Below are 72,089 nucleotides of genomic sequence, written 5' to 3' on the forward strand. Positions count from 1 at the left end.
CTACAATGGAATATTACTCAGCCATGAAAAAGAATGAAATCTTCCCATCTGTAACAACATGGTGGGACCTAGAGGATATCGTGCTGAGTAGAGTAAGTCAGTCAGAGAAAGACAAATGCCATATAATTTCTCTACATGTGGAATAAAGAACAAAACAAACAAAACAGACTGATAGATACAGAGAACATTTTGATGGTTGCCAGGTGAGAGGAGGGTTGGAAAGGAGGTGAAATTTGAGAATGGATTAAGATTTACAAATTGGCATTTACAAACGGTTATGGGGATGTAAAGTAGAGCATAATAAAGTAATATTGTAATAACCATGTATAGTGTCAGATGGGTACAATATTTTTCAGGGTGATCACTTTGTTAGTTATATAAATGTATAATCACCCTCTTGAACACCTGAAACTAATACATCATGTGCCAACTGTAATTAAAAATATTAGACCTAAAACAATAAATTGCATAGAAGGAATCGTAGGTACTAAACTCATGGACCTTGGACTTAGAGAGGATTTTATGAATTTGACCTCAAAGACAAAGAAACTAAAAGGAAAAATAAATGAATGGGACTACGTCAAACTAAAAAGCTTCTGCACAGCAAAAGAAACCATCAACAAAACAAAGAGGCAACCAATTGAATGTGAGAAGATATTGGTAAACGCTTCCGATAAGGGCCTAATATCCAAAATATATAAAGAACTCAACAATAAAACAAACAATTTAATTAATATGGGCAGAGGACCTGAACAGACACTTCTCTGAAGAAGACGCACAAATGGCCAACAGACATGAAAAGATGCTCCACTTCACTACCTATTAGGGAAATAAATACAAGTCAAAAACCACAATGAGCGACTATCTCACACCTCTAGAATGGCTGTCATCAAGAGGATGATCGTTACACCTTGTCCTCTAACAAATGTTTTGGAAGTTGTAGAGAAAAAGAGACCCTCATACACTGCTGGTGAGAAAGTAAATCAGTATTTAAAGCCACTATAGAAAACAATATGGAGGTTCCCCAAAAAATTAATAATAGAATTACCATATGATCCAACAATCCCTCTTTTGGGTATTACTCCCCCCACCCCAAATTTGAAACACTTATTTTTAAAAATATATACACCCTAATGTTCATTGCAGCATTATTCACAGTGACCAAGATATGGAAACAATTGAAGTGTTTTTCGATAGATGACTGGTTAAAGAAGATGGACATATATACGATGGAATATTATTCAGGCATAAGAAGAGACAAAATACTGCCATTTGCGACAACATGGATGGATCTTGAGGTTATTGAGCTAAGTGAAATAAGTCAGAAAAAATTGAGAACCATATGATTTCACTCACGTGTGAAATATAAAACTGAAAGCAGCAAACATAGACACAGACAACAGTTTTGTGTTTTCAGAGGAAAGGGGTGGTGGATGGGAGGTGGAAAAGTGGGTCAAGTATATATGATGGAAAGAAATTTAACTTTGAGTTTGAACTTGAAAAAATAAAGTAACATTTAAACTACTAAAGTTTAAATTGTTAGCAAATATAAATAGATTTAAGGCAAACATTAGACCTGAACCATAAAACTCTTAGAAGATAACATAGGAAAATATATTGTCATTGGACTTTGCAATTACTTCTTGATTTAACACCAAAAGCAAAGTTAATGAAAGCAAAATCAGACAAGTGGGATTACATCAAACTAAAAAGTTTCAGCACAGCCAGGGAACACATCAAAATGAACATGCAACCTACAGACTGAGAGGAAATATTTACAAACCATATGCCTGATAACAGGTCAGTATCTCCTATTAATTTAGACCTAAAGATCTTCAAAAGAATAGTAGTAAACTGAGTCTATTAGTTCATTAAAAGATTTATACTAATTACCAAGTTGGTATATACAGTTCCATGAGTAGCTCAACACATGATCAATTAATTTAATCTACCACATTAATATTAAATTACTAAAAATATATATCTCAGTTGAAGATGAAAAAGCTTTTGACAAAATACCTTTTAGTGATAAAATGCACTCATACAAGGAAATATATGAACTTTTTCAACAAGATAAAGATCTTTTATGAAACACTCACTACTACCATTGCATTCAGTATTCAAATTGTAATCTTTTCTTGTAATATTAAGAATAAAACTAATAGGTCCACTTTTGACATTTCTATTAAACACTCTACTTGAAATTTAAATTTTACTAGAGAAATTAATCAGGAAGAAGAAATAATCTAATTTGGAAGTTAAAAAGTAAGTTATTTCTTTGCAGATGATGTGTTATGCACAGAAAATGCTAAATAATCCACAAAAGAATATTAAGAGCTAATGAACAAATTCAGCAAAGTTTCAGGATATAAGATTAAGATACAAAAAAAATCACTTGTAAAATGCCATATGAGCACAAAAATATGGGAACAAATTTAACCAAGGAAGGACAAGACTTATTCGCTGAAGACTAAAAAATATTGCTGAAACTAAAGAAGACCTAAATAAGAGGAAAGACCTCCTTTGCTCATGGAATAGAAGGCTTTCCATGGCTAAAATAGCAATATTTCCCACAGTGATCTTCAGACTCAATAACATTCCTATCAAATCCCAATAGACACAAGGAGTGGACCCAAATATAAACTAAAGACTTTGGGTCATAATGATGTGTCAATGTTAGTTCATCGATTGTAATTCTTGTGGGTGTTGTTAATGGTCAGGTAGGCTGTGCATGTATGAGGGAGATGAAGAAAACTGTACTTTCAACACAATTGTCCTGTGAACCTAAAACTGCTATAAAAAAGTCTGTATTTTTAAAATTCCAACGAATACTTACTTTTGCAGAGTTGGAAAAAGTGATCATAAAATTATATAGAATGTAATGAATCATAGCCAAACAATCTGGAGAAAAGAGAACAAAGATAAATGCTGAAACACATTAACTAATAAAAAAAATCTAGTCATTCAGAATCGAGTGTTTTATTTGTTTTTGCAGAGGCTGAGGAAATTAAGTCTTGAGGGGGGGGGGGGACAACAGGGGCCTGCCGAGGCGGCTGAGGGGGAAACGAGCCTGGTTAAAAATTCAAGAAATTTCGCTGATGAATTTCTCTCTACATTGAAAATATATACAATGAATGATAAAGAGGCGGACATCAGAGCATTGAAACTGGAGAGTGTAAGATGTTAAACCCATAGTATGAGATGGTTTTTTCGTGTTTTGATTGGATTAAAAGTTCGTTTGATTAAAATTGGATTAAAATTGTCATTGTGGATTTGGAAACTATTTTATACATTCAGAACACCTTCTATTGAATGTAATGTTACATGAAACCCTCGTTTATCACATACCAGTGAGCAAATAGGAAATACAGTGGAATAATACGGCATTACTTATGTTCTGATTCTAGCCCTTTCAAAAGAGCTAGTATATAACAGTTTAGCTATTAAAGAAGTTGCTTAAGAAAAGCCATGTCTATCTTAATACACAGGTAGCATGGTATTGCCTACGAGTCAACAAAGTCCATATTTTCTTAATATGCAAGAATGACTTTTACAATTCTCACACAGCATTTTTGATTAGGTTTGAAGAAAGTTTTTAAATGTTTTATGAATTTTTTTAAAATAGTGACTGGATATGTATTCTATATCTTGAGCAAAAATTAGTGCATTTTTTACTATTTTATTTCCAATTCCTTGCCTCGTTTTCTCAGTAAGGAAAATGATAGGCACGCAAGGGAGTATGCATTGAGAATTTTAGTTATCTTTCTAAAGTACATGATGATGTAAGAGTCTGGTAATCCTAAAATGGGACTGGGGAATTAAGGTGTCCATATTTCAATACTGATATATAAACCTAGAACTGCTTCGTATTATTTGTCTTTTATTTAAGTTCCTGTAACATAAAATTAACATTCTTAAATATACATCTAAGTGGAATTTAATACATTCGTGGTGTTGTATAAATACTACCTATGTCTAGTGCCAAACAATTAATCCTCACAAAAGTAAACTCTGCGCCTGTGAATCAGTCACTTCCCATTCCATCTCCTCATTGCCTTTGGCAAACACCAATTTTCTCTGTCACTGTGAATATATCTAATCATGTTTTAAACTACAGGTTTTATTTAGGTAAAGTGAAGTCAACAGATCAGGAAACAATTGCTGATGAAAACAAGTTACACCCACAGTTCCCAAAAGAAGAGGGCACACTACAGGGGTGCCACACGGGAAGCACCAATATCAGGCAGGAAGGGGAGTGTGAGCAGGAGCCTTTACTGTTTGCTTGTAAAGGTGCAGGTTAAACAGTGTAAGCAGGAGCAGGTTTGCCTAATTTGAATAACTTCAGTGGAGTCTGGGGCACAGGAACTGGTACCTAGCTGCCAAATACCAAGCTCTGAGGTATAAGGTAGGCGGTCAGTGGCCCAAATTGTGGGAACCAGCTGGAAAACTGAGCTCTGGATTGGTTGGTTTTCACGAGCTGTGCTCAGGGGTAGTTGTTTCAATATGTCTTAAGAATTAACTGGCCCTGGGAGGGGCAGTCCCTCCAGAGTCACCAACCTCAGATGTCAAAGCATCAAAACTCCAGTAAATTTTATACAACTTTATGTAACTAGAATCATATCTAATCTCTTGTATCCAGCTTTAACTTAGCACTGAGATTCATCAGTATTATAGCAGGCATCAGCACTTTCTTCTTTTGATTGCATAATATACCATCGTGTATCAGAGTTTTTTAATGTTTATTGCAGTTGTCTCTTTTGAGTTACTGTGAATAGTGCTATGAACAAACATATGCATTTGTTTACCCTTTTCAATTCTCTTGAATATAGAGTTGAATTGCTCTACCATATTATTAACTTTCTAAGTAACCAAACTCTTTTCCACAATTGCACGATTTTATATTTCCCCAAGCAGTTTACAAGAGTTCTAGTTTCTCCAAATTTTCCTTAATTTTACCTAGAGGCCTAGTGACTATGAAGCTGCTATCTCAGGACTTTGATTTGCATTTCCCTACTGATTACTAATGTTAAGCCTCATTTCATGTGCTTAACTTATACATCTCCTTTGAAGAAATGTCTATTCAAGTTCCTTTCACAGATTTTTGTCACCTTTTTGAGTTGTATGTTCTGGATAGTATATCCTTATCAGATATATGATGTAGATGTACCTTTTCCCATTTTACAGATTACCTTTTCACCTTCTAGATGTTTTTGACAGTTTTCAATATTGCTTGTTTCAATAAAGAACTAATTCTTGCACTTTCCATTATAATTTTCCATGATGTTACTCTTCACCTCATCTTTTAATTTGTACCTTAACTGGGCACTCAGATACTTGCTTTCTCCTAGGCTAAACTAAAAACTTGCTTACTTACTTATACAGGATTAGGTGGAAGTAAGTTTTGCTTATCAACAACTAATTCAATGAAAAGTCACTGAAATTCTCAATGTTAAGTATCTAGGTCTGCTAGAACCAGAAAAATTTATAGTCCTTGCAATTTTTTAAAGCCTTGTCAAAAGTTATACTATAGAAATTGTCTGAATTGACTAGTAAAGGAAGTGGGGTAGCGGGGAGGAGCTAACAGAGCTCTCACTCAATAAAATGAATTTTGCCAATCAATCAGAGTAGTCTCTTCTAAACCCTGCTCATTTAAATTCTGCAATAATTATGTTTTAAGATCTGAGAAATCAGCTATTCACAACAATCTCTGAACTTGATTATTGTGGTGTTAACTCAGAACACAACCCCTCCACAAACTCTGGAAAGTGCTCGCTGCTCCCATGGTCTTTATCTGCTCCTGTAACCCAGCAGCACATGTTGCTCCCATTCAGCTATGAAGACGGTGGCTCCCCATGAGTTAACCCTTCCCTTAACTCTTAGGCAAAAAATACTCTTGCTTGCTCTTAGTCAGCAGCTTTATTCCTACAGCTATGACTGGCCACTGCTTAAGCTTCCCTGCCTTATGTGTAACAAACAGCATTTCTCCACCCTCTGGTCTTCCGGGTTGTTCTCCCAGAATATCCAAAGCCAGGTGCAACTCCAGGCCTGGGGATCCTACATTACAATTGTTATCATACAATTGAAGTTACAGTAAATATAAAGAATACACAGAGGCTTTTAAAATAATCATTATGTATTTACTAAATCTTAACAGTAGATAAAATAATATTCATTAGTCAAAAATCTCTACAAAATGTCTTTGAAAAGTGACATAAGATTGCCTCGTCAATTTTGTATATCCATGAAAGATGTGAACTGTAAAAATAAAGCCGTGTATTTAGTACTGTATCCTTTTTTCAGTGATATTCATTTACAATTTGAAAGAGGTAGATATTTCTGCAACACCTGAGAAATAAACAGTGATACCTCGGTGTAAGAAGGCAGTTTCAAACAAAACTAAAAAATCTGTGTTTCTTAAGCACAAAATGTATTCCTGTACTTGAAGATGAAATGGTCTGCTATCCTAGACCCATGTTTTTTCTATACCTTGGAATCCACTGCCATTATAGATTTTACAGCTCCAGAAAGTTTCACAAAATTGGTGCAACACACACAATTTAATGATCACAGCATTTCAACTTTTCCTGAGCCAGCTACAGTGTTTTCTAACAAGAGCTGACAAAGGGTCAGATAGCAAATATTTAAGACTTGCTCAAATCAATAGCTGTAGCATGAAAGCAGCAGCCCTTAGCAGTTACAGAGATGGTTTGCCAACTCCTGTTCTAGAACATAATTACTAGTGGGGGCATGTTACAGAGCCATTTAGAAGGGAAACCTTCTTACTGAAATCCCTTTTTCCCCCCACAACTTGGTAACCAGAGGAAAACTTCTGAAACCAAAAGCTTCCCAAACAATTCAGATTAATGTATTAGTATACCCAAGACAGCAGACCAAGTGCTGTCAATCACACTGCTGTTAATCCAAAAATTTACCTCCACAAAAAACCAGTGCCACAAAGAGGTTTAGAAGGCCACAAAACTACCTTAATAAAATGTTAAGAGTCAAGCAACAGGTTCCTGGTGAAATATAATCAGTATTAAGTATAACTATATTTCTGACACACATCTTCATCTCAAAGAAATGGGTTCGATATTTCATTTAGTAGCTGAATGAGATGCTTATAAAATGTTTTTTTGGGGGGAGGGGGGTTGTTTGATTTTGCTAATTTTGGCACAGTAATTAAATTTGTCATTCTTTTCCTTTGCTGTCTGGCCTCTTGATTATCATGGTCAGTGGCAGAAGTTTATAAATCTCTCACAGTCTGGGCTCTTTATACTGTTAATTTTCTATTTTCCACCCATTTTAGTTCATAAATGTGACCATTAACACTGAAGCAGCAAAGAAAAATTAGGAACAAAATTACAAAGTGCAGAAATTGCTCCATTCTAAATGCAGAGACCTTGATACTTTTTTTTCTTCGGCCATTTGTTCTAATCTGAAACTAAAGCAATACAATTATTTTTAGTCACATAAACATAAAGCCTGTTTGTCCTGTGACTTGCCTGCATATCCCACTTTCTTTATAAACGACATCTCCATGTATGTATTCTGCCACAACTTTGATGGAGTCAAGACTTGCAATCATCTCAATTTGTCAAATGACAAAAATAGTATCATAAAGCTAATCTTAATCAAATATCCTATGCTTGTTTCATATCCCATACTCATGTTTAGTGGGCATTTCAATGAGCTACAAGACAAGTAATCACTTTTTATATTTTCTCTTTTTACAATAGTAGAGTTTAGTTTTAGTTTTCACATTGGAAGCCACTATCAGAACAAATCTAAATTTAATAATGATAATTATGTGGGAAAGATATGTGTGTGTGTGTGTGTGTGTGTGTGTGTGTGTGTGTGTGTGTGTGTGTGTGTATGTATAGCAATTATCGACAAGGCAATAAACACAAAGATATACTGAAAGAACAAGGCAATGAAAGGAAAATGAGGCAGATATGCAATAGAACTGTAGAAAACATATACATTAAAACAATGGAAAACTGCTAAACAGCCTCCTGTGTCACATAATTCAGTAATTCTAAGAAAATAAAGATGTAGTAGAAAAAGTAAGAAAACTTATCAGAAAACCAATACTAACTACTACAGAAAAGTTATACTCAAAATATATCTCTCAATACAGTGATCACACTTCATCTTATCAACTAAATCAAATCCCAGAAGAGATCATATGGAAAGGGTCTTTTAAGCTGCGTTTTGTTTCATTCATTCCCTTGGGCTCAGCCTTCAAGTAGACTTCTGGGGCTATTTTAGAGGAAGAGATCAACTCTTTCTGAGAATCAAGAGCAGTGCAGGGCTGTGTCACAGGTGTTGCTAAATTTTTATCTGCTGCTTTTACAGACACTTGCTCTTTCAGGACTTCCACCTTCTCACTGAGTTCATTTCTTTCCATTTGAAGTGCTCTAAACAGCTTCTCTAATCGTTCCAGTTTCATCTGAGAGGACCTGTACTCTTTATCACGAATAGTTTTCTAAAAGAGAAATAAAAAGAATTAATGTAACTTTGTATATGTAAACACAAATTAGGTTACTATACATGAAAAGTACTCTGAGACATATTGGAAACTACTTTTTATTATTACTTCTTGAACCTCACTGTATACTGGCATTTAAATTATTTACAATTATTTTGGAGCAAAACAAAAAAATTAAAATCTCTTTGTTCTAATTCTTTAACGTAACCCAAACTTCTTGACTTTTAAGTCAAGTATTAAGTTGACCTGATGAAGTATTAAGGAAAATCAGGATCTTAATTTACAGTACCAGAAATAATACATTTAAGTTTTCATTTCTACATTGATTATTCTTCTTACACCATTTTTAGGACCCTAATGCTTTCTCTTGTGATATGTTACAAACTGGTCTTATAGAGTTTATAAAAGAAACATAGTAAATCCCCATGGAATATATTTCAGCTTTATTTACAACAAATCTGAGAAAAAGTAGTTTATTGCCTTTTAAAAGAATAAGTTATAGTAGAAAAGCAACTGAGTTAACAAGTCTATGCTTTCTCCACAGTTTCATAGGAAATCTGAATCAAGAGGCAACTATTTTAGGAAAGTGAACAAATTTGCAATTATTTCAGCGAACTAAATGGTCATGTAAAAACTGCTCACCTCTTCAGCCATTTGTAGAAGTGCTTTATTATTACTTTCCCATTTGGTACGCCATATTAGCATTTCTTTTTCCAGTTTTTTAATTTTCTTTGTCATCTGTGAATGAACACAATCGCAAATTTAATTTCTAAGTTGTGTTCTCTGACCCTCCCCAGAAACATTTTATAATGTCCCTCCCCTCCCTCATCACTGTATTTGCCTCAACTAATAGTACATTATATGTTTATAAAAGTACCTGTGCCTGTCAGCAGAGCTAACAGAAACATTTATCATGGTGGCAGCAGGAACCAAAGTGGAGAGTTTCATATCATAAGAAAAACAAATCTGATCTCAATTTCAGAGGAAGTAGCAAATGGAAGCTTCAGATAACTACACTCTGAACTCTTAGTTAAGGATGCAAAGCAATTCATTCTAACTAAAAGAAACAAAAGACAAGATTTCTTTCTCCAAGTTGTATGGGAAAAATATATATGTCCATGTGCTCAAATTTTCTGGAGAGTACATTAAACTAATTCTTCAGATTCTTGGAAGGATGGAAATTCTCAGCCCCAAAGAGATTAAGAATTTAAAACAACATGAGTATCAGAAATATTTAGGGTAATTTAGGTAAATGACCAGGAAAATGATACTAAAATTATTAAATTCTTAGCTTTAGTCGTCCTCACAACTTATAAGACTATGGTATTTCATATTTTGTTCAAGTGTGTACAAAAATAAGGGCAATGTGTTCTTAAACCAATAGTACAAGATCACAATTTTCAGAAGTTCAGAATAAGATTAAGCTATGCCTTTCAATCAGTCATATTTGCAATGTTCGTATATTGTTAATCTCCCTATCAGCTTCTGTCTCAAGCAGGATACTGAGTCAGGCACTGTTAAAGGAAACATGGATAAGACAAAACCAATACCTGATGCCAAACGTAATTATCCACATAACTATACCACAATGCAGATGGGGAAAAAGGCCTTGAGAAGAGTGCATGAAAGATCTGAGTTCAGGGTTGACCTACATGGACTCCTATTAACTACTAGCAAAGAGAAATGTGTTTCAGTCCAGATAATTCTCCAGAAGGAGTACAAAATAGGGAGCACCTCTCTTAAAATGGAGGCCCTGTCTCAATAGCATGTGTGAGCTACAGTCCTCTCAACACATCTGCTATACATAACAGTTCCCCTTCAACTGGACTCTCAACTGAAAGGAGTGGCCAGCAGAACTAATCTGCTCAGGTGCACTGAGTTATCTCTACATGACTGGGTATAAAAGTGTCTGAGCACTTAGACTACTTAACATGGCCAAGCACTGTTAAAATATAGCAGACGCTTTTTTTATTCCCATTTAACAATGAAGGAACAAAACTAAAAAGTTAAATAACTTCTCAATGGTCTATAATAAATGATGCAAGAAGTTATAAATCCTGACTACTGAGCATGTACTCTCAACCACTATATACGATCTGATAATAGTGACAACAAATATCTATTAACTTCTTATAAAACATCAGATCCTACTGTTACTTATCCTCAATAACAATTTTTTAATATTCCAGCTTTAAAGGAGATATGCCAAAGTAAATACCTACCCAACAGAAGTTACAAAATGCAATAAAGTATCTAAGTACCAGAGCCTGCAGTCCAAAGCAAAATTCTCTCTTGTTTATTTCAGGACAGAGGTAGATAACTATATGCTAAAATTTTCTTTCAGCCCATATTCTAAACTGAAATGATGCAAATATTTTTCTGGATGTCAGTAATAGTTTTTTAGTTTTATAAGGATGTCCTTCTGTGTTATTACAAATATCAAATATAAAGAATACAAATACTTTAGGCCATTAGCTAGATGATCAGAAATCATCTATTTCAACCAAAATATATTATTGCTTTCCTTGGTCTGAAACTTTAGAAAATAATTTACACGTACTTTCTGAAAAAATGGAGAAAGCTCATTAACAGTGATTTTTTTAAAAATCTATTTTTAAGAGCAAATTATCTTTTCTTTTACTGGGGTGACATTAAGTAATAAAATTACAGAGCTTTCAAGTGTACGATTCAGTAATATGTCATATGTGTACTGCATGTGTGTTCACTAGTCCAAGTCAAATCTTCCTTCCTTCATGTATTTGACCACTTTTACCATTATCTACTTCTCCAACCCCTTTGCCTCTGGTGACCACTAAACTGTTTGTTGTCAGTGTCTATGAGTCTGTTTGTCTTGTCTCCTTGTTGCTTTCTGTTTTATATCCCACAAGAGGATAATGATATAGTTCTCAACTTTCTTTCACTTATTTTGCTTAGCATGATAATCTCAAGACCCATCTGTGTTGTCACATATGGCAATATTTCATTTTCTCTTAGCGCTAATATTCTGTTCTTTGTATCTTCTTTATCCAATTGTCTGTTAAGGGCCCTTCAGGCACATCCATGTTTTGGCCATCATGAATAATGCTGCTATGAACATTGGGATGCACATAGCTTTATGAATAAGTTAAAAAAAAAAAAAAAGTGCTGTTGGATCATGCACTAATTCTTGGTCTGAGGAACCTCTATACAGTCTGTGGCTGTACCAATTTGCATTAGCACCAGTAGTGTATGAGAGAGTTCCTTTTTCCCCACAACCTCCACACTTATTCCTTGAGGATACTTATTCTAACAGGTGTGGGGTAGAATTGCACTGTGGTTTTGATTTACATTTCACTAATAACTAATGAAGTTGAGTACCTTTTCCTGTTTTTAGGCCACTTGGGAGAAATGTCTGTTCAAGTCTTCTGCCCATTTTTTGAGTTGTTTTACTGTTGATTTCTTTATATATTTTGGATATTGGGCCTTTATTGGAGACGTCTGCCAATATCTTCTTCCATTCAGCTAATTGCCTGTTTTGTTGATGGTTTATTTTGCTGTGCAGAGCTTTGTGTTTGATGTAGCCCCATTCATTTATTTTAGCTTTTACTTCCCTTGCCTTAGAAGTCGAATTCATAAAACCCTCTCTAACACAAAGGCACATGAGTTTAGTTCCTATGTTTTCTTTTTGCAACTTATTGTTTCACATCTTGCACTCAGATCTTTGATCCATTTTGGGTTAATTTGATGTATACTGACAGACACCAATCTAGTTTCATTCTTTTGCAGGTGGCTTTCCAGTTTTACCAGCACCATTTATTAAAGAGGCTTTCTTTTCTCCATTGTGTATTTGTGGTTCTTTTGTCTTATTTACTTGTTTTATTTGCTCATATATACAAGGGTGTATTTCTGGGCTCTCAATTCTGTTCCACTGGTCTGTGGGTCTGTTTTTCTGCCAATACCATACCGTTTTGATTACTGTCGCTTTGTAGTATAATTTGAAGTCAGGTCATGTGTTAACTTCAGCCTTGTTCTTTTTTCTTAGATTGCTTAAGCTATTTGGTATCTTTTGTGCTTCCTTACAAATCTGATGACTTTTTGTTCTATTTAAAAAATGCTACTGGGATTTTGATGGGGATTGCATGAAATTTGTATATGGCTTTGGGTAATATGGACATTTAACTATGTTGATTCCTCCAATCCATGAACACGGAATATCTTTCCATTCCTTTGAGTCTTCTTTGAATAATGTCTTGGTTTTTAGTGTGTACATCTTTCACATGGCTTTGTTAAGTTTATTCCCAGGTATTTTACTCTTTTTGTTGCAATTGCAAAAGAAATTATTTTATTCATTTTCTGAAATTTCATTTAATATAAAGGAAAGCAATGGATTTTTGTACTTAGAACTTATGTCATGAAATTTTGTTTCTAAAGGTTAAGAGGAGTCTTCAGGGGTTCCTATAGAGAATCATGTCTGCGAAAAATGACTATTTGACTTTTTTGTTCCCTATTTGGATGTCTTGTCTTTCTTTCTCATGCCTGATTGCTCTAGCTATGGCTTTTAATACAATATTGAATGAGAGAGGTGAGTACAGATAACCCTGTTATGTTCCTGATCTTTAAAGGAAAGCGTTTTTAGTTTTTCACCATTAAGTATTATGTCAACAGAATATGTTGTATATAGTCATTATTATGTTGAATTACTTCCTTTTATACCCATCTTATTGTTTTAGTCATAAATGGATGCTGTATCTTATGTAATTCTTCTGTACCTACGATTCTTATTCTTTGTATATATAGTATATCATGTTGATCGATTTGTGTATGTTAAACCATCCCAGTACCCCTTATATGAAGCCCACTTGAACATGTATAATCTTTTCATTGTATTGTTGTATTTGATTTGCTAGAATTTTTAGGATTTTTGCACATGTATTCGTCAGAGATATTGGTCTAGTTTTCTTTTTTCATGTTATCTTTACATTTGGGTTAATGAAATGAGTTGCAAACAATTGCCTCTTTTTTAATTTTTTGGAAAATTTTAAAAGGAACAGGTATTAAATCATCTTTGAATATCTTGTAAAATTCACTAGTGAAGCCACTGGGTCTTGGACTTTCATTTATTTGGGTTTTTTTGAATATTGTTTCAATTTCCTTTCTGTTAATTGATCTGGTTAGATTTTCCAGTTATGATTCTGTCTAAAAAGCTTATATCTTTCTAAGAACTTGCCCATTTCATCTAGAATACTGAATTTATGCATAATATTGCATAGAATTCTTATGTGATCTTTTATATCTCTGTAGTGTCTTTTTCCTCTTTCGCTTCTGATTTTATTGTATCTTACCTCTTTTTTCCTTATTGAGTCTTCCTGGGGTTGGTCAATTTCTTGTATCTTTTCCAAAAATCAGCTCTTTGTTAATTTTTTTCAATGGTCTTTCTTAATTTTATTTAATATTGCTCTAATTTTTATTATTTCCTTACTCTTTTTGTTTCATTTGCTCCTCTTATTGTAGTTTTTTAAGATGTAATGTTAGTTGTTTATTTGGGAGCTTTGTTTTTTGAGCTAGACCTGTTATATGAACTTTCCTCTTAGTAGTACTTTTGATGTGTCCCCAATTTTTAAAATGTTTGTTCATTCTTGTTTGTATCTCTTGATCTCTCCTTCTACTTCTCTGACCCAGTCATTCTTTAGTAACATGTTGTTTAATCTCCATATATTTATCACTTTTCTGGCTTTTTTTTTACAATTGACCTCTAGTTTCAAATCATTTGGACAGAGGATATGCTGGCATGATTTCAATCTTCTTAAATTTATTGAGGTTAGCTTTGTGTCCCATATTTGGTCTATCCTTGAGAATGTTCCATGTGCAAGAAAGTATAATCTGAATATTTAGTATTAAAGGTTCTGTAAATGACAATTATGATCTAATGTGTCAATTAAGTCAGATGTTTATTTTCTTTTTAGATGATCTATCTATAGCTGAAAGTGGGCTATTTAGATAGGTCCCTACTGTAATTGTGTGTCAGTTTCTCTCTTTATTTTTTTTAGTAGTTGCTTCCTATATTTTGGTGGTCCTTGATTGGGAGCATATTAATTGATGTGTTCTGTCTTCTTGATTTATTGTCTCCTTTATCAGTATAAAGTGCCCATCATTGTCTCTCATTACTTTTCTTATCTTGAAGTCTATTTTGTCAGTGCAGCGCAACTATACTGCTTTTCTCTGGATGCCTTTTTCTTGATGTATCATTGTCCAACCTTTCACTTTGAGTCCATATTTTTCCTTGTAGCTGAGAAATGTCTCTTGAAAGTTGGGTTTTGTGTTTTGATCCAATCTGCTACTCTGCTACTTTTATTGGTGAGTTCAGTTTAGGGTGATTACAGATAAATGAGGACTTTATATAGACTTTTTATCTTTTGTTCTGCGGTAGCTCTGTTTATCATTTCTTTGCTCTTGTGATTGTTATTTTATAGTTTTGTTCTATTCCACTTTTTCCTCTGTTTCCTCTTTTTATTTATTGTCTCAGTTTATGGGTTTTTTTGTGTGTGTGGTTACCATTAATTTTATATAAAAGAAAGTTTTACATATTTCTTTTGCATGTGTCTTATGTTCTTTCCCCTTAGCAGATTCAGACCTTTACTCCCAATTCTCTTCTGTTTTTGCTGTCTCACATTATCCCTATTTATGCCATGAGTTCATTTTTAATTTGCAGTAGTTATTTTCTTCTTTTTAAAATGTTTTAACCTTTAACTAGCATGTAATATTAGAGTACTTAATATGTTTTTCTGAATAAGGTCTGCAATTCCATTTCTGTTTGTTAGTCATCTTACTCATAGTGGTGTATCTTTGTCTTTTTGTTTCAGATAGAATGACCCCCTTCAATATTTCCTATACTACAGGCCTTGTGATAGAAAATTTCCTCAGCTTCTGTATATCTGAAATGGTCTTTATTTTTCCTTCATATCTAAAGGAAAACTTTGCTGGATCTACCAGCTTGGCTGGTAATGTCTTTTGAAATAGTTTGAATATTGGATTCCCTTCCCTTCTAGCTTGTGAAGTTTCTACTCACAGTCTAATAATCTTACGGGATTTCCTTTAAGTTGTCTTTTCCGTGGCTGCTCTGAACATTATTTGTCATTAATTTTGACACTTTTACTATAATATGTCTTGGAATAGATATTTTTGGGTTGAGATACTTAGGTGTCTGTTTGCTCATTGGATTGAAGGACATTCTGTAGGTTTAGGAAATTCTCATTGACTATTTGTACAAGCTCTCTGTTCCCTTCTCCCTGTCTTCCCCTTCTGCTACATCTATTATCTCATATTGCTATTTCTGATGAAATCAAATAGTTCTTAAGAGAATTTTCATTTTTTTTCACTCGCAAGTCTTACTCTTCTTCCATCTGCATCATTTCCAGATTTTTGTCAGTATCACTTATTCTTTCCTCCATCTGGTCAGTTCTATTTCCTAAGCTTGCTGTTTCATTCTTTATCTCTTTTGAATTCTTCAGCTCCATAAGTTCTATTTGGTTCTTTTTTAAAGTTTCAATTTCATTGTTCAAGTATTACTTTTGTTTATTTCCGAATTCATTAAACTGTTTATCTAAGTTTTCTTCTGTCTCGTTGACTTTTGGCAGAACTGCAATCTTGAATTCTGTCATTTAAATCACATATTTCCATGTCTTTATTTTCCAGAGATATTTCATATTTTTTCTCAGCTGTCCTTTACCTTGGTTGTGCATGGTATTTGATGGATTATTTAGCATCCTAAGCACTTACAGGAGTAAAATCTTTTTTTTTAAACTTTTATCATTATGGTAGTGGTATCACTTCACCAAGTTGATAAGCAGAAATTCTTTTGTTTTCCAGTAGGTAGTATACATAATTCTTGCACTGCCCAAGCCTCCTGGATATCTATTTGTGGGAAGAAAATGCTCTTTATTCCCTAGGAAGGTGTGTGGCTCTGCTACATGCAAGTCACCTTGATCCTAGGGCTCTACACCTATGAGAGAATGTGGCAAGCAATGGGGTTCTGAGCCCCTGGAATCCCAGTACTCCCCCTGCAACCAGATGCAGTGTTGTGCTGCCCAAAGTGTCCCAGGTGGCCCCACCGGGTTCAGCTGTGATGGGTGGGGGTGGAGTGAGCTGGGAGAGGTTGTTGGTGTGTTTGTGGCTTTGTTCTCCTCCCAGTAATGATGACCTCACCTGCCTCACTTGTGTTATCTCCACTCCTGAAACTGGATTTAGCTGGAGTGTGTGTCTGCCACTCAGGAACAGTTTCTAGTTCTCAAGACCGTAGATATTCTGTTCTGTAGCCCAACATTCATTGCTAGTTTCTTCTAGGGTCTGATGCTAGCTCTAGGAAGGTTTGGGGAAGGCGTCTCCTGGAAGGTGGAGGATAGAGTCCAAGCTTCATGGCAAGTTTTTAACTGGTTGTGGAGGCTGCTAGAATATAGCTTTACACCTTTGTATGTATTCCATCTTTGCCCTGGTCTCAGCCCTGAACACTGGGCTCCACCACAGTACATGCTGATCACTCAGGCTGGAAAGCTTGGGGCTATAAACAGTGCATGCAGCGCCCTGATTCCCACCCTCTACCCAAATACCAAGAGAGCTCTATGCTGTGTTTGGGTTTTCTGTCTCCTCTATTCTCTTCTTCCTTTCTTTCTTCCCTGTTCACCCCAATTTTCCCACTTCAGACATACTGATGGGCACATTCTTCACCCATGTTCATGTGCTAGACTAGGTGTTTTCTGTTGGACTGTAAGTGTTCAATTTGTTGTAATTTCAAGGGGAGAGATAAAGAGGACCCTTAACACTGTCATGTTTCTGACTTCACTCTCAACAAACTTTCTTTAATAGAAAAATTCTCTAACAATGTTAGAATTAAAATTTTGCGAGTATCAATCATTAGCAACTCAGGGTCAATTCAGGACATAATGCCTGAATATGACAGTGGAGCATCAGAAAAGATAAAGTTAAGATTTTATCGGATCAATATAAACTCATTCAAATGGTAATTGTGCTTAAAATAATCAATATTAATTTAATAATAATATTCTACTATAAATACCTTTTCCATTTCCTGCTTGAAGGTTGTAAAGAGTTCATTGCTTTTTGCCATGGTAGTCTGGAATTCTTCAAACTTATCCATATAAAGAGAAAGCTACAGAAAAAAAAATATATATATTCTGAGATCCAGATAAATGATTTCAAATCCAAAAGACTTTCTAAAGAACATCACGCAGCTAAAATGTCAGTGACTTGTTATATACAATAAAAATAAAAACAAATGTATACTAAATTTTTGAACAGGCAGTACGATGGGTGAGATTCTTATAATCCACTGAAATGCACTGAATTTATGAAATTTTGTTGGTTTAATCTAAATGTAAATACTAAAATATACAAATACTTATTAGCTCCATTCCATTCATTATAATAAAACAGTGAGGTAGTAGTTATAAATTTCATATAACCATATTCTTTATGCACCACTCCCTCTCCTTGCATTTGAAAAATTGTTCTTGAAAAAAGATCATTCTTTTAAGAGTACTACTGTGTGTGCATAGTTCTTAGCTTTATATCAAGGTAATCTCTTTCCTTAATGTAGAATGGAAATAAAACAGAAGCCAAAAAATGGTTTGGTTGAAAGAGAAAGAATTTAGTGGGAGTATAGCTAAGAAAAAGCTAAAAGAGAAACACCAAAATTTTTTTAAACCCCAGCCCTCGAGTGATGTTTATTCTAGCTGGAAAAATAATGCTATGTGAATATAGAATGCAGAGTCATGTTTTCCCTCCTCCTGAGAAAAGGAGCTAGTGGCAACAGGGGGAATGGGAGGAATATGCCTGCAGTGGCCAGAAAAGCAAGCTTTATGTGGATTAGCCCTAAGCTATTCTTCAAGGGTGGGCTAAATTATTTTACTTTCTCTTAGGAGGGAAACCTTTGAGATGACCTAATTAATCTATTATCTTCCAGATGAAGAAACAGAGGCCCCCAAAGATACATTATTAGACATACTGCAATACCCCAGTGGATGATGAAACCATAGATAGTACTGAACCATATATATACTATGTGTGTTTTTCCTATACGTACATACCATTGATAGTTTAATTTTTGAACTAGGTGCAGTAACATATTAACAGCAATAATAATAAAGAACAATATTATATAATAATATACTATAGTAAAAGTTATGTGACTGGTTATTCTTTGATAGCTTATACAATAACTAGGTAGCATATACAGTGTGGAGATGATGGACAAAAGGATGATTCACAGGGCAGGCAAGGCAAAGCAGGATGGCACAAGATTTAATCATGAAACTCAGAATGGCATGCAGTTTAAAATTTGTGAATTGTTTTTCTGCAATTTTCCATTTAACATGTTTGGACTGAGGTAACTGAAACTGCAGAAAGTGAAACCATGGGTTAGGGAGACCACTGTAAAGTGTTTGGCCCAGGAAGAGTAGAAAAGTATAAACAATAGCCAGAGACCAAGTAATAACCTTTCGAGTTTTCCTTTTCATCAACGTTACATTAGGAATATTAAGTAGATCCATATAAAGAGGATGAGGATTAAGTAGATCTATGATGGAACTAGCATTCCCAGAGTTATCAGGTTTGATATGCGTTATGAGAAGTACTTGAAAGCACAAACTCTGATGTATGAAAAAGGGAGAGAGTGAAATGATTGTTACTAATGACATCAGGATGACAAGATGACTGTGAGGTAACTAAATCACGCTTGAAGAAATTTAGGAGCAAACTAGGAAAGGATGCAGAGAATCTGTGAGCAGTCTATAAAGGAGCACACATTGATGGTGCCCCTAAAGCTACTGGCCTGGAGTTGGGAATGATGTTGGTGCTCAGGCAGAATAAGGGGCAGCTCTGGCATGTGAGGAAGATGAGACGTTATTGCAGTTTTAGCAGGGTCTATTTTCAATGAAGATGGAACATCCAGGTAGACTGTCCCATCGGGGAATTCAGTGCTGGGCCGCAATGGGTAGTCAGTGGTTAGAACCACCACCATGGCAGGACCTATGTGGTTGGAGTACAGAGCAGTGGGCCAAGACACACCAAGACTGTGAGACCAGAGTGAGTGAGACTGCCTGGGGAAGGACAGCCACATTTAGGGACTGGGAAAAGGAAGAGATGCAGCAAACTAATGATTAGATAAAAACACATGAACTAACACTACAACAGAATCAGAACTGCTTTGTAAAAAAGGCCCTCCAATAACTTATAATAGAAAAACTATCAATGACTCTCACTTTAAATAACATATTTCAAAGCTATATAAACACTTTTTATACCTTCTCCATATTGATTTCCTCCTCCATTTATGTATAGGGCTAATAAGTAAGGAGTTTAAATTTTCTAGAAACATGCTAACATGATCAGAGCTTATGATGAAAAAAATATAGAAAATTTATGCTATTGATTCCTCTTCAATTTTTACTGTAAATTAGACTAGCTTTACAGAATATCTCCACATGATAAAATGTTTCCAAAGATAAACAGCACTCAAAATGGTTGCTCATGAAGATGCAGGCTAGTCCTAATGTACTTAATGTACTCTATTAGTGTACGTTAGAACTAATTAAGGAAGTTCTTACATTAAACAATAAATTTTAAATAGGTAGTACTTTTACCACAGTATGTAATCTAGGTAACAAATACAGAATAAGTTATATACATAAATATCTAATTGCTTCTGTCTGTAAAAACTAGGTAGGTATTAGTAACATTTCAGACATGTAAAACACAATCTTTTTCCCTATTTTTCTTTTAAGTAGCCTGTAGCCTCACTTCTTTTATTCTACACAAAGCAACCAAATAAGAGACTGGAATAGTACAAGAGAAGAAAACTGAATGGAAAAACAGGAAGAACCCCAATTCTTTCCACACACATACAAAACCTTACCTAGAAGTGGACTTGTGAGAGCATATGTAGTTTTTTAAACTACTTTTGAACAAACTATATACTTTCTGCCTGTTTTATTTTCCTCATAGAACAAAATTCAAAAGATTCTAGAGAAAATATGTAGGACAGTAAAAAAGGCACATTGAAAATAGGCTGATCAGGTATTATGATTCCCTCTTGGAGTGAGGGTTTTCTTGGAACATAAAACTTACGGTACTAAAATTGAGAAAAGTCCTAGTCAAATCACAATGAATTAGTCACCCTAAATGAAGAAGTAAATTCCAAGAGGAAAAGAGATCTATTCTTCTACTCAAGCTGGCTCTGCTTGGCGAAAAGGAGACTCACAAATTCTACTATTTTCTGTTGTCAAATTACCTGCTGTTTTAATTGTACTTCTTGATGTTTCATTTCCTCATATTTGTGCCTCGATTCTGTTGCTTCTTTTAATAACTGGAAAACAGAAACATTCTGGCAAAATACTAATAGTAATTACATACTTGGCTAAAATGTCAAATGACCAGACACTCACACTTAGATTTTCCTGGCCTTATTTTAGAAAGAGTCACAGGTCAGTGAGTGAAATATCTTATGTGTGATCTGTACCACTTGCTAATATAATTATTTTTCACTTTACTTAAGTTAAACATATATAGTTTAATTTTCCTACGTTAAATATGGAAGATCTACTATGTTGACAATAATTGTCAGGCAAAATACTCTGAGTATACACTGAGGAGACAGTGCTATGTGACTGGCAAACAGAATTCTGTTAAATTTTATCATATAATTATACCAGAGTAAACATATGGTTTACCTTTTTGCAAGTTACTTATTTAGAAAACAATATAACAGAATGTAGGATAATTATGTTTGGTAAACTTGGTGTGAACTTTAATTGCCTCTAGCTCTCAAGGGATAACTTGCAAATAGCCGCTACAATTTTGAACCTGGTGTTTATTATCTAAAAATGCAGTCAACACTCTACATAAAGAAAAAGTATAACATATGTAGATGTTTCCACTAACTCGGTCTAATTCCAGTATATTTTACATATGGAAAACATCATCAGAAATAAAAAGACTTCATATATTCTAACATTTCTCAATCTAGAGAGTAAAAAAACCAAACTGCATAATTCAGGTCCTATTTAAAATACTCGATGATTTTAAATGTTTTGAACATCTTTGGTTACAATTTGGTAATAATTTTTTTAAAAAAACAGAACTTACAAACTCTCTCTCTCTCTGATGTTTTTCATCAGCTTCTTTTATGAACTGTGTTGTTTGTTGAAGCTTGGCATCCACAAGCTGCTGTCGCAGTTCCTTATGTTTGAACACTTTATCAACATGCTATAAAATAAAATTTCTTCCATCACTTAATTTAAAAAAGCTACACATTGTGAAGAGATATAAGACAAGTTAAAACAACTTGCTTCCCTATTCTTCATGCTAATACAATCATAACTAATAACATAAACTCATCCACATGCTTCCAGAATTACCTATTTAGATCACCTTGCAAACCATTCTGTACCTGCAGGAATGATCCCATCGGACTACTTACATAGTGCACCTCCCCTGTTGGAGGTGGGCTAACCCCATCAACAGCTTTGTATTTCCTGTTTCTGCTCTACATTAAAAGTTATGCCCAAGCTATCAACAAAAGATGGATAAGGAGATCAAACTATTGAATACATTCTTCATACACATAAATTCATGGATATTTTTTTCTCGTTAAGTTTCTCCAAATTTCTTAGTGCATGTATAACAGTAAGAATGGCCTGGGGTTAAATCCTGGCTCGGTGATGGCTTTGATAAATTTCAATTCCTTTATTTATAAAAACTAGTAAGTACATCTATGTAAAACTGAATGCAATGCTTACACTATTTAAAATGCTTGATGCCTGGCACATATTAGACACCTGGTATGAGAATGGGTTGTTATTATTACCAAACTATATTGTTAAGTGGTAGTTATGTAAAATAAAGTGATCAGAATATCCTTCTCAGAAGAGAAATAGTAACTCTTTTAGGAACAATATCCCATATTATATGAAATGCTGGTTGATATAGGTTTTCATGAGTGCACCAAATCTCTTTGATTGCAAATAACTTAATTAGGTCATTCAATTATATTCTACCCCCCAAAAAGAGAAAATTCTGTAACAGTTAAAACAAATGTGACTTACAACATGATTTTACATAAACATATACTTTACAAATTCACTATATTAATAGTGTAGACTGTCATTAAATTGTCATTTAATTGTTAAAAAGTAAAAATATTTAACCCATTTCCCATTTAGAATAAAAAAGTGCAGCTCGCTGCCAGCGCTAATTTTACATAAACACACTCTTTCAGGCTAAAGCAAATCTGACTGGTTTTCAATGTAAAGGTAAAATATAAAAATTCTTGGAGTTCTTTCTAAACAGAATTTGTCTCCAAACCTAATGCAACAGAAATGTATACATATCAGATTCATCAGATGAATCCAGCTAACAACTGTTCGAGAACGATGTTAACATCACATGTAGAGATGCATGTTTTCTGGGATTTGACATTTTCAGTGATTAAGAATTATTGTATTTTGTAAGTGGAAATATCACAACTAAAAACAGAATGATATGAATAGGATGATGTCATTTGTTTCCAAAGGTATCAACACATACTAGAGTGATGCAAATATAATAATAAAAGTGAGATATTTCATGGCAAACTTTGGGATTAAAAATAGGACTGTAAACTGCAAGTTATCACAGGGTAAACACTGCAAGTGCAAAAGCCTCCAGCGAGTATTCTCTGGGCAAATAAGAAATAGGTTAAAGGCTCCATTTAAGCAAAGACAACTTTTATGAGAACTTAATAAAAATAAATCTAATAAAAAGAAAATTCATTCTATAGACCTAAACAAAATTTCCTTGATTACTGAAAAAATAAAGATAAAAAAAAAAGAGGAAAACTTGATATAAAAAAGACTAGAGACAGAACTAATAAAATGTATAAACTTTGTTTAGATCTGATTCCCACACTCGGGAGAGAGAGGGAGGAAGCAGCAGTGAAATTTGATTAAGGCCTTTGACTAAGAAGTTACTGTTATGTTATTAGAAGCGAAAATGGTATTGTGGTTCTTTTTATAAGAATCTTATCATTTCAAGATATGCCTTCATGTAGTGTAAGTGAAATAATATATGACATCTTAGATTTGTTTTAAAAGAGATATAACAATACTTGCTAGACACGAAAGTGCATAATTCCTAAGGTAAGTGATGTAATCTACTTTTAAGCTTGAAACTTTCTATAAGAAGTTAGAGTACTGTTAAAAAGATAGAAGGAATGGTTAGAAAAATATTGACAATTTTAAATACGTTTTCTAGTAGTAAAATATATATAAAATTTACCATTTTAATAGGTCACAATTTTTAACTATTAATTTTAATCTGGTTCTGCAAATTCAACATACATAATAGAAACAACATTTTACTAGATTAAAACATAATAAAGGCAAGGAGCACAATTTTTCAAAAATTTGTTATCTGAAAGTAAGGAAAATAAAATGAACAGGTTACCACCAATTTGCTTCTAATCTAGATATTACATGACTTTCAGAGTAACCTTGTAAAACAAATACAAGGATTGGGTTGGGTTCTGCAAACAGTAAACTTTTTATTCACTGGGTTTGCAGCTACCGAGGAGTGGGTGGTGGGTTAAATTAAAAGAAGGTACATTTTTTCTCTCAAAGAGTATAGTAGGTGGAATGCAACGGTACTTATATATTTTAACAGATTATCACAGAAGTCTGAGCATTAAACACTTTGAGGCAAAATACTGTTACGCTCAATATGGGAAAAACAATCTGTGTACTAAAATTACCATCTTCCATTATGAGATGGCAAACAAGTAGCATTTAATGTATCTCCTAGAAATTACTTCACATATTCAAATCCACTGTAATTGAGACCATCAAGTGTTGATCCCAATTAGTTCTTCAGTTCATATGGTACCTAATCCTTTCCTAATAAAAGCCTGACTTCTACTTTGTATGTACAAAAGTTGCAAAAGATTTTCTTGTGACAATTTAGAACAATAGTTTAGAACAATAGTTCTAAATTAGCAATGAATGATAAAAAGGTTTTGGTAATAATGAGATCCTGTATGAATAAAGGAAACACTTTTACCTCCTCCCTCAGTGAGTACTGCTCAATGAGTTTCTTCAGCTTTTCTCCCAGTTCCATGTTTTCCTGCTGGAGTTTGGCATTATGAATGTCATGCTGTTCCATTTGTGCCTGGATTTCATTTAAAGTAAACTGGAAATGTGAAGTTGCTTTTTTACGCCTTTCTTCTTCTTCTCTTGCGTTCTGCATGTTTTCTTCCTTATTATCAAATATATATATATATATATATATATATATGTTAATAGTATAAACCTACAGATACAATGCTCAAAAAAAGATGCTGCTGTTAGCAATGTGAGTTCATTTAAAGCTGCCCAAAGTGTTGCTCTAAACTACAATACATTTTCTGATCTATAACCAGAAAGTTCACTTAAAAGCAAGCAGATTTTCCTAAATAAATAATCAGAGACAAAAAGTACCCCTGGCTATAAGTGTTATCTGACCATCTAGATATTCACTGCACTAAAGTACAAGTAAGGAGTTCCTCAATAGTCAGCTTCTTCCACATTTTCCCAAATACCCCAGTCAGTGGTTCAGCAGGACATCATCCTTATTAGATCAGCCTCAAGAGATATATAACATCCACCAGCTTAATTTTTGTGTTACAACTTACATTCCTTAGAGGGCAAGAAATAAAGGAAATATTTACTTTAAAAAAGCTTACTTTCAACTCTTCCTATGATGTACATCAAAAGATCTTTACCTAAACAATCAGTTCAGTCAAAATGATGACTTGCTATAAGAGGGGAAAAAAACAATAACCATCTGCTTTTATTCTATCAAAACCCATGGTTCTAAAAGCAAGAAAAAGAAAACCCTCATACCAGATGAGGATTAATTTCATGAATTGTCCTATATTGTAGGTCCTTGAGTGTTTGCTGTGATATGGTAATGAAGGATTCTGCTTAGTTGAAATTAAACTTCAACTGCACCTTCTTAGCTAGTGCTAAAAGCAAATGTGTTCTCACAATAGGGATTATTTCTAATGTCTCTGCTTTTTTCTTCTCTGTTGATGCAAATTTTGATACCTGCTCACTCTTCCTTTATAATCGGCCATGTATAAGTACTGAAGTATTTAGCAACTGAATACCTGAGGAAGGCCAGAGAGTAGTTAAGCAAACTCACCAGTTAGAGCTCTACAACCCACTTTTCATTCTCAAACTCACTCTAACTCAAGTCTACTGCTACTGCTTTCTTCATTTCAGCTATATATTTTATTACTTACCCAAGGAGGACTTGGTAATCAGCAATATTAATTATTGGCCAAATCTGGCAACCCTAAGCTTCCTAAGCAAGAGGACTGTGAACACAACATTCCAAAGGGACACTAGATTCCCTGCAATCAAATATGAGGTACATTAAGGAGCTCTTCCTGGAATGTGAAAGTAAAAGTTAGATAGAAAAAGCGAGTAACCTCACCACACACCACAAACCAAGAAAAATAAAGAGCAAGGTAGTATGTCCTTGAAGTCTCCACAAACCCTTTTCTGTGTTCAGGAACCTAATATATCAGATCAAGACATCACCTGGGAGCTGTTATTACAACTAAGCCCCACCAAAGAAAGTGAAGCAAGGATATACAAATAGATACACACCGATTATAGAATCAGCCAAAGAACCTCCTAAAAATGAGAAAACCAACAGACCTTTAATGTCCTGTTGTGACGCTGAAGTTCCCTGCAAAGAGACTCTAGTTTGCTTCTTGCCAAGATAGCCTTGCTGTGCTCACTTTGCAAGTGAACTTTCTCTTTCATGATCAAAGTTTGCTTCTTCTGAAGAATCTTCATTTGCTTCTGAACATTCCTGCTTTCTTCCAGCTAAAATCAAAAAGCACTTTACATTCAGGAAGCACACTGAAAACCTCTGAGTAACATGTGAAAGAATTAGAATAATCGTCATGGGACCTTTTCTACAACTCTTACTCAGTGAAAGAAAAAGTATGCAAACAATTAACTACAAAGAAAACCAATCTCTGGTCTTTTTTTTAAATTAAAAACAATCTTTTAGGAAAAGTTGTTAAGAATCAATACCATTTAGTTTTCCTATTCGATGACAGAAAAACAGGTTATTGAAATAAATAAGAAGCATTCAGGAGTTCTTGTGAATGCAGAAGGCAATTTTAGAGTTAGAGCAAATTATTCTATATTACACTAACAGATACAATGGAGGTCTTGCTGACACTTCAATAAGGCCTTCATGAAGAATAAATGCTGAAAATTGAACATTTCAAGAGCAAGAACCTATACAAAAAACCTACAAGCAACATACAGATATTGAAAACATCTTCATTAGGTTACTAATTTCAAAACACCTTCATTGAAATCCATGCCTAGGGTAAAGGGGTTCAAAAATATAGCAAAGGAAAGAAACTACTATTGGCAGTGAGCCCACAACACAGTATGCAGACAATGAATCAAAACATTGTACTGACTTATTTAATGATATCAACCAATGTTATCTCAATAAACTTAAACAATGATTTTGCTTTGAATCTTATCATGGACTATGAGAACATCATATCTAAAATGGCTATCGTAGTGACATCAGAAGCACGGGAGAGTGAGAGATGTCCCCAGATCTCTTCTGTTGAAATAACAAAAGCTGACCATCTAAAACTAGACAGATAACAACCAACCTGCACACATGCATGTCTGAGTTATCTGCACATCAGAGCTTCTAGAGGTTAGAACTGCAGGGAGTCTGGTGGGAAGACTGGAAAGAACAAAGAAGCTGGCTCTCACAGACAGGGTTTCCTGAATGAGGAGGGGTAGGGGAGAATTTGCAGCCGGTTCCCCTAAAAGCTCTATCTGAGGGATCTGTGAACTCCACATAGTCAAGCCCAGGGATCAGCGCAGAGAGTGGAGCAGGGCCGAGAGCTATGTCTTAGCAGTGGTGGTTGTGAAGTGGAAGGCTGAGACATGGACACTACCAGCTACCCCAACCCACCAAACCCAGAGCAAGGCCTTCCTCCACCCTATGTCCTCCCGGACATTCCACCACGCGGAGCCCCAGGGGGACTGACACAACCAGTACTGAGAGGAAAATCACTATCGGTACCACAGACAGGCTGGAGCCAAAGATCGCCTGATCATGGCTTGTATATTTACTGTTCCAGAGAGAAAAAGACATTATTCACCTCAGAGATCTAAGAGGCTTGGACACCACCTACTATATAAAGAGAGACCTCTATTTAGAGTCTTCTTTCTAAAAAAAAGCAGACTACACTCCCATGAATGCCCAGGCAAAGAAACAGTCCACCAAACACCATGGACAAGCAGAATGACAAGGCAGTTCAAAAATAAAAGAGTAAATCTCCAAAAAATAATCTTAAAAACAGAAATATACAAGTTAAATGACAAGTTAAATTCAGTATTGCACTTCTGAAAAAACTCAATGAGATGCAAATACATCAGATCAACAATTCTAGGAAATAAGGATCAAAATAGACCAAAAATATTTTTTAGCAAGGAAATTGAAACTAAAAAAGAACTAAGGAGAAATTCTGGAGATACAGAACACAACTAAAAGAGATGAAGAGGGAAACAGTGAGCTTAGGAAATGACCAGATGATGGGAAGAATCAGTAATATCAAAGATGAAAATTTAGAAGTGATTCAGAAGAAAAGAATGAAAAATAATGAAAGAACTAGCTGATACCATCAGCAAAGGCAACATAAGAATGGATATATGAGAAGGAGAAGCAGAAGAGAACAGAGCCTATTCAGACCATAATTGAGAATTTCCCAAATCTAAGGAATGAACTGGAGATTTGAATCCAAGAAGCTAACAGAACATGCAAATATCTCAAAACAAAAAGGTCTGCAAGACACAGTATATTTAAATTATCAATAATTAATAATAGAGGAAGAATTATCAAAGCAGCCAGGGAAAAGGAGACCTAAAACAAAACCCATTCGATTATTGTTGGACTTCTCAGTACAAACCTTACAATCTAGAAAGAACTGGAATCGAATATTCAAACTATTAAATGAAAAGAACTACCAGCAAGAATAATGTATTCAGCAAATACATTATTTAGATCTGAAGGAGAAATAAAGACATTTCCGGACATACTAAAGGTGAGGAAATTCTCCACTATGAGGCCTGCATTATAGAAAATACTGAAAGGGGTCAGCCCATCTGAAGCAAAATGACAAATATATAACGAGTAAGACGGCTGGCAGGTGAACAGAGGCAGCACAGTGCGACCCTTATTAGAAACAGTATTATAAGCTTAAACATTAAGATAATTGCTATTGCAACTTAGAAATGAACGTTCAGCATACATAGGGACAATCTGACAACATAAAAGGGCGGATTCAACAGTCGAAATTCGTAAAGCGGAAGGGAGATAATGTAGAAGAAAATGGACTTCTATGTATATATAAACATCCTTTACATTCGCTTAACAGTAACCACACACTAAAGATCCTGAGCTTGGGTACTTAACAGAAAACAAGAAGGACTGGGGAAATATTCACAAAACCCCACCAAATTATAATAAAGAATGCAAGGACAAGGAAACAATGGAATTTTTCAGCTACCAAAAAAAAAATTGCTACAGGAAAACATTTTTCAATAATCACCCTAAATGTAAATGGACTGAACTCAAGAACAAGAAGCCATGGAGTTGCAGATTGGATCAAAAAACAAAACCCAATCACAACCTGACTTGAGACACATCTCAGTTCCAAAGGCAAATATAGACTCAAAGAAAGGGTGGAAAATAATATTTCAAGGAAATGGCATTCGGAGAAAAGCAACAGAAGTGGTACTAACATAGGATGAAACTGACTTCAAAATTTAAAAAAAGGTAGAAACAGGGACACTTCATAATGATAAATGCATCAAAAAGACATAACACTTAATATCTATGCTCCCAATAAGGAGCCCTGAAATATGTAAAGCAATTACTAACAGAACTAAAGGGAGAAACAGACCAAAACACTATTGTAGTAGGGGACCTAAATAAATACCCCACTGTCGGAAATGGACAGATCATACAAACAGAAAATCAATAAAGAAGTAACATCCTTAAATGGCACATTAGACCAAATGGACACAAGTGACATTTCCAGAGGCTTTTATCCCCAAATTGCTGCTTATACATTCTTCTCTAGAACACATGGAACCTTCTCAGGGATTGACCACATACTGGGACACAAGAGATAGCTTCAACAAATGTAAGAGGGTTGAAATCATACCAACCATATTCTCTGGTCATAATTGATCTCCAACTTCAAAACTGTAAAAGTAAAGTGGGAACAGCCACAAACACAAACGCATGGAGATTAAAAAACATACTACTGAAGAAAAACTAGGTCAGAGAAGAAATCAAAGGGAGAACAAGAGATATGTAGCAATGAATGATAATTATAGTACAACATATCAAACTTTTGAGACATGGCAGAAAATGGTCATGAGAGGAAAGTTCATATCATTACAGGCCTATCTCCAAAAACAAGAACAAGCCCAAATAAACAACACTTCATCTTAAAAAATCAGAAAAAGAACAACAAATGAAGCCTAAAGTCAGTAGAAGGAAAAAAATAATCAAAATTAGAGCAGAATTCAATCACACTGAAATCAAAAAAGTGATAGACAAAATAATGCAACAAAAAGCTGGTTTTTTGAGGTTAATAAAATTGACAAACCCCTTGCTAGACTCACTAAAGAAAAAAAAGAAAGGGCACAAATGAACAAAATCAGGGATGAAAGCGGGGAAATTATGACAGACACCATAAAATATAAAGGATCAAATATAAAGAATACTATGAAAAAGTATGTAACACCAAATAACCTAGAAGAAATGGACCACTACGTAGAAAAATACAATCTTCCTAGACTGAATCAAGAAGAGCTGGAAAATTTAAATCATTCAGCAGTATGAAAATTGAAACAATCATCATACTTACCAAAAATTGAAAGTCCAGGACTTCACCATTGAATTCTACCTAACATTCAAAGATTTAATACCTATTCTCCTCAAACTCTTCCAAAAATCTAGGTGGAGGCAATATTTCCCAATTCACTTTATAAGGCCAATATTACCCTGATACCAAAACCTGGTAAAGATAACACACAAAAAAACTGCTGACCAATATCTCTCATGAACACAGATGCAAAAATTCAAAATAAGATACTAGCAAACTGAATACAGCAACATATTAAAAAAGATTATACACACAATTAAGTGGGCACAGGGATGGTTCAACATATGCAAATTGATAAATGTGATATATCACATAAACAAATTAAAAAAGAATATAATCATACCAACAGATGCAGAAAAAGCCTTTGACAAGATACAGCATCCATTTATGATCAAAACAAAATCAGTATAGAAGTATCTTAACATAATAAAGGCCATATATAACAAACCCTCAGCCAGCACTGTATACTTAATAGTGAAAACTAACAACCTTTCCTCTGAGATTAGGAATAAGGCAAGGCTGTCCACTATTGCCCCTGTTATTCAATATAACATTGGAGGTCCTAGCGAAAGCAATTAGACAAGAGAAAGATAAAAAAGAAAAGGCATCCAAATAGGAAATGAAGTCAAACTGTTACTACTTGCAGATGACATGACTCTCTATACAGAAAACCCTAAAGACTCCACCAGAACACTACCAGAAACAATGAGCAAATACAGTAAAGTTTCTGGGTACAAAATCAACATTCAAAAATCCATAGCATTTCTATATTCTAATAATGAAGTCAAGAAAACGAAGTGGAAAAAAACAATTTCTTTTGTATCTTCAATGAAAAGAATAAAATACCTAGGAATAAATTTGCCAAAACATGTGAAGGATCTCTATAATGAAAACTATAAGAACTTATCAAAAGAAACTGAAGAAGATACAAAGAAAATGAAAAGATATTCTGTGTTCTTAGATTAGAAGAATCAACATAGTTAAAATGACCTTATTACTTAAAGCATTATATAGATTTAATGCAATCCCCATCAAAATCCCATTGGCATTTTTTAAAGAAATAGAACAAAAAATTATCACATTTGTTATGGAAACGCAAAAGAACCCAAATTGCCAAAGCAATCCTGAGAAAAAATGAAGCTGGAGCCATTATTCTGCCTAACTTCAAATTATTCTACAAAGCAACAGTAATCAAAACAGCATGGTACTGGCAGCAAAACAAACACAAGGATCAGTGGAACAAAATCGAGAATCCAGAAGTAAACCCATATTTATATGGGCAAATAATTTTCAACAACAAAAGCCAAAAACATACAGTGGAGAAAGGAAAGCCTCTTCAATAAATGGTGCTGGAAAAATTGGAAAGCCATCTGAAAAAGAATGAAACTAGACTGTTGTCTATCACCACACATCAAAATTAACTCAAAATGGATTAATGACCTAAATATAAGCCCTGGGAAAAAAATGCATAAAAGAAAACACAGAAACTAAAGACAAGGATCTTGGACTTAAAGAGGATTTTATGAATTTGACCTCAAAGGCGAGGGAAGTAAAAGCAAAATAAATGAATGGGACTACATTGAACTATCTCCAAAAACAAGAATGACCCCAAATAAACAACCGAATGCTTCATCTTAAAAAACTAGAAAAGGAAGACGTATGAAGTCTAAAATCAGCAGAAGGATAGAAATCATCAAAATTAGAGCAGCAATAAATAAAATTGAAAACAAAAACAAAACAATAGAAAAAATAAATGCAACAAAGAGCTGATTCTTTGAGAAGGTTCATAAAATTGACAAACCCTTGGCTAGAGTCACTAAAGAAAAAAGGGAAAGGACACAAATAAAATCAGGGATGAAAGAGGGGAAATTATGACTGACATTGCAGAAAATACAAAGGATCATGCAAGAATACTATGAAAAAGTATATAATACCAAATTTAATAACCTAGAAGAAATGGACCAGTATGTAGAAAAATACAACTTTGCTAGACTGAATCAAAAACCGGAAAGCCTAAAGAGAGCGTCAGCAGCATGGAAACTGAAACAGTCATCAAAAACCTACTAAAAAGTAAAGTCCAGGACCAGATAGCTTCACCAGTGAATTCTACCAAACATTCAAGGAAGATTTAATACCTATTCTCCAACTCTTCCAAAAAATCGAAGAGGAGGCAATACTTCCCAACTCATTTTATGAGGCCAATATTACCCTGATACCAAAACCACGTAAAGAAAACACAGAAAAAGACTAAAGACCAATATCTCTCATGAACACAGATGCAAAAATCCTAAATAAAACACTAGTGAACCAAATACAGGAACATATTAAAAAGATTATATACTATCATCAAGTGGGCTTCATCCTAGGGGCACAGGGATGTTTCAACATACGCAAAGCTATTAATGTGATACACCACATAAACAAAATAAAAATAAGAAGCATATGATCATATCAATAGATGCAGAAAAAAGATTTCAACAAGATACAACATCCATTTATGATCAAAACACTTCACAAAATCTGTAGAGAAGTACCTTAACATAATAAAGGCCACATACGACAAGCCCTCAGCCAAAATTATAGTGAATGGTGAAAAACTAAAAACCTTCCCTCTAAGATCAGGAACAAGGCAAGGCTGTCCACTATGGCCACTGCTATTCAGTATAATATTGGAGGTCCTAGCGGATGCAATCAGACAAAAGGATGATATAAAAGGCATCCAAACTGGAAATGAAGAAGTCAAACTGTCACTATCTGCTGATGACATGATTCTCTATATGGAATACCCTAGACTCCACAAGAACACTACTAGAAACAATAAGCAAATACAGTGAAATTTCTGCATACAAAATCAATGTTCAAAATTCCATAGTATTCCTATACTCTCATAATGAAGTGTCAGAAAAAGAAGTAAAAATAATTCCTTTTGCAACTGCACCAAAAAGAATAACACACCTAGGAATAAATTTAACAAAATGTGAAGGACATGTGTAATGAAAACTATCAGATCTTATTAAAAGAATCAAAGAAGATATAAAGAAATAGGAAGATAGTCCATGTTCTTAGATTGGAAGAATCAACATACTTAAAATGACCTTATTACCTAAAGCATTATACAGATTTGATGAAATCCCTATCAAAATCCCATTGGCATTTTTTTAAAGAAACTGAACAAAAGTAGAACAAATCATCAGATTTGTATGGAAGCACAAAAGACCCTGAATTGCCAAAGCTAACCTCAGAAAAAAGAACGAGGCTGGAAGCATCACTCTGCCTGACTTCAAATTATACTACAAAGCGACAGTAATCAAAACGGCATGGTACTACTGGCAGCAAAAGAGACACACAGACCAGTGGAACAAAATCAAGAATCCAGAAGTAAACTCGTATTTATATGGGCAAATAATTTTTGACAAAAAAAGCCAAAAATGTACAGTGGAGAAATGAAAGCCTCTTCAATAAATGGTGCTGGAAAAACTGGAAAGCCACCTGCAGAAGAATGAAACTAGACTGTTGTCTATCACCACACACCAAAATTAATTCACAATAGATTAAAGACCTGAAAATGAGACCTGAAACAATAAAATGTATAGAAGAAAACATAGGAACTAAATTCAAGGACTTTGGACTTAAAGAGGATTTTATGAATTTGACCTCAAAGGCAAGGGAAGTAAAAGCAAAAATAAATGAATGGGACTACATCAAACTAAAAAGCTTCTGCTCAGCAAAACAAATTGTCAGCAAGGTAAAGAGACAACCATCCAAATGGGAAAATATATTTGCAAGCAACGCCTCCAATAAGGGCCTAATATCCAAAATATACAAAGAACTCTATGACTCAATAACAACAAAAAACAAACGATCAAAATTGGGCAGTGGACCTGAACAGACACTTTCTCCTAGAGTACATAGAAATGACCAGCAAATACATGAAAAGATGCTCAACATCACTAACCATTAGGGAAATGCAAATCAAAACTACAATGAGATTCCATCTCACATCTGTTAGATTGGCTATAATAACAGCACAAGCAGTAACAAATGTTGGAGAGGGTGTGGAGCTAAAGGACCCCTCATACACGGCCGGTGGGACTGCAAATTGGTATGGCCACTATGGAAAACAGTATGGAGGCTCCTCAAAAAACTAAGAATTGATCTACCGTATGATCTAGTAATCCTTTTACTGGGTATTTACCTCAAAGACTTGAAAACCTATATCCAAAAAGATATTTGCACACTGATGTTCTCAGCAGCATTAGTAACAGTGGCCAGGACATGGAAGCAACCGAAATGTCCGATAGATGACTGGCTAAAGAAGCTGTGGTATATTTATACCATGGAGTATGACTCAGCCATAGAAGATGAAATAGTGCCATTTGTGACAACATAGATGGACCTCGAGATAGTCATGCTAAGCAAAATAAGCCAGACAAAGCTGAAAATCATGTTATCACTTATATGTGGGATATAAATCTAAAAGCAAGAAATGAGCAGGACAAACAAACAGAGACTCAGGGACATGGATAATGGACTAGTAGTTACCAGAGGGTAGGATGTGGAGGAGGAAGAGAGAGGTGTAAAGAGGTCAAATATACGGGGTAAAGCGAGGGTGAAGTAGGCAAAGGGAATCAAATATGTGGTTGCTGAAGGAAACTGGACTTTGCGTTGTAAACACACAATAGAATATATAAATGTTAAATGATAATGTACACCTAAAAACTGTATAATTGTATTAACCAATGTTACCCCATAAACTTAATAAAAAATAAAATAAAAAATAAACCTACACATTTCAGGAACTTAATAAAAGTCTATCACTCCTACTTTTCAGAACAGGTTATGTAAACAGTCTTTATTAGAATCAGTTACTAATTTTACTTCATTGGTATGCTGAAATGATAGTTAACAAAACCTCTGACTACTGAAAATAGTGAATTATACTTTTAAACTATATAGTTTAATAATGCATTATTATTGACATATCAATTTTAATAAAATGTAGCACAGTAATTTGAAGCTGTTAATAATAGGGACTTTGGGAGAGAATGCTAGATGAGAACTCTATTTTTGCTCAATTCTGTAAATATAAAACTGCAAAAAAAAAATCTATAATTTTTTTTAAATTCTAGTAAAAGTACGGAAAGTAGTAATTCAATGTTCTATCATCTTGGTTAAGAAAGTTGCAAATATACAAAACAGTATTTGCTACCAAAAAACAAACACTATTTTCCTACAAGTCGTGCAGAGAACTATCAGGTTCTGAGCACGGGAGAGGACAATGGTATGCAGAGCCTTGCGGTACCTAACCATCAGGGGGAGGTCAGGACGGCGTCAGAGCACGCCTCCCTGCTAAAACTCTTATCTCATGTTAAATGTAAAACAGGGTTCATTCTAGCTACTTTTTATGCCCTTTTGAGGATGTCAGCCAAAGATGAGCACTCACTTGAGAGCTAAGCAGAATGTTCTATATGCTCACTCTATAAACCTATTGAACAGACTGGTAAACCTGCCCTGTTGCTACAGGTTAGCACAGTAGCTCCCTCCTGAAACAAGAGGAGGAAGAAAGGAGGCATGTCCACAAATTAAGTTTCTTCATTCAGACCCTGACTTGCCATAAAGCCCACAACACTCTGGGCTCCCCTGCTACCAGCCTTGGAGCCTTGGATACTGAGCCAGAATGTTACATGAAGCTGTTATTCTTTTAGCAGGTCTACAATAGCCAGACTCAAGTGGATAGCTGCAAGATAATGAGTTGCTTCTGCAGTCAGGGAGAGGAACATCCTATGGCTGTGTTCAGTTGTGAGCACCACTGAAATCCTGGGCACAGATGACTTTACCCATGTCCCTGTGGTCTGCCTGAGACCCTATTAACCCATGATCTATGTGCTCTGACAATGATAGCTTTTAGCTTTTACTTGGCCATATTAATTGCTCTATGGCTGATTGAAGCGTACCAAGAAATTAAAGGACATCAAGGCTAATGCTGTTTGTCAAATCTTTTTCTGGAGGACAGCAAGAAATGGATGGTAACCCAAGAGCCAGCTCATCCTTTTTATCATCAGGTGTCTTAACTGTGTTACTATCACAAAGTAATTTTCATTTCACCAAATTGCTATATCTTATTTCATCCCACAGTATTACCTATAAAATACCAGGGAAAGGAGGCTATTATTGTTACTCAAAACTTGGAGAAACTGAGGGCAACAGAGGTTAAGCTAGAAGTTCAAGTTTACATCAATTATGAAGTCCATTGGTAAGAGTCAAAAAGTGAAATCAATAGCCCCTACTAGAGAGATGCAATCCAGGCATAAGGAACATCCCTAAAACCTTTCCTGTTGTAATCAAGACAAACTACACTCTCTTAGTTATAAGGTTAGTGGCCTTTATTTAGAGACCATTAACCTTATAACTAGAAAAGTTATAAGGTTATACGAGTTATAAGGTCCAATTTCCTACCCACAGAGTCAGAGTTCAGGTATAAACTTAGGGTTGAGGTGAGATTAACAGAATAATGGGCTCAGGGTACCGTGAACAAAAGCACACAGCTGGCCAGGATGAAATCCTATGAGTCCTTAGCAGATTTGGCCCACCATGGCTCCTATCACCAAGCTGAGCTTACCCTTATCTCCATAGTCAGCCTGCAGAGCTGCATTTTATTTTCACTATGCAATAACTGCTGGGCTCATGCCAGCTTTAAGAAATGCCTTTGCCCTGTAGTCTATTATATCACAATATAATAGAAGTACTCTATCTCACAGAGATTTTGAATTGTAAAAAGGTATTCCAATGTGATCTAGTCTTGAAAAGGAGCATGGGGTGGGGTGTAGACATGGGGTGGCTGGGGTTTACAGCCAGGCTGCTGGATTACTACCTGTACAAGTATTATTTAATCATTTGAGAGCTCAGTGTCCTTGTCAAGTAGCAGGATACTACTTGTTACTACCTTGTGAAGATGTTGAAAAGATGAAATGAGTGACTATGTACCTATGTGGGTTTATAATAAGCATATAGTCAAATGCTCAGAAAACATAAGGTATCACTGATATCAGCCATGCTGGGTAATGAAATGGAAAGTAAAATGGGCAGTGACTTTGAGGCAAAGCCTTAGTCCCTCCTCTTCAGTTTCAGGCTTTCTTGCTCTCTCAGAAAGAGAAGGCTGCTCCCAAGCTACTACTCAACATCTACTTTGTACAGACTTCTGTCCTATGCACAAGCAATCCAAAATAAAGCTAACAACTTATCTCCCCGTTACTAATCATGATCCAAAATTTCTCATTAAAATTTCTCCAGTTGTCAAGCTCTGCATTATATCATATTTTATACCAGAAATAAATGAGAAGAGAGGATATCAAGCAGCCTACCTGCATGAATAACAACATCAAAGAGGACTTTTTTTTCACCCTGGGACTGAACAAGCCACCAAAGAGAAGGCAGCCCAGTGAGGCTAACACAAATATTCCCCCACCTCCGCCACTGTGCACCAAGCTCCTCCAAACTCATGGAATAGCAGCCTAGGGTTTCTGAATGCAACAGTTACCTCGTAGCCAAGACGGGAGGCACGCTGCAGGAGGGTCTCACCAGTGTTCTTATTGACAATAAGTCTCCGTGCTTCTGGGGGCACTGGGCAGGACTGGGTGGTCTCTGGAGGGGTGCTTGAGTGTGGGAGCTTTAAGGACTGAGAAGGTCCTCGTAGTTCTTGCAAACAGTCAGATGGCTTGTTGTCCTGCTTGACTGGTGACAGATCACAGTCAAAACTGGGCTCAGGCTGCTTTCTCAATCTCTGCATGGTGACCTATCACAAAATCAGGCAGTGCACACATTTAAAGACATCTTACAACACCATCATTACCCCCCTCTCAGAGTTACAAACCTGTCTGAAAGAAGGCACTATTCTTTTCCGTTTGCGTGAGAGATGGATAGCAGATGTGAGTTAAGAGAAAGGGTTTCATTCTCAAAAGTTTGAAGCTACACAACTACCAGTACACATGACCCATAGGACTTCACAATGGCTTTGAGGGAAGAGTGCAGGAAAAGAAAAGCTTTGTCCTTGAGAAGTAGTCAGGAGGTGGGCAAGGAAGAATGGACAGAGAGCTTGCCCATATTACTCAGAAGAGAAGTATCAAAAAGGTACCTTGCAATCAGCATTCTTGATGCAGTAATTCCTCATTAATAGGCCCTGCCTGGGCTCCTGAGGAATCAAATGTTTGGTTTTGCGCAGTCTCTTCCCAGATGGTTTCTCACTGTTGTCAGTGTATTGCTGCAGCGGAGAGGCAGCCTGAGAATCATATCTGTCATTTGTGCAAAGTATATCTGTATTCTGGCTTTCTTTAATTTTCTGATGTTCGGTATACAAGCTGAAGGCTGATACGTAGTTTGGCTGAGCCCCCTCTTTGCTCCTTGCACTGGTGGATGAAAGAGTCTTCATGGAAAGAGAACTAGAGAATACTGAAAAGCCTTAAAGGGATGGGGGCAAGAAGAAAGGGGAGAAGCAGCAGTGTTACACGATTACAGCAGTGCAAAGAAGAAAACCCATTTTTAGCACCACTGGAGTGGCTTCAGTTTTTAAAGATATACTAATTATGTTTCAAAGAATTAACATTTTAACTGTCCTACATTCAAATGGAAAATAACCCATAAAACGTCAGTGCAAGTTGTTTAAAAAGGCAGCATCAAGAATTCAGAAGCCAGTCCTTCCTGTTCTTCTCCCCACCCAGTAGGCCTGGGTACTCAGGTTCTTCCCAAGGGTGGTCATGCAAGTTCTCAGGAACTGGTGACCAGACACAGCTTGAGACTGGACTAAGAGTACTTGCCTAGCCCCTGGGGTAATGCAGACGTCCTTCATGCCAGCCATGCGCTGGGTGATTAGCAGCCCAGGAAGCTGAGCTCCCTCCTCTCAGTTACACTACTCACTGTATATTCCAGAAGGAAGTATGGAGGCTGCAAGTTCATGAAAGAACTACTTGCCCACCTGCCTTACCTCAGAGTCAGTCAACTTCTACAGTGCTCAACTTCTCTCAAGAGCCTTCTCCCACAGGTATATGACTTACCCTCCAGAAGTGTGATGTGCAGTCACAAGATGGCCTCCACATACCTTGTTCATTTTCACCAGACATTAGAGAGTCTTCCAACCAGCTTCTGTTGCCTTTGGCCTCTGCCCTTGTCCTGTCTTGTCCTTGTCTATCTTTGGAGATATTATTGTCCCGGGAAGTGACCTCAGGCCAAACTGCCTGGGTCATTTCCTTTCTGCCCTTCCAACTAGGTTTGTTCTCTGTTGCTGATCTCTGCTGCTTGGACTGTTCTCTACGGTGCAAGTGGCGTTGTTTTTTAGGATGGAGCCCTGTTAATTCAATGCACTCCTTTAGGTTGGTGAGCTCACTATAACATGGGTTTTCTAAGTGGCTTAAGAACGGTTTATAATTCCCCTCTCAGGGCAGTCATCTAATAGAGAAATAACTGCAAATTAATCCAAAAAATCCCCTGCATCACTAATGGTTAGGGAGAGTAGGAGTATACTTACTGTCTACCAGAGCTTGTGAACAAGTATTGAGAGAAGCCCATTTGTTTTTAGCCATCTTTAGCTTGAGCTACTGTCTCTGGTTTGGGTGTGAACACTTCCCTGGGGCTCCACAGTGGGACTTAGAACCACCACTGCTCCACCCTGTGAATCCCCCTGGGTGCCATTTGGTGAGAGCATGTTAAAAACTCCTATCTGTCCACCTTTGCCTGCCTACACAGGTAGCTAAAGCAGACTCAACTCACTTTTGGAGACCCTTTTCCGCTTGGCTTTCAGAAGAGGTTTCTCTGGCAGCTGTTCTATAGTGGTCTCAGTGTGGGTACTCTCATCTGAGACACAGTGCTTTCTGTCTAGCCAATGCAGCATATCTGGGACCATGTGCTCAGCAGTTGGCTTGCTCAAAGGCTGTCTATCCATGAAGTACTTCTCCACAGGCAGGTCTTTGTCCTCTGGGACTTCCAATGGGTTGTGTTTGTTTCCAGCACTACACTTGCCTGGAGAGGAGAGAGAAATAACACAGAAGGCCCAAAGGTCACCGTAAGAAGGCAGGATTTGGAAGCAGGGAAGACTATGGGTCTCATATTAGAGATACAAAACCCTCAAAAACAGAAGTTTCCAAAGGAAAGACAACTGAAAACTCTGAAGTAGCAAAGCAGAAAGCAGAATATTATACTAGAACTGGTTAAAATACAAATGTGTCCTACTTAGTAAACAGTGTCGACATTTTATCTTATTATAGCTGCGGCAGGAGGCAACAAGACTGAAGATAAGGAAAACAAAGCATTGACACTACCTCTTAAACACACATAGTCCCTTTCTTTTGGCAGCAAGATCCAATCAATACAAGGCTGAACTAAAAATTTCTACAAAAAACATTTGCTGAGGTTATTATTTTGAAATAAATAGAATGATGCAGTAAAGAAACTAAAGGTCCACTAGTTATCATCTACAAAAGGGAAAACACCAAAATTCACTTGACTCAACAGGAGACTTGATGAAGAGGAGGAAACAGTGTCAAAATAAAGTCCAACTTCTGATGAACAAAAGCAATGGTCTCTCTCTGCTGCGTTTGTTATATGCAAGAGGAGCACAGGAAGGCAAGGAAGCTGATTGTACCAACAGTGCTTTGAACATAAGTCTAGCAAAGCAAAAAGAAATGTTTCCTAGCACAACGTTGACAGACAACTTCAAAGAACTCAATGTAATAACCAGAAGTCATTATCTGCCCTTTTTCTCACATCACTGAAACCAAGAAGGTGCTCCCATTTCCTGTCCAGGAGGAAGGTCCTTGAGACCCTAACATCTCAGAAACACTCTGTACATTCATGGGCTCTAGACACCCCAACTGGCATTCTTTCTCATGCCTTCATTCAAGTGTAACTTACTGTGTGCATTATATAGTAAAGACCTTCATTTCCAAAAATGCTTCTTTTCAGTTGGCTCAAACCATGTGGTTTGAAGACAGGCCCTGCCATATCATCATTGTTACATACCTTAGTGTTAAATTAAGAATGAGTTTCTAGTGTTTCAGATTCCATATCTATAGAGTAACCCATGTATCATGGCCACCTGTATCTCTAAAAGCCTCAACCCTTACCAAAGAGGCTTCCTTCTGAAGAACATTTTTCACAAATTTTTCATTGCAAACTTGCTAACACTGAAGATAGTTTATATCTCACTCACTTGACTTTACTATAGGGCTGGCATCTCCTGCCACAAAAAATGGAAGACTTGTCATTACTTATTTCACAGGTGTTGGCAGATAGTGAATGACTGCCATATTCATCTTCCTGCTCCTCACTGAATGAGAACACCTGTACAAGTTGAGCCCTTCCCCTGTCTCTTCCACATTTCTCATCTGCCTACATCTAGAAGACACCCCTTCATCTATGAGGACACTGAGCATACTGCAAGGATGCCTGCCATCTCTGCTGGGATGGCTCTTTTATGCCTGTCATGTATCCAGAGGCTCCTCACTGTGATGTCTGTGGTTACTTATCCTGAAGATTAAAATGAACACTTCATTGGTAAAATCAGTGAAATTATCAACATGCACAGTTGCTTTCTTCCCCATTTCACAAGAGGATCTTTTCCTAAACTAGGTCTCTCCAACCACCAGTGCCATTATGAGAAAAGAAAAAAGGAAAATAATTGAGGCATTTTTAGTACTGCATCTTAAAAGATTCAATTCTCCTAAGTGAAGTCTTTCCAAAACCTTAATCATAACTATCAAAATTATCATCATCCTGAAGAACACTCACCTACTTCCCAAGATATACAGGTCAAATTCCATGTGAAATTCCTGCAAATATCAACCTGTATTGTCTAAAATGAAGTCATTTCAAATACTACCAATACAAATCCCCTTAAGGATAAAGGAGATATAGAGATAAACATTAGGTTCCAGTATCACTGTTATTTTTGGCCTTTTTAAAGGAAGCCATGTCTGTTTGTCTGAACAGATGTGACCATGGCTGTGGTCAGGATTTAATACTTGCTCCATGCAGCACAATCTTACACTATACACAGATTTATCATTGTGCCATAGCATTACCTCACAAAAGGATCACTATGGCAACATTAATAAGTCACGGTGGCAAAGCAACCACTCCACTACTGAAGCTTAAACTTAAACAAAATGGGAGAGCACAGAGATTAAAGTTTAAATACCCTACACAACATGCAATTAGAACATCTTCAGCAAAGACTAATCTTGTAAAAAAACATCATCTACAGAAGAGGCATAGTGAATCTTTTCTAAGCTCAAAGCAGTTTATAAAACATAAAGGTGTTCTGCTGGAAGGCAGGTTTCCTGAGCTAAGAAGTTTCACGAAGCTGTTTGACTCGTGCTTCCTCCAATTCTTGGCCAGGCACTGTTCTGAGCAAGTGTTATGTCCACCACAGCCAAATGGACCGATGCTTCCTTGTCTCTCCCACTGACGGTTCCTATAAATGAATCTCCAAGTTTAAGAAACTTTCTATTTGTTGACTTTTAAGGAAAAAATTTCACTCTGCTGTCTGTGCTGTCATAGAGTAAATGAAAACCCTAACCATTGTTATTTTCAAATTAATTCACTTCTTAAACAAGTCACTCCCAAATTGATGCACCCATTTCTATAATGTATTAAACTGTTTCTAACTCCTGGACCAGCCCTTCTTTGAAAAAACAGATGTGTCCCAGGAAATAACCTTTCCTAGGTTTCTCATTTCTGGATGCCACAACATTGTATAAACATTAGTAAGCAGAAACATCACTTTGATTGGAATTGGGACGGTCTGTATAGGAAATTCTCATATCCTACCGTTGCAGAAACAAGACTGGCAAGAAACCAAGCAGCACTCGGAGAGTAAGAGAACTCAGGTTTATTGTGCCGGCAGTCCCAGAAGAACGAGCACTCTGAAGATCTGGGGCCCGAGATCAGGGGTAACCTTACTTTTACACGGCTTAACAAGCAAAGGCGATACATCTGTTCTTAACAAGTGAAGGCAATACATCTGTTATCTAGACAGAACAATCAAAGAAGAGGATGAGTCTTTAGCTGATTTTGAAACCACTCTGCCCTTTGGCCTATGCAGCAAGCATGTCTACAGAACCAGAAAAGCTGATTCCAAAGTTAGCCATTTCAGTGAAAAATTCTTCTTCACTACCACTCCATTGCCCAAACTAGGGGGGAAAAATATCCTCTATCCATAACAAGAAGATGTTTTCTACTCCAGCAGAAAGGAGGAGGAACTTCTCCTTTGGCAAACACTCAGCCAAAAAGAGATGACTACAAATCAGCCAATGAAAAGCCACTATACTCTATTTACAATGAGTGTGGACTCTTTGTTTACAATGGCACCTCTGCCTTTCTTTCCCTTTACTCTAAATGAACTTCCTGTCCTTAGCTGTCTAGAAAACATGCTGGCCATTAAAAACATGTGTTAAATTGAAAGTCTTTGCTGCTCCCAAATAAACCCATTTTGATGCTGAAACACCTGGTTTTGTATTTCTTTAAGGTCAACAGTTCTAAAGAATCATCAGCCCTTCCCTGCACAGATGGAAAGAGCAGCCTATTTCAGCAGCCATCAAGGGAACATGGAACAACAGTAAGTGAACAGATTCCTCTCAGCTCCCTCAGCTCTTGGTGTAGAGTCATCCCATTTTCAAAGATGTGGTAGCACAAACAACCTTCTTGGGTTTACTCACCTCTTTCATTGTCATTCTGGTTAGCAATTTTTTTCTCCAGGGCCACTGACTTCTGCTTTTTGTTCTGATTACCTTGCGGCCTTGCCCAGATAACAGGGCTGAATTTACGTACTTCAGAGTCTTTGGTTGCTGAGTGGCCACCTGTTGTCTCTTTCATCTCCAGCTCTGAGAAACGTATCATTGCACGCTAGAAAGAGAATAGAAATGGATAAAAATATAAAAGCTATTTCATTTGCCTTACCTTAAAGGGAAGTATTTCCAAAAAAAAAAAAAACAGTTTGCTGCACCATGAATTTTTTATGAAATAAAGGTCTTTTACCACATTCTTTTTATAAATTTTTAGATATGTAGAGATATGTGTTATATATCAGTATGCAGATGAATACATTGTTGCAGAAAGACATTCTCTTTTGGAGGCAAATAAAACAAAAACAATACCAAAAAAACAGCATAAAAGAAAACATGAGCAACGAACAAAAATAAACACAAACTATAAACTTCCCTTTGTATATTTATAAATGAAATTCAAGTCTAAATACTGTATATAATATCCTACAATTATAATTTGAAAAAAATTTAGAGAACTGACCTTATTGTGAGCAGCAGGTAGACATGAAGTACTATCTTCTTGTAATCCTTCCACTATGTAATTTAAGTGAGCACTCAATATATCATTAAGATAACTTCATCCATTTTTATAAAAATAAGCCAAATTTTTATGACATTAGAAAAACAATTTGGCTTTACTAAACTTTCAAGCAAAAATAAAAATCTTGGGAAATTCATAATTCACTACCAACTAAAATACATGCTATGTCCCGTTATGCAACACGTGTATATGAAGATTGTATGAATCCCACAGGCATGCTTTAGCACATACCTCCACCAAGTATCACATAAGGCATTCTCAACACTACTACTAGGTGTAACGGTTAATATACAGCAATGGCAGAGCAACAAATGCAACTGATAAGTAAACATTATGCATTCTTCAAATAGCCTTCATAATAATTAAAACTTCTGATATCACCATTTGAATAGAATTCTTATTTAATCTACAAAATAGAAACTATTCACACTCACAAACCTCCCAAGTGCTGTCACTACATCCCCTGACTGGTCACATTTCATACATTTAAATTAACATAAGTTTCATTAACCAAATCTGCCCAGTGTACTGCCCTTTCATACTTCCTTGGTCATTGTTACATACTAAAAAAACTGACAACTGGTAAAATTACTGAATTTGGGGTGGGGGTGCTCACCTGCAATGCCCGCTGCTCTCGGCTGAGCTGACTGGAATCTGCATACAGTTCAGTAGTGACGCACTTGAATCTGTCACCAATGTAACCAGCAGAGCTGGCGATTCTCTTTGTCAGATTAGATGGCTTTGGCTTCACCACTTTGCCATCATTTGATTCTGCCTCATCAGCTCTGTCTTTGGTACAGGTAGGAGTGATGTCCACAGTCAGTGGGGCACCAACTACACAAAATGGTTTGGGATTCTCTTGGGTTTTACCAAAAGTTACAGGAGGACCATCACTCCCCACGGTTGGCTCCAGGAATGAAGTGGAGAGTGGCATCCCCAGATTCTCTTTGTTGCTTCCCACTGGAACATTCTCCTTGCTTAAGCTGAAGACTGATTGGCTTGGAGAGTGTTTGAAACTATAGGCTTCACGGAAGTCACTTATGTGTCCTAAGTCCTCTCTCTGAGAGATAAAACTGCAGTGTGGCTGCAGAGCCAAATCAGCTGGGGACTTAGTGGGCTCAGTGCTCTGACCAACACTCTCAGCTGCAAGGCTGTGTTTGGACACATTTGTATCTCTTTTAGCATCTTGCTCTTCCCAGATGAAGTCTACATAGAGAGGCTTGTCACTTCTGACAACAGTTTTCCCTTGATTCCAGCTGGGGTTTGGCTTTAGGTTATTGTCACTGGAGACATCTGGAAGTAACCTGGTGCTGCTAGCTTCCAACATCTCTGAAAACTGGTTCTGAAGGTTTGAGTCTTCATAGCAGGCTCTCTCATGGGACCAGGATCTCCTTTCCGGTTTCTCCTCTTTTGTGATCTCTACGGGCATGTGAGGTATCAACATGGAATGTACCAATTCCAGTCCATCTTTGTGGTTTACAAAGTCTGGCTGGCCTGTTGGTAGTCCGTAAGGTTGTTCATACCTGGGGTCAAGGTGCCCAGGAAAGATGCTGCTATTGGGGGACAAAACTGGGTGAGAAGAGACAGGATGCTGGCCATGTAAGGGTAGGGAACTTACAGAAATGCTCTTAGGTGCTGGGTAAGGGAAATAACTCCTAGACTGGGGAACTGGTAGGGACCTGAAGACCTCATTTGGAGAAAGAAATATTGAGCTTGGTGAGAGTCCATTCTCACTTGCTTTGAAGGTCAGTTCTGAGTTGCTGGTTTTGACACTGTTGTTGCTGGTGCTACAGCTATGCTTGGCAGGCATGGTTTGGTGCTGGCCCATGTGCTGAATTACAGATGAAGAGGTGTCAACAGAGCTCCTGCTGGTCTTGCAGCTATATGCATTAGCATTTGTAACTGGGAACATAAAGGCTGGATGACCGGTGCTCAACACTGATCTTGAAACATTGGTGATAATGGTATCTGTGACACTTATATGGGGACACAAAAAATTCTGCTGATGTGGTACTGCCAAATCCAAGGTCTTGTTTTTCAGTAACATGCCTTTGCCACCGTTCTGTTCCTTTGTACTGGGGTCACACATTACCGAGGATGAGGGCGCCATGCTAATGATTTCAGATCCACAGATGGCACAGTTGTTTTCTGGAGGAGATAAGGTTTCTTTTGGAATCTCACTTCCAGAGAAGACTAAGTCACTTCCAGATCTGCTATGAACAAGAACTGTGGCAGTCATCTTTTTCATGTGCTCAGCTTTGGAAGCATCAACATCTACCACTTTAGAAGACAATTCCAGTGGCTTACTGGTGATGTCTTTGGTAATCATCTGCTTCTCCAACAGAAGAGGTGAGCTGCCATTTTTCCTGTCTTGACCCACTGTTTGCTGAGAGTGCCTAGGAAGTGGTTCGGTACTTTTGGCCCCTTGTGGAGCCTTAGGATACTTGCTATTAGATAGCCTCGCCATGGGGAACTTGCTGCCATCTGTCATGTATGGCTTCGACAGGGTGGCAGAGGGCAAGTTGGAGATTCTAGTGTAGTGCTTATGGAATTCGAAGGTGTTTGCAGTGGGCTCCAAAGGAAGATGCATTTGGGGTGAAGGCGAAGGCAAAGGGGGAAACAGGAGAGCTGTGTCACTGGTAACTGGCTTGGCAGAGGATACCCTAAGGGGTTTACTGTTCTGGATGTGAGAATAAGCAGAGGAATCAACAGGGTTCCCAGGCATCACAGTCATCTTCCAGGGCTGGCTTTTGTCTGTGCAGTAGACTAGAGGTGGCACAGATGGGGAGGCTGAAGGTGTAGACAGCCTCATGGGTGAAGCCAGGGATGATTGGCTGTGGGGATTGATGTGGTAAGTTGGTGGCAGGTAGAGAAAGTGCTCCGTTTGGGAGCAGACCGGAGAATGCTGTGGCTGGGCCAAACTATAGGGTTGTTGAGGTAGCGAGGTCCTGGAAACATTCAGGGAATATTTAGTTGGTGAATTATGGAAAAGGTAGGTGGCTGGTGTGGCACCCTCCATGTAAGGGTTGACCAAAGGCAGCTGTAGACAAGTAGTGTCACTGATGTTGAGAGGGCTTTGTCTGTCACAGCCAGGCCTATCCAAGCCTAGTGCTTCTCCTGTGGGCACATCATTTTGTACTGTAGGTGGTGTTTTATAAATAGCACTGATGTCATCTGTGGGATTTCTTAAGACAGCACACATGCCCACCATCTCAGGTGTATTCAACTGAAACTGTACCTCTGTATTTCTTTCTGAAGAAAACACAAGACCACCTAGACTGTTCATGGAAGCCTCTTCGCCTTCCTCTGAGTTCAGTCCACACAAGCTAGAAGAGACACAGAACCCTTCCTGATTAAGTCCAGAGTGGTCCATGTTCAATGCTTCCTGGCCATCAATCCAATGAGCCATAGTTACATCCACCTTTGCAGAAGAACAACATAGGTGTTACTTAGGATATTCTTTCAAAGAAGCTAGGCCCAGCCCAAGGGGAATCTACAAATTAGTTTAATGTGACATCAGCCAAACAACAGAGCAGAAAGATGTAAAGTTAACTAAAAATAAAATATTAACAGGGCTTACTTTTTCCTTATACAAACCCTTATTAAGGCAGTGTGCTGCTACCTGCTTTCTTTGTACCTGTATTCAACTAGTAGTCTATAAGCACACAAAATGTTGATATTTAGATTTAAGGATGATAAATTTAAAAGTCTGAAAGAAAATCTTTGTTAACCAAAAATATGTATGGCAAAACTTTCTTTCAAAACTAAAAAAGAAATGACTGTTTCTAGATTTTAAAAAGCTAGAGCTAATCCTTCAAGTTGAAATGAAAGGATGCTACATAACAACACAATAAGGCTCTGCGCTATAAGGTTCTCTGGTAAAGGTAAATAGATAAATAAAGGAATTTGTATTATGACCATCTAGGTCCGTAAGTTCATTAAGTCTCACTTAGAATTTATAAGACAAAAGAATAAGAAAATTTATGTATCTATGTTAAGGGGTACAATATACAGAAGATGTAATTTTTCCCATCTATATGGGAGAGTGGACACAGAAATAAGTAAAATTTCTGTACACCATTAATTTAAAATATGTTATTACAACTTAGATTTTTTACATAAAAAGAAATGGGAATGAAATCAAAGCATACACTATGAAAATCAACACACTACAATCAAAACCAATAAGAGAAAATGACAGAACAGATGCTTAACAAATATAAAAGACAAAATGACAATAGTCTGTCTTTATCAATAATTACATTAAATGTAAGTTGATTAAACTCTCCAATCAAAAGAAATAGATTAACTACATAAAAACACACAATATAACTACAGATTATTGTTATCTAATAGTTAATAATACATAGACAACTATTGCTTTCTAAGGGAGACTCACTTGAGGACATATACTGAAAGTAAAAAGATGGGGAAAAGATAGATAAATGTAAATAGTAATTGGCAAACAGTTGGCTGCCTTTACTAATATTAGAAAAAAAAAACTTTAAGTAAAAACTTGTCAAGAGAGACAAAGAACTACATTGATAAAAGGGCCAATTAACCAATACGTCCACCAAATCAGAGCAGCAAATTAACCAATATCTCCACCATATCAGAGCAGCAAACATGAGAAGCAAAACTAATAGAATTGAAAATATAGACAGCCATATAATAATACTACCCAGATAAGACCATGTTAGTCCACAAACCTTAAGTTTTAACAAATTTAAAAAGATGAAAATCATACCTTCCTGGACAATAAAATCAAACTAGAAATCAACAGAAGGAAACTTAAAACCAAAAAATGTGTGTAAATTAAAAATCATACTTTTTAAAAAACCAGAAAGTCACACAAGAAATCACAAAGCAAATATGAAAATACTCAGCAGTTCTACTGTGGGTGAATCACAAAAGAACTGAAAGTAGAGACTAGAATGAATACCTGTACACCAACATTTCTTTAACAACATTATTCAAATTAGTCAAAAGGTGCAAAATAACCCAGAAGTCCTAACAGATGAACAGATAAACAAAATATAGTATGTTGTTACAATATTATTCAAACTTAATATGGGAAGTATCACATACGGTACACCACTGATGAACCCTAAAGACATTACGCTGTATAGTTCCATATATGTGGGGTACCTAAATGAGACAAATACACAGAAAGCAGGATGGCTGGCATGGGAGAATCGGAAGTTAGCGTGTAATGTAGAGTTTCTGCTCGGAAATATGAAAGTTCTGGAGGTGGACAGCAGTGGGCCACACGATAATGTAAATGTATTCCAATGTAACAAAACTGTACATTTAAAATGATTAAAATCATCATTTTGTATAATGTATATTTTACCACAATAAAAAAACAAAACACATCAAGAAGAGGATATAGAGAAAACTGGAACAACTCTTGCTAGTATAAATGTAAAATGATGTAGCTACTGTGAAAAGTAGGCTGAGAGGTGCATAAAATGTTAAACATATAATTATATAATCCAAGAATTCCACTCCTATGTATATGAACAAAAGAATTTAAGTCAGGTGTTCCAACAAATACCTGTACACCAATGCTTATTAGGGGCATTACTGAAAATAGCCCAAAATAGGAAATAACCCAAATGTGCATCCTGGGATAAACAAATACATCCAATAGAATGCGACTGACCCTAAAAAAAAACCTGAAATAGAGATACATGCTATAAGAAAGATGATAACTTGAAGACATTATGCTCTGTGAATAAAACAAAAGCCAGTCACAAAAGAATATCTACTATATTATTCCACTGATACAATATTAGAATTCTCACTCCTAAGGATAAAATGGCAAATTAAGAACACAGTATCCTGAAAGGTACTGTAATGGCTAAATCTTAAAGGGCCACAATCCTTCCCTGAATCCAGTTTCATGTTAAAGCTATTAATCAAGGGCTGGCAGCTTTGTGGAACTTTTTCTCCACCATCTTTTTTGGGGGCCATTTGGCTGAGAAGGTAAGTGAGGCTTTAACATTCAGTCTGTACAGTAGCCAAGGGGAAGAAATAATCTTCCTCCTCATGCCAAAAGCAAACAGGTACATTCACCTGTCTTCACTCATCCCATACATACAATCCTTCTTACTGTTCACCTTGCTGTGAAGTTTTCACACAGAGTGTTGTTGAAAAGATGTCCTCTTTTTTGATGGCAGTTTTTCTAGGGTCCAGTCTGTTTTTTTAAAAAATTCCAGGATGTTAAAAAAGATCCAAACAAGGAAATAAAAAATATCTCTTTCTAGGCAATTTCAATCGTAATGCGGACGCAGGAAGATAGCCTGTAATCGATGGTCTATAGATAACCAGGAGCAAAGGAATACATCTGGTCTGAATGTGCAAGGGCGGAGAAATTGACCTCTCTTGCTAGGGGCACTAAACAAAACCACACACAACACAACCCAAAGCACAGCAAACATTACCTCACCCTAACTCCTTTTTCCCTTTTCTAGTCTTTCAGGGACACATTTTGAAGTATATATTGCCAGATATCAGTCATTCAGTGATGCACAGATTCTTCCCAGAGTAGCAGTGTGAGTAGATTTGTTCAGAGATCTAGGACCAAATGCCTAACCAATCTGAAAGGGAATTTAGTATCAGCAGGAAATTAAAGAGCAATCTACAGAAATATGACCCATCAGATAAAGCAAATTTTATCCTTAGGCCCAACTATGTGTCTAGTATTCTTTTCTTAGTCCAGTCTTTATCTGTCTTACAAATTAAGAAACTGACACTTGAGGGGCACAAATAACTTGGCCAAAGAGTCACACAACTAATAAAAATAAGCCAGGATCAAACTCTGATCTAGAAGTGCAGAGAGGAGTAAATTGCTAATGTGATTTTTCTGTTTTAAATACCTATTTTCAATAGTGTACACTTGAACGTTTGAACACTTCCTTAGTCTCCTCCATTGAAAGAGGCATAAAAAGATATCACTTAAGTTCTAGTAACTTGGGCACAAGAAGGCTTAAACCCAGTTTCTTTTATATCCTATAATCTTTTGGTCCATTTAAAAAACCTTTTGCAAGTTTTCCCTACAACCTACAGTCTGCCTACTGTAATTATCCTGCTGTGAACCAATACTCCCCCAAGAAGGTTCCACTTTCCCCTACTCTAAGTAACTTAGAATAGGCAAGGTTATGTTCTGCTACTCATAGATTTCCTCTTCCTAGGAGCTAAGTTTTGCCACGTAAAGGAATAAATTATCTACATATAGCAAAGAACCTCTGCTCCTTTCCTAAGGCTTAAAGAAAACCACAGATAGTGAGGGTTTGGTAGAAGATTTGGGAGTGGCTTGCAAAATTCAGAAGTAGTCTACAAAATGCTGGGTCCCACTGGATCCCTGCATGTCCCCCCAAAAAAGTCAATCCCAAGAGAAATTGGGAGTATCCTTTCTTTTCTCCAGCCTTTCATCCCAGGGATTGAAAAACACTGAAGTGCTGGGAGGCAAACCTAGGAGACCAATATCCTCTCCTCACTCCAACCCTAATCTCCCAGATTTTCAGATGCTCCAGGAACTACCACATCCAACATTGCAGACTCTACAACCAAGGGCCAACGCCAGCAGGGACACTTAGGCCCAGTGCTCCTCCAGACGCCAAGGCTCCTGTAATTACAATTATCATAAGGGCACAGATCTCTCTTGAAGTTGTGACCTCTAGAAGCTCTTGGACCTCTCCCCTGTTCTGCCCCTGGTATACTCATCTGACTTAGCAACTTTCCCAGCAGTTCCTCCAGTTTTCGCCTAATTAATAAATTTAATTTTTTTGTTTAAAGTTAGCATGCCTACTTTATGCATGTAAATCAATATAATAATTTAAAATCTAAATTCTCAGCCCAGCTCCAGATCAACTTAAATTGATCACTGTCCTCCTACTGTCTCTAAGCTTATGAATTAAGTTTTATGCTATCAGCAGGAGTTTCTAATCCAAGCAGACTTCCTGGGTGGACTCATCAGGAACACTGAGGCAGATGGGTGCCAATATGAGTTTTTGAGTAGGCAGACTTGACTCTAAAATACAGTGTAAACATTCTGTTTTCAGATGCCCTCAATGAACTCTTTCTAAATAAAAATAAAATATCCTTACCCAAGAACGCAATAAGGACAAACAGCAAAAGCTGTCTGGTCTAGCTTGACCTAAGTGGACCATCTGGCCCTCACAGCTACAGGCAGAAAAGGCCATCCACTTCTCACCCCAGGTGCTTCTCATTCTGACAGACACAATCCATGCCTCAAAAAGGTAGACTATTTGCATACTGAAGGAATCTGGCAGGGCATAAAGACTTCAAAGAAACTGGGTAGGGCCCTAGCCAGCTTGGCTTTCGCTACCTGGATGAAACCTCACCAGCCCCAAACCATATGAAGACACTAATACAGCCTAGATGTAAGGAGAAGGTCCTTTCCTACAAAAAGCATCGCTCTCTAACCCTTCTGAGGCTAGCAAAGGATCTTTATAGTTTCTTTCAGCCTAGGCTTTTGGGGATATAGGTTAAACCAGTGGGAGACGGATGAGGCAAGGCATAGGTGGACCCACACATTCTCCACCCTGTTGCACCCAGCTGGATCTACTAGGCCCAGTGCCATTTCTCTAGAAAACTGCCAAACTACAAACGTTAGGGCTGCTGGGCACTACCAAGTACTGTCTTGCCCACGCTTCGAACTTTCACCCGGTCCAGGGCCTAGCCCTTCCTTTTCCAACTTCAGACAGACTTCACCCATGTGTGGTCTTCCCATTTAAAAGTGGAATTCTCAAATGGGCTCAGAAAACTGCAAATAGACAGCGGGAGCAAACTGAACCTGAGCCCAAAGTTAAATGTGCATCTAGGGTCATCAAAGTGGCTGGTAATCCACACTATGCGAGCCATCATCCCATGGACTCCTTTAGAAAAAAATTTAATGCAAATAAAAACATAACTGCTTTAATCCTCCTAGAGGTCACATTTTTTTCAGTTCTGTCCTTCCTTGTCTGCTAAGCCCTGCAACACCAAAGAAATAGGATACAAAAAACATCCACTTCCCACCATCTCAAAGTTGAAAGGCATTCCTGTCTTTTCCACCATCATCCATTCAAAATCTTTTTAAAATCTTCCATTATGTTTAACATATAACCTTATCCCCAGGCTCCAGAGAGAAGAAAATATAACCAGAAGTAAATACAGCAATTGGGGGCCATCCACATTTAGCTAGGTCCTTTAGTCTTATTTTCCTTCTAGCTATCGATGCATTATATCATTGAGAAAGAGTTTGTGAATGTGGTCATGAGGGCCATGCTTCCCTGCCTGTGTGGTCTCTCTCAGCAGGAAAATCTCAGGAAACTTTTAAAGAGTTTTTGTCATTTAGTCTGTGTATGTAAGTATGGGTTTATACATTGTTTTTGTATTTCCTAATGACTTTTTTCATAGCATGCAGAAACAGCTTACAAAAATTCTGGTCAATTTCCTATTCAACAAAATCCTGTTATTTTCTTTCAGAACACAGATATACTTTATGTCTGTGTATCTGCAAATCCATGTTTACATTTCAGCTACCCAGTTTATCTCTAGTTCTGTATGTACATCTGAGTCCAACTGTCTAGATTTGTCTCCCTGTATGTTAATCAGGTACACTTAAGAATCTGAACATTCCTAAAACATACTGTTCCCCAGTTCCTTATTTCCTGTTTGTTCTGACTAGTACCTACAACGGGAGACATTCCCAAACCAGTGCCACATGGGTTTACAAGGGAAAAGAGTAAATGCAAGAATTAGTAATATTTCCAGGGTTTGACCTTAACCCATCCACTAATGTCAAGTTTTGGAAATAACTAAACAAATATCTCCACTATTTTAAGTTTTAAAACAATTAAAAAGCATCTGCACATCAGTATCCAACTCACGTTTGTAGGCTGTCTCCCTGCTCATTTCTAATTCTCTCTGCAAGTCCATGATTAAGGAAGGTCTATTTATACCAACTCAAGAACCCCTTTGCTCTCTCCAATGTGCACCAGTACACACTGGCCTGGCATTTTAGGCCTAGTTTTTCCTCCTCTATCAACCTTGGTCAAAGACTCCATGGGATCATATACAGCTCTGAGAAATTCCCATGCTTAAATAGCAGTATGAATCCTCTCTGGAAATACTGACATTTGTATATGCCTCTCTAAAACTCAGTTCATTAAGGAAACATTCTAATATCTATTTTCAGTTTCACCACTAAGATGACCAAGTCAAACTAGATCTTCTAGCACCTCCTTTTGTGCTGTCAAAGAATAAAATGTGATTCACCAGGATGTGAAGAGAAGAGAAAGGATAATAGCAGGTCTAGATTCCCATTCTCTCCCTCATTAAGGATACTCTGCCTCCAGGAATATCCACCAGACTTTTTGTTCCCCACGAACTCCAGTATACGATTCTCACTACCTTTAAAGGGTTAAGAGGAAAGACCTCCCAGCACCTTTCATTTCACTTTGTTCCTGGAGACCTCAAATATTAGCTGTTCAACAATGCACACTGGCCCCACCTGCACAAGTGTCCCAACCCACCAACCTTCTTCTTCTTCCCTTTCTTCAGCCACAGGGGCTCTATTTCTGTCTAGAGTGATGTGTCACAGGTGCACCAATAATACCCTGAAGGGCCCAGAGAATTTCCAACAAGCTGTGTAATTCCTTGACCTGGAGAAAACTTACTAATTAACTCAGGCACCTACTGGTGACAGGGCCTCAAAGAACAATGCAGGGGATCTCAAGCCCCAGAATGGAAGAAAATACTCATTACCTACTTCCAATCTCAGGCAATCCTGATGAATGACAGCCTGTAACTACAAAATATAGACCAGCCTTGGAAAGAAATGGGACCACACTAATCCTGGCCAACTGCAGCCCTAGTCAAAGAGGTGAAACACCTATGTAAAATAAATAGGAATACTGCAAATCCAGACCAGGTAAATGTCTAATGGAGTGAAAAATGTCAAGAACTAAAGTATTATTCGAATGTCTAAGTATAGAAGCCTGTAGTTAATCTCCCAGCATTTAAATGCCCTCTACAAAAAAATTATGTGACAATTACCTGACTACACTAATCAAACAATTACCTGACTACACTAATCAAACATTCAGAAGCACAGAACTGTCAGATGATCAGAAACACTCATATATGTCTGTGTTGGCTACTGACAACAAGTTCTGGAGTGAGACTATTTCTTAACTTTTCTCTTAAGCCAAGAAACTTCATCGGGAACCAAATACCAGTAAGTTGTCTTTCCCTAGCCTCCTAATAAGCGCGGGGGAAAAAAAGAAAAAAAAAGCTAAAATGTAGAGTGGTCTACTTTAGACGGGGCAAGGCAGCACTGGTATCCTACATAAAAACCTTTTTGAAGTGCGCTTTCTTCACAATTATTTATTTTAGAATAAACTGGTATTTAGGTATACGCCCACCCCACTTTAAATAACAGTCCTCCTTTCCTTTTTCGTATTCGTCTATGCCCCATGACGACCATTCGGACGGTGGCGACACGCTCAGGAGCTCAAGCCTGTAGCTGGAGATCGCGAACTTTCTGGAAAATGCTTATTAACAGTAAATTAAATTTCTTTTAGCCCTGGTGTGCAAATCATCCATTCCGGAGGGCGACCATTCGGACGGTGGAGACACGCTCAGGCGCTCAAGCCGCTAGCTGGAGATCGCGAACTTTCTAGAAAATGCTTATTTATAGTACATTAAGCCTTCTCTCGCCCTATTCCACATATCAGCAGAGGTGGCTATCTCAAGAACGCGGGAACGTGCCCACTCTAGCAAGTGATAGGGGAAAGCTCGCTAGATGGCTTGCCTCCAGCCGTTCAATCTATTACAAAGGTGGAGGCCCAAGTGTGTCGCTCCCCAGCCCTACCGCTGCTCGCCCTTCCTATCCCGCAAAGCCATATTCCAACAACAGCCTATAACTGAAATCTCAAAACGCCAAAGCCAAACGGTGGAAATACCTTAAAAGAATATTCACTCATCGACACAACCAACTGGAAGGCAGATGAACGGAATCAAAATCCCTTACTCTGTTGTGGGTCGATAGTTTGTTTTTGAAGTCCACGAGATTAAGAGTTCGGAAGCGCAGGAGAACCTCGTCTGCCGCCGACGGCTCCTTTGCGAGTGCGAAGTCCTTTGAACGTATACTTCCGCTGCGCTCGGCAAAGTAGCTACACAACGTTACCCGCGCACGCGCCGTAGCTGCAATTAAGTCCTACACGTCTGCAGAAAAGCAACGTGGGGGCGGGATCGTACATTTACCGACTTCCCTAATCCTAAAAGCAAGCGAGTGGAAGACCGTCTCACCCTTCTTCTTGCGCGCCAGCGATTTCAGTAGACGTTCCCAGTTTCCACTCCAGGCCTCTGTGTTAGCCAACTTCCCCGGGAACCAGGTCCCATGGAAAGCAGCAGGTGCCGATTCACATCATTCCCTGCACAGTACGCAGCCGCGGGTGTTTAGGTTACCTGTTTTTTAAGTTACTCATACTTCTGAAATAAAAACAAAGTCTAACAATACACGCAAACGGAATCGTGAAAGCGAAAGCTTCGATTGATACATGAGAGAACAAACGTGGGAGTCGTGGGGAAGAGCGCTGGGAGCGGCCAACTGCAGCACGCGGCACATACGCACACTATCTGGCTCGCGGAGTAAAAGAGTTCGGCGATGTACGGGAACCCTCAACTGAGTAGTAGGGAAAGAACCATATTTTCAGCGCTTTTTAACTTTTCCCGAGAGCTAATATGTCCAAAATTATAGGCTGGGATGGCGACGGAGCGGTTACGTGATTCGATAGATATTTTACGGTAACCGCGACGTGAACGAACGGAGGCGCGTGGCGGAAAAAGCGTATAGAGCAGCAAAGTTTGCTGTCTCTGATAACCAGCGCCACATTCGCCTCTTTTGCTTTTTCTCATGCACGTGCTTTTCGAGCAGGCAGGGTAGAAAAGTTGGTTGTAGAGAGAGTTGGGGAGTTGAGTGCTCCACCCCTTTAGGCAAGTGACTGCGGCCATGCCTGACCTTGTGGGCCCTAGCGGCTCCCCGAAACTCCGAAGAGTTCAGGAGGGTCCTGCCTGCTTGCCACCTTGTTTCGGAGCCCTGGCGTAACATCTCTGCAGCGCGCGGAACTGCCGCCCTGTTCAAAAAACGTAGTTTTGCCTCACCTTGCTGCCAGGAACTTAAGCACAGTCGACCGCTACACGCGGCAATCCTAACACGTCTTCCTTGGCACTTTCGTGCATTGCCTTCTGCTCTCCTTCTCAGCAGCTTCTACTCCTAGTAGGTTTAGTTCTGCAGACAGCCATACGCAGTCACGCAAGCCCCACCGGTTAGCTCCTGGTTTGAGCTGTTCCAGCTTTTCCTTACGCTCCGGAGCCTAGACCTTGGAGTCTCGGCTTCCTGAGTTTCCCTGGTGGTCATCTATTCTGGGTTACACCTGTTTTCCTTCTCCGGGTCGAAATGTGGGGTTCCCTTAACACCTATACTCCCGTCTCTGCAGACGCTGAGTTGACTTCGTACCGCAGTCCCAGACAAGCGTCTTAGGTTACCTAGAGACCCTCTCCATCAGAGCCTGAGTCGAGGGAATGGGGTCAACAAAGGCTGGCTCTCCCAGCCGCGCGCCAAGACTCCACTTGCTATCTAAAAGGCCTGGGTGGGGGATGGGGGAGGGGCGGGACACAACTACCGTAACGCACTCTCAGTCAATCAAAGCTATCAGTCACAGGGTACGCGCCTCTTGCCGCCAGCACTGTCTTTTCCCCCAGGACTAACCAGAGCTTGGCGCGTGCATAATCCACCCCACCCCCGCTATAGTCGCCGCTTACTTTCACAGAAGTCCTTAACATTTCTCTGTCCAGGAAAACACCGCGGAGCCATTAATAAGCCCGTCCGCCGGAACTCTATGCCTGAATTCCTCAGACCTTTTGATCACAAGAGAATTCTTTAAAGACTTGCGAAAGGAAAGAAAGAATAACTCTTTGGGGCTCAAAGGTGACAATGGGGGGGATCTGCCTTAATTTCTCACCATTTGCAGGTATTTTTCGGTGTGCATCTCAGTTGTTCAGAGTATCTGCCCTGACTCCTAATAAAAGAGATGTCTGCGGTTTTTTTTCTCAGGAGCAATTTTCGGCTTACAATGTTCGCCCCATAACTTTATAAATGTAAGGTCATGAAAATCTGTTCTTTGAGAAAGGTGCGTAGTCTTCGTCTGCAGCAGTTCAATGCAACTGACACTTATCTAACCTCTCCAGTGCACCAGCTATGGCTCTGGAGCGCGGCAAGAACTGGGATCTTCACGCCCAAGCCAGAAGTGGACACGCAAGGCTTTACGTCTTCTCAGCGCAGAACCCCCAAGGTCTGTAGAGAATTACTAGTTCATGAAGGTACAGAGTAAAGTAGTACTGGAGGAGGGGATTCCGGTATAAACACACACAGACTACAGACTAGGATTTAGCTGTCAAAGATCTCCTACTCTTCTTAAAGTCTTTCTATATGCTGGGTGTCTTGGAATCCTTTTCTGTATAAAGATAGCATGGTGCAGGCACAGTGAAGCCGTCATTCCGAAATGGAGGTAACTTGAAAATCCACAATTTTAAAATAAAGTTTTAAAATATCCTGAAGTGTCCTAAAAATAATCGCATTTTAAGTTTATTACTTAATCAAGATCAAGACCAAAACTAGCTCTACTTCACAGATACTTATCTCTTTAAACTAAGTACTCACAACAAGAGTTACATTAGGCAGTATTCATTCTGTTTATTTGTCAGCACATAGCTATCACAACTTTTTAGAGAAGGGAAACATTTCTACCCTTTGAAAACCTAAACTTAAGGAACAACTGAATACTTCATATTGGAGCTTCTTATGCAAAAGACATGTGGGCAAGTCCCTTCAGAGCAGTGGCAACTGAACTGGACTGCTAATGCAGGCAACTGCATACTTTGGGGAAAATAGAATTTACCCTTTTTTTTTTCTTTCTTTCTTTTTTTTTTTTTTTTTTTTTGGTGGGGGGAGGGTCTCAAAGCTAACCCACACATTTTTTAAAACCTAGTATTAAGTTGAAAAACACCTGGACTATTATGCAATAAAGCTTTTTTTAAATAAAGGCATATAGTTCTTAAAAATTATTAAACTAAATACAGGTGACTTACAGACCTGTGATATAGTAACTTGTTTTTGAAGCACCTCTTTTCATTCAGAACAAGTCTAAAATGATTGATGACTGAGTTAGATATTAGTGAGGAAATGTTTTTAACATGGCTCCAGGAAAGAAGGCCATATCCCTTTGAGCAGCAAGGGAACACTAGCCTAGATGAGCACAGGTTATGCCAACCCTCTCCAACTGGATTAGGCTGCACCAGGTAGATACAAAAATCTCTTTCTCCACCCCTCATTCCACAGCTCCTCCTCCAGCCATAGGATTTCCACAGAGTTTCCAATCATAAGAAAACACAGGAACCAAGCAAGAACCTGCGGCCTGCTGTTTCTCTGAGTCCTGCAGCCCTGAAGGTGAGGGTGAAGAAGTTGACAAAGGGGTATGTTTGTCTAACTTTTTAAGTCCTAACAATAGAGTGCATGTTTTAAAGTGGAAGAGACTGTGAGAAGGCTGACTGTGGGGAAAATAGTGTTCCTAGAGACAAACAGGCCAGTATATATATTACTCTATGATGTGATTGTTCCTTAAGCCATCCCTCTTTTTTAAAAGTGAGCCTGGCTCCACTGTGTTCTGTGTAAACTAGTGGAATATAAAATTTTGAAGTATATTTTCCAACTACATGGAATTTACAAAGTATTGTCATAGGGAAATCCAACCCTAAAGAGGACTGAATGAAACTAAATGAAAATTAGAATGTGAGATTTTTCTTCATTCATTTCAGATGTTTAAAGTTTTCAACTAGTCCTGAATCTGGTTATGTGAGATTGAGAGAAATAAGGCACAAAGCTAGAGAAGAACAATGCCAATTTATACACCATTTCAGTTATTGCCACTGCTATCAAGAGGTGTAGGCTGAGCTTCTCCATGAAGACCTCACAACTTGCAGACTGTGCAGTGTGGTCCAGAACTTTCTTCTCTTTTTCTCACTCATGATCTTTACTCTTGTGTTAGTGCCTCAAATGCCAAGAAGGTGAATGTCAAACTACTCTAGTTGACACTCGCCAAGGTGAGAGTTTTAGTGAAATTCAAGGAGACAGACAGAACTAGTGTCTGAAGTTGGGAAGGAGTGCATCAGACAGCATAGAAATTAAAAGACATGAAGATTATAAAGCTCAATCTACGTCTCTTTCCTGTTGTATATTCTTATTTGGTCTATAATTTTCTTACTTAGTTTCTAATTTTCTTATGATGCATCTGTGTGCAAGCCTCTGTCCTGGTTATTGCTTTCAGACCATGCTGATATTGCCAGATCTGTCAGCATTTCTTCTTCCTCTCAGGTCTAAAAAGATCTCTGACCCAATGTGCGCCTCCCATTTGCCAGCTACCTTCAAGCACAAAGTATACATTTGTTTGCTTTCCTTCTGTAATAAATGAAGTAACATCTGAAGATCTTTATCTTTCTCAGTGATTTCTGTATCATGTATTATCTAAGGTCACTGCCTTCCTGGCATAACTAGGGCTTGAATTTCAGGCCCAGAGACGGAGACTGTTGGAATAAGAGGTCACTAGGGGGAAGATGAGCACTCTTTCTGTCTGTCCTTTCATAAGAGTTATTGAGCATTTTAGGAAGGAGGACCAAAGGGGCAGTCCCAATATGGTATCAGCAATATATCCTCTCAGAATTTCTGATGTGGACTTAGTTTAGTATTGGGCCTTCATTTTCCCCAAACTGAGATGCCACTGGGTGAATTGGTATCTCCACTCCAAGCAGTATGGTGATGTCAGTCTAATGGCCATAAATGCAGACCACACAGGGATTCACTGAGCACAGTGGCTCAGCCTAGCCCTGCTTTAAAAGATCTGGAATTCACTGTGCTCAAACTACTCCTGGGAGCAGTGATTGGGGAAATGAAAGCAGGTAACACCAATTATACATCTTTGCTCTTCTCCCTTAGGGCTCCTTCAGAGACACATCATGCCAAGACTCTTAGCTGTTAGCACCCAGAAACTGGAGGACTCTACTAGCCCCCTTGCCCTTGGCCTTTCTTGGGGCAGGAATCGGGAAGGAGCCAAAATGTCAAAAAACCGATATGTCTCTAAGTAACTCCGAAGCCCTCAAAAATAAGTGCAGAGATGAGTGGTGGCAGGGTGTTTACCTTAGGAAGGTTACAGCCAGGATCAAAGTTTGAGGTTCCCTCCCAAGAGTGGGTATACGAGTTGCAAGGTGGATCATGTTGGAGGCCTGACAGAACCTTCAGTGTGTAGTGGAGGGAGGAGTTCAGTCTTTAGAGGCCTGTTGGTGACATAGGAGTCATAGAAATGACTTAGTGGAAAGAGGTGTAATTTGTTCTGGAATTTAAATATACCAGCATGGAGAAGAAATACCATAATTTAAAAGTATGTTTGTAGCCCTATACTTTAATAATTTCCAGCAGATCATGCCTCTTAGCCTTGTTCAAAAACTGATTTGTGTGGAGAGAGGGAATGAAATCAAGAGGAAATCCACCCAGCACTTCAACAACAGGATTTCAGGAGTTCATTTAGGGGATAAGATTGTTGTTTACTTAGGCAGAATGAAACCAGGAATGATAAATAGAATTTGTTCTTCATCCAACCCAAGCTTGGGTCATTTCATTTAACCATCTCTTTTTTACAGATTTGTCTTTGTGTTTCACCATAGACTTGTAAGTTGGAACTGATGAGTATTTTGATATGAGATACTGTACAACAGAGGAAATATAAGAAACTCCGGGCTTTTATATGTTTCTGTAAATACAGAAAAAAAAGCATCACACAACCTAGAACCAGAGATTTCCCAACTGAACCCATCTCCAAATATTTTATAAAAATGACTTTTAACACACAAAGGCTTCCTAAATGGATTGTAGGTTTTGTACTTGTTGAGGAGTATTTCACTATAAAACTCTAAGCAGGGTGGCCTGTGAATTACTCTAGGCTCAGGGGCTTGCATGAGATAGGAAATATCAAGGCCAACTTCCTACGTGGAGTAATGAGTCTCTGCCTACCTCCAGCTCAGAATTAAGAGCATAGAGAAATATACTCCTTTATCCCAAACCCGGGTCTGGCACCCTCAGCACATGGAATCTCCATGGGGGCCAGGCTTCACGACCCAAAACCTGGGGGCAGCTGAGGCTGGATTATCCCCTGGGAGCACAAAACTCCCAGCCAGAAAACTCTCCTCTCATTCTTCTGTGAAATATTAACTTCGAGATAAATGCCAAGCAAATCGACTACAGCTGTCAGCAGAGCCTCAAGTCAGAGTCATACACTTCTTAGCTCCAGCTCCCTTCAGGAGACCTGTCTCACAAAGCCTCAGGAAATGGGAGAGGGTACGTGATTGGGTTAGGCTTAATTAGCTGGCGGGTGACTTAAGCTTCTGGGACAGACCTCTCCCAGAGGGCACCAAAGCCAGTGCCTGCAGCTCATGAACCCTAGATAGCAATATTACTGGGGAAAGGAGGGAACAAGGAGGCATGAACTACTCACGGGAGATCTCCAGCTCCCACCTCTCCAATCCTGCTAGGGGCTTAGGTGGCACTATCCCGCAGACCCTCCATCCCGGCTGTTTCTTGTGCCTGCCAAACAGCACAGCTGCCCTTGAGTGCGAGCCTCCTTAGACATTGGTATTGCAGCTTGATTGTTGTATCTCCGAGAAATCCCAGGCCTCCCCACCGTAGTTATGGGAACCTTAAGCCCCATGCCATCAAGAGCTGGCCTCCAGTCTGCCCCACAGCACCCTCAACCTGGCCTCAGACGACAGCCCTTTTTTCTCTTAAACCACTACACAGACCCGGAGACTTTCCCTTTTCACCACAGTAACCGCTGTCTCCACCTCACATCTCCCCCTTCCCTCATCCCCCAAGCTCCTCAACTGGTAAGGCAGGGACACGCAGCCACCACAGTAGCCAACTGGAACACCAGCTCCTAAGCAATGTGCCTCTGCTTGTGTGCCTACAGATTTAGAAATGAAAATATTGCTCTGAGGTTCTAGGCAAAGCTCAGCCACACCTCAGCCTCCCCCATCTCAAACTTTCCAGCCAGAAGCCAGAATGTCTTCTGGGGCCCATATCTTCCTGAAAGTGTTGGTGAGAGGCCACCTCAGGATCAGGCTTAAAAATAAGTGCATTCATATATTAATACTCAAACTGGGCAAAAATCTGTTGTGAGTGTCTTGTATTTCTGCAAACTGCTATATTCATTTTCACCCCAGCCCTCAACATTTCCCCTTTGGTGGGGTTTCATCAGCTGAGCATAGAAAGAAATTTGTGGGTACCTTATCCTTTTCCTAACCTTATCCTAACCTTATCCTTTTGTGCATCCCACCCCTGCCATATCTACCACACTCACACCTCTCCATCCCTAGTTCTCCTGAGTGGGAAGAAGTGGTAGAGATCTTCAGAGAAAATCTTCCTTGCACAGAGCCAGAGAGGAAGGTGTTCTTAGGCAGGTGTTTCTGCTTACTTTTTAGGCAGAAACGGTTGACAGCCACTTCTACCAGCCAAAAAGGCTTTTCAGCTTTAATATTCTTAATAATCTCTTTCTCAGTTTTTTGGGAATCTATACAGAATATCTGCATTTGTCCTACCCTCTCCTAAAACGAGTTTTGGCAAGGAGAATTTGGGCAGTGACAGGGCAGAAATTGGTGGAAACCACAAATTGATCTTTCATCTGCCAAATATACAAATAGATGTAGGCCTTCCAGGTAACTTACCCTCACTTTCTCTCTCTTCTTCCCCACTCTTCGTCGTCCAGGCTCTAATATGGGCCTAAGGAACTGTGACCAGAAAAAAAAGTCTAGAATTTCTGTAAGTCAGCACCCAGTTTTGGGCACTTTTTACAGCCAGTATCCACCTTTTTCTCTTTGGGGCCACTCCTTTAATTTTAATTTTTTTTTCTTTTAGGTATAACAAAGTATGCAATTTATATATATATGATACTATACTGTTAACTGTATTCACACAGTTGTGCTACCATTCTCCAGAACTTTTTAATATACTTTCTCTAAACCAATGCAAACTGGAATTGTATTCAGAATAAGATCTGCAATCCTGTCCTAAAAACTCATCTCTGAGATACGTATACATACATATGTTGTTTATATAAATATTTATTAATTTTTCAAAATGTTTATTATTGTATAATAATGGTTTATTAAATGTTTATTATTGTATAATATTTAATAAATTTGAACAATTAATAATGTACAGTTCAAATTTATTAAATATGCTACCATCGCTACCATCTATCTCCGGAACTCTTTTCATCTGGTAAAATAGAAACTCTCTACCCATTTAACAAAACTATCCATTTCTCCCTTCCCCACTTCTTGGTAACCACTACTCTACTTTCTGTCTATATGATTTTGACTACTCTATCCCATGTAAGAAGAATTATACATTTTTTTTTTTTTTGGTGACAGCTTACTTCACTTAGCATGTCTTAAGGTTCATCCATGTTGTAGTATATGGCAGAATATCTTTCCTTTTTACAGGTGAATAATATTCCCTTGTAAATAGATATGTATGTTTTGTTTAGACCTTCACCCATCAGTGGATACTTAGATTCTCCCACATATTGGCTGTGAATAATGCTGCAATGAACATGGCTGTCCAAACAGCTTCTTGAAACTTGCGTTCAGTTTTTTTGGACATATACCTAGAAGTGAGATTGCTGTATCACATAATTCTGTTTTTAGCTTTTGAGGAACTACCATACCATGTACTACAATAGCTGCACCATAACAGCCTAAGGATTCTAGTGTTTCTACATTCTTATCAACAATTTCTTCTTTTAATCGTGGCCATTCTAATGTGAGATGATTTCCCAGTATAGATTTGATTTGTATTTCCCTAACAATTTGTCAGGTAGAACATTTTTTCATATGTTGGCACTTTTTATATCATTTTTTGAGCGATGTCAATTCAGGTCTTTGCCTTATTTTTAAATTGTTGTCATTAAGTTATAGGTATTATTTATATAGTCTGCATATTAATCCCTTATTAGAAAAATGATTTGCAAATAGTTTCTCCTATTCTGTAGGTTGCCCTTTTACTTTGTTTGCTGTGTTTTTTGATGCACAATGCTTTTTAGGTGTGATGCACTCCTTGTCCTTGCTTTTGTTCATAATGCTTTCTGTGTCACATGTGGAAAATCCTCACCAAATCCAATGTCACAAAGCTGTTTCCTTGTTTGTTTTTTTGCAGGGGGAGGGTAGGAGTTTTATAGTTTCAGCTTGTACATTTAGGTTTTTTTAAAATTTTAACTTGACTTAATTTTTGTATCTAATGTTAATGTAAGGTTAGTGTCCAATGTCTTTCTTTTATACATAGACATTCAGTTTTCATGATACCATTTGTTCTCTTTGTCCATTGTTTGTCTTTATGCCAGTACCAAATTCTTTTGATTATTGTAGATTTACAATTTATTTTGAAATCGAGAAGTGGGAGACCTCCAACTTTGTTATATTTCAAGATATTTTGGCTGTTCCAAGTACCTGACCACTTTGATTTTCGCATCTGCCAGTGAAGAAGGAAGAATTTCCAGTATGTGATTTTTATGGGTTTCTTGGTATTCTTCATCTGCCACTGCACAGGTGCATGCCTCCTTTATGAAAATGCCAAGAGGTGGAAATGTAGCCTTATCTCAGTAAGAGGAAGAAATCTAGAACTTGTGGCTGGATCATATCAGCAAAAGTGAGCACATTGGTGGGGATCAGCGTCACCATCCAGGAGAAGGGAAAGCCTAGAGCTTGTAGTCTAGGACTACTCCTGTGGCATGCTACACAGCAGGTGCTCACTGGATGGCTTCCACCCAACTGGGACAATTAGTGGCATTTTTTTAAGTCAGCAACTCATCAAGGAGTGCTGTTTCCTCTGCTGGTGTGAATCTTGGCAGTTGCACATGGTCTTGGCACAGTAGCCTGAAACCCTGAAATTGGTTATGATCCTCTGCTTTCCAAACCCACCTATGCAGGCAGCCACCAGTGCCAGGTCTGCTGAACCACTCTGTGAGAGACAGCAAGTCCTTAAGTGTGGATTTGGCACCTCCTTCCCCCTCAAGTCCTTCTAGCTAGAGTAGTGGATCCCTGTGATCCCCCTGCTCCTCCTCCCTGCCTTTGAGATCTTTTGGATGGTGGAATCTGCATAAAAATAGAATAAGTGTTTCAGTGCAAGGCGCTGGCAAACTTGCTATTGATATGTCTGGAGCTCCAGGTTGTTGAAAGGATTTTAGGGTGTTTGTGTTGCCTTCTGTGAAAAATTAGAGGAAATTGTGTACAACATTTTCCACAGCACAGGTCACCCCTCTGAGCAGGTCAGAGCAGCCCACTTCCTGAAACCCTGAGTTTCAAGGACACAAAGAAAGCATGTCGAGCTCTTGGTCTGCAGCCCACTATAACTAATAAAACTTGCAACTTAATCAGCAGCTGCAAGACAGGTTTTACATGTGTCCTTTCTCAATGATCCCTTTTCCCAGCCCGGGTCTCCTGTGGGCTCGCCCTAGATACAGCTAGAGCTGCTCAGTGGGGTCAAATCATTCCCATTGGCACAATGGCTTTCCTTCCTGGGCAGTCTCCTCTCCCTGCTGCCCCCATGCTTGGAGCCAATAAATCAACCATTAACTTTCCAGCAAGACCTGAGAGATACCTACAGCCAGAGGGGAGGCTGCGGGGAGGGCGCCAGGACTCCTCCCCAGGTTGGGAGCCATCTATGTTCAAACAAACTAGTAATGTGAAGGGAGAAGGTAGGTGTTGTGGGTGTATTTGGGTTCTCACCAGAAATCTCCACTGGCTAGACCTATCAAGTCTGCCTCTTGCTTCAGTTGGCCAGTCAGGTGCCCCACATCAGGCTTGAACAGAATGAATGAACCACTGAGGGCTTTTCTCTCTGCTCACCTCAGGACACTCTACTTCCTTACTTTCTATACTTCTAAAATTCAACACTTTTAAAGTTAATCTGAGATACTTGCATAAAGTTGTTTAGTGACATTTATTTGTTATAGCATAATACTAGAAACAACCTAAATACCCAGGAATGACTTTTATGGGATAGTCATATAATGGAATTCTCTTGTTTTTAATTAAATGATGATCTGCATTTTAAATCGATACCTTGATAATGGTCTCAATAACTTTTGCTAAAGGAAAAAAGAAAAGAGCAGAATAATTTATATAAAATTGCTTTTTCATTAGAATATGCAAGAAATTAAGAACACAGGAAGGGGATCTGGAATGTCCTTCAGCAAGAATAGTGAGCAGATTGATTTCTTGTCAGTTTTTCTGTAGCCTTTCCTGCATAACAGTGTATACACAAGCATAAGTTTATGTTTCTACAAATGCTGTTTTGTACCTCTTCTGTGAAATCTTATAGCATATCTTTGCCAAGGCTCACAGAATTTCTTGTAGATATGGATACATCATTTTCAACCTGCTCCATCTTCTCTTTCAATTTTGCAGAAAGTGCTTGTTTTCAGAAATGGTGGGTATTTGTCAGTCCTCCTCTTTCTTGATCTCTCAGAAATACATAACAAACATAACCTCTACTTCCATAAAATACTTGATTCTCTTGGTTTCAGCAGACACAGCCTTAATCTTATATATATATACATACATATACATATATATATACAGTCTTGTCAATGAGATGACCTCCAGGAAGGAACTCTTGGGACCTATTAGTAGCTGACAAACAGCATATATGAATGGCTCTCAGAGAGTGAGGTAGAGAGTTGCAAGCAGTGAAGTAACAGGATTGTTAACCTTGCTAAGGATTTGAGGTTTCTTCTTAAGGCAGCGTGAGATACTGGGACAATGACATCTTGCATGTTTTTAAAAGATCTTTGTTGTTGCCCTGTGGAGGATGGACTGGAGGAGAGTAAAGCAGAGACCAGCTGGTATAATAACTCTGGATGATAAAGTAGATGTGAGAGAATGGAGCAAAGTAGGCTTATTAGAAAATTTGGAAATAAGATTATCTTAGATTCTGGTTCCCTAGATTCTGAATATTTTTAATCTTAAATAAGATTATCTTAGATTCTGGTTCCCCAGATTCTGGTTCCCTGGATTCTGACGCTTTTTAATCTTTTTCTGACTTTTTTCTATACTCTATTAGTTGCACTTGACCTCAGTCTCCCCTTTTCTCCATCACTATCTCTTAAGAACAAACTTTCAGAGAGCTGAAGGAAAAGAGGAGGGCCTAGGTTTGCTGGCAAGAGACTCTGTAGTTCTGTTTAGGAATTAAGCAGGAAAAAGTTTAGACCCTTAAAATTAGAAGGAAATCCACTTACTGACCATATAGCATCCACCAAATGGGAGAGGAACTGTAGAAACTTTCTCTGGTGTTGGAAGTCCTCCCCATCTACCTTGTCACATAGGAAGGAGCACAGTCCAAGTACTCTAGCCAGCCAGCCAGCCAACCAGGGCTTTCAGAGAGCACACCTAGTCCCAGGATCACACCAGCTCCATGGCTTGTTCAAGATGGTAGTATAGAAAGACCCTGAACTAACTAACCTCCACTTACAAACGCATCAGATTTGTACCTATTGATACAAACTCCACCTGCTCTAGCAACAGCTCCTGTTGGTGTGGATTTTCTCTGGAACTTCAACATACCATACCTACTTCAGCTACACTTCCAACTTCTCTGCCAAGGCAGCTTCAGCATGGCTTGTTCTCAGACTTCTTGTGGCTTTTATCTGTTCCATCTATAGCTCTGGGCCCAGACTCATCCTGCCTGTGAGACACACTGAAACCTGAATCACCTTCAACAAACCTACCAAGGCATTTCTGGTGCCTCTGGGACTCCAAAGTTCATACTCACTCTAGCTAAAGCTCTCGCTCTGATATGGTTTGATTCTAGATCTGGTGGCCATGCCCTGCTCCACCTGACCTGCCAGGGACATCTGGCATATGCAGTCTACATCGAGGCACCTCCTACACAAGGAAAGGAGAAGTTGCTGTTTAATTTAACCCATAGAAACAAGCACAGAGAGACTGCAAAAATGAGAAGACAGAGAATTATGTTCCAAATGAAAGATCAAGACATGCTCCGCCCCATCCCCCCCACCCCCACCCAAGAACCAGCACTGAAATAAGATAAACAATCTACCAGATAGAGAGTTCGAAACACTGGTTGTAAGGATGCTCAATGAACTTGAGAGAATACATGAATTTAGTGAGACTTCAACAAAGAGACAGAATAAATAAAAAGAACAACTGAAGAATACAATCATTGCAATTAAAAGTACACTAGAAGGAATCAACAGTAGGTTAGTTAATGCAGAAAAATGAAATCAGTGAGCTGGAAGACAAGGTAGTGGGTATCATCCAATCAATAGCAAAAAGGAAAAGGAATAACAAAAACAAGGATTTTTTAAAGGACCTCTGCAACAACATCAAACATACCAACATTTATATTTTAAGGCTCTCAGAAGAGAAGAGACAAAAAACTTATTTGAAAAAATAATGACTGAAAACTTTCCCAATCCTTACACAAATCCAGGAAGCACAGAGTACCCAACAAGATGAACCTAAAGAGGCGCACACCAAGACAAGGCAAAGGTTAAAGACAAAAGGAGAATCCTAAAAGCAGCAAGAGAAATAAGCTAGTTATATTTAAAAGATACCCCATAAGACGACTAGTGGATTTTTCAGCAGAAATTTTGCAGGCGAAAAGAAATCAACATGATATACCTAAAGTTTTTAAAGGAAAAACTTACATCCAAAATTACCTAGCAAGGTTGTCATCCAGAACTGAAGCGGAGATGAAGCGTTTCTCAGACAACCAAATTTTAAGGAGTTCATTTTTTGTCGTGTTTATTTTTTGCTTTTAGTTTTATGCCCCACACATAAGTGAAATCATGTAGTTCTTTTTCTTTCTTACTTATTTTACTTAGCATGATAATAAATAGGGAAAAGGGGCTCAAGTATATGATAAAGAAAAAAATTTAACTTTGGATGGTAAACAATGCAGTATACATATGATGTATTAGTGAACTGTAAACTTGAAACCTATATAATTTTATTAACCAAGGTCATCCAAATTAATTTAAAAACCTAAGAAGTTCATCACTGGCATTAAAAGAAATTTTATAGAGACATCTTTAAGTGGAAAAGAATTAAGAAAATTAAAAATAAAATATAGGAAAGAAAAAACTGCACTGTTAAAGGCAAACATTCAGTAAATATAGTGTATCAATCAATTATAAAACTAGTATGAAGTTTAAAAGATAAAAATAGTAAGAGCATGTGTAGCTGAAGGAATAAATTAAGGGACATGCAGACAATATGTAAAAAAGATGTCAAAAAGATAAACATCAAACATATTTTGAAAATCTAATCTTTAGAATGCATTCAAATTTAACGAAACATCAACTTAAAATGCAATGCTATAAATGTAGCTTGTTTTATGTGAATCTTATGATAACCACACACCAAAAATCTATAAGAGATACACAAAAAATAAATAGAAACTAAAAAAATCACTAAAGAAAGTTATCCATGTAAAAGAAAAAAGCACATAAAAAAGGAAAAGAGAACTACAAAAACTAAATATAAAAAAAAAAACCAAAACAATAAAATGGCAGCAAGTACATATCTATCAATAATTCTTTTAAATGTAAATAGATTAGATGCTCCAATCAAGACATGGGTGGCTGAACAATTTAGAATATAAGACCCTCACATATGCTGCCTATAGGAAAACCATTTCAGATCAAGACACACAGAGTGTGAGTGAAGTGATAGAAAAGTTATTCCCTGCAAATAGAAAGAAAAGAAAGGTAGAGTAGCAATATTCACACCAGACAAAATACAATTTAAAACAAAACTGTAAAAAGAGATAAAGGAGGACATTGCATAATGATAAAAGTTCAATCCAACAATAGGATATAACATTTTTCATTATTCTATATTATTTATTAATTATCTCATAATTTTAATATCTACACAGTATTATTTATATAGCTTTAGTTTTCAAAAAGGAATTATTATATTCTATAAACTTTTATCATTCTCAAAGATTGTGTTTTTTAATTTTATTTAAGTCCCCAACCCTCTACCACTGGTCTCTGTTTCTATGAGCCAGTATTTTTTTTTATTCTGTTTTGTTTTTAGATT

General features: G+C 37.7%; 2 protein-coding genes across 3 annotated transcripts; both read right to left on the reverse strand.

The window, feature by feature from the left end:
* Positions 1-7,848: 7,848 nt before the first annotated feature.
* Positions 7,849-26,811, reverse strand: LOC120594049 (gamma-taxilin-like). Of its 2 annotated transcripts, none has more exons than XM_039852081.1 (7): positions 26,212-26,811; positions 24,569-24,676; positions 21,623-21,742; positions 20,769-20,843; positions 17,538-17,630; positions 9,131-9,226; positions 7,849-8,485 (listed from the first exon to the last, which is right to left on the reverse strand). In XM_039852081.1, exons 1-7 carry the CDS (start codon positions 26,350-26,352, stop codon positions 8,165-8,167), a joined length of 954 nt encoding a protein of 317 aa, XP_039708015.1. In that variant the 5' UTR covers positions 26,353-26,811; the 3' UTR covers positions 7,849-8,164. The 2 variants fall into 2 exon arrangements, with proteins under 2 accessions (XP_039708015.1, XP_039708014.1); XM_039852080.1 differs by having other exon boundaries at positions 24,569-24,763; positions 26,212-26,793.
* Positions 26,812-37,941: 11,130 nt separating this feature from the next.
* On the reverse strand, positions 37,942-57,756 carry LOC120594051 (BCL-6 corepressor-like). Its single transcript, XM_039852083.1, has 8 exons — positions 57,668-57,756; positions 56,893-57,034; positions 45,466-48,270; positions 44,201-44,387; positions 40,257-40,505; positions 39,589-39,834; positions 38,629-38,951; positions 37,942-38,289 (listed from the first exon to the last, which is right to left on the reverse strand). Exons 1-8 carry the CDS (start codon positions 57,754-57,756, stop codon positions 37,942-37,944), a joined length of 4,389 nt encoding a protein of 1,462 aa, XP_039708017.1.
* Positions 57,757-72,089: the final 14,333 nt, after the last annotated feature.

The sequence above is a fragment of the Pteropus medius genome, unplaced genomic scaffold (assembly GCF_902729225.1).
Source record: "Pteropus medius unplaced genomic scaffold, Ma_sr-lr_union100, whole genome shotgun sequence".
NCBI classification, from domain to species: Eukaryota; Metazoa; Chordata; class Mammalia; order Chiroptera; family Pteropodidae; genus Pteropus; species Pteropus medius.

What these genes read in the sequence shown, in the direction of transcription:
- LOC120594049 (XM_039852080.1), bottom strand. Translation starts at nt 26,352, where the DNA reads ATGAAGATTCTTCAGAAGAAGCAAACTTTGATCATGAAAGAGAAAGTT. An exon ending in AGTACTCACTGAGGGAGGAG is followed by an intron (nt 21,743 to 24,568) that starts GTAAAAGTGTTT and finishes TTTATTTTATAG; the next exon opens with CATGTTGATAAAGTGTTCAA. An exon ending in AAGTACAATTAAAACAGCAG is followed by an intron (nt 17,631 to 20,768) that starts GTAATTTGACAA and finishes TTTTTTCTGTAG; the next exon opens with CTTTCTCTTTATATGGATAA.
- LOC120594051 (XM_039852083.1), bottom strand. Translation starts at nt 57,756, where the DNA reads ATGTGGCGCTGGTTATCAGAGACAGCAAACTTTGCTGCTCTATACGCT. An exon ending in TCGTTCACGTCGCGGTTACC is followed by an intron (nt 57,035 to 57,667) that starts GTAAAATATCTA and finishes AACGTTGTGTAG; the next exon opens with CTACTTTGCCGAGCGCAGCG. An exon ending in GCGGAAAAGGGTCTCCAAAA is followed by an intron (nt 39,835 to 40,256) that starts GTGAGTTGAGTC and finishes TTGAATTAACAG; the next exon opens with GGCTCCATCCTAAAAAACAA.